Genomic DNA, 54,066 nt, shown 5'->3' on the forward strand with positions numbered 1-54,066 from the left:
AGGAAGTTCAGTCATTATGCCACAGTCTGACATGGGAAGAGCACAACATGCTGGGAGAACCTTCGAGATGCATGTGATTATGATCACCTATAAGAAAGAAGATAAACCTGTCTGCCACTGCTCCTACCAAGCAGCTGAAAAGTTGCTCTCCAAGTCACAATATGGATTCTGCCCATCAAGCAATACAACAGACACGATCTTGACCAGGAAAACACAGAGAGCGGATTCAAGCACTGCACTTTGCTTCTTTGTTTGTCCTGTCTAAAAGCCCTCAACACTCAATTCAGTATGATTGTGCAAAAACCTTCTCAAATTCAACATCATCAGATAACCAGCCTTTCTAGCTTGCATCAGAACCCATTTGTTCCGATAAATATCAACTTGCAATACAAACTACATTTTTTTTTACTTTCCATGAATGCCAACTCTTCCCCTTGACAAGAAAAATTGCTGCCATCAGAAATTCATCTACATGATGACATACACTCAGCAGCCACTTTATTAAGTACTGTGCCTATAACAATTATTCACCATTCCCTTGAAAGTTTTCATTTTCTATTGTTTTATAACATTGAATCACAGAGGAAATAATTTGGCTTTTTTGGACACTGATCAACAGAAAAAGATTAGACACTAGACACTGGAACACTACAGCACAGTACAGGCCCTTCGGCCCTCGATGTTGTGCCGACCCATATATTCCTTAAAAAAAGAGTACTAAACCCACACTATCCTGTAACGCTCTGTTTTTCTTTCATCCATGTGCCTGTCCAAGAGGGTCTTAAATACCCCTAATGTTTTAGCCTCCACCACCATCTCTGGCAAGTCATTCTAGTCACCCACAACCCTCTGTGTAAAAAAACTTACCCTTGATGTCTCCCCTAAACTTCCCTCCCTTAACTTTGTACATATGCCCTCTGGTGTTTGCTATTCGTACCCTGGGAAACAGGTGCTGGCTATCCACCCTATCTATGCCTCTCATAATCTTGTAAACCTCTATCAAGTCCCCTCTCATCTTTCTACATTCCAAAGAGAAAAGTCCCAGCTCTGCTAACCTTGCCTCATAAGACTTGTTTTCCAATCCAGGCAACATCCTGGTAAATCTCCTCTGCACCCTCTCCATAGCTTCCACATCCTTCCTATAATGAAGTGACCAGAATTGAACACAATACTCTTAAGTGTGGTCTCACCAGAGATTTGTAGAGTTGCAACATGACCTCTCTAGTCTTGAACTCAATCCCCCTATTAATGAAGCCTACCATCCCATAAGCCTTCTTAACTATCTTATCAACCTGTGCAGTGATCTTGAAGGATGAATGGATTTGAACCCCAAGCTCCCTCTGTTCATCCACCCTCTTAAGTAACTGACTATTAATCCTGTACTCAGTCTTCTGGTTTGTCCTTCCAAAATGCATCACCTCACACTTACCCGGACTGAACTCCATCTGCCATTTTTCTGCCTGTCTAAATCCTCTTGTAACCTTCGACAACCTACAGCTCCATCCACAACTCCTCCAATCTTTGTGTCATCTGCAAACTTACTCGCCCATCCTTCCGCCTCTTCACCCAGGTCATTTATAAAAATCACTAAGAGCAGGGGTCCCAGGACAGATCCTTCTGGCACTCCACTAGTCACCAACCTCCAGGTATTGGAGTATAAAGGTTGCATCGTTTGCTGTGTAACCAAAACTTGAGTTTGCTATTTGCTATGCATGTATCCTATTCAGTAGGAGAATGAAATCTTAAGAATGTAGAAGACAATGGTGTGTTACTGAGAAGTAGCTAAGAGATGTGGATTATGTAGTCTGAGTTTGCTATTTGCTATGCATGTATCCAATTGAATGTAGAAGACAATGGTGTGTTAATGAGAGGTAGCTAAGAGATGTAGATTAGAACATGATTAAGTCAATAGGTAGAAACAATAGTGGCGGATGTACTTGTGATACGCAGCTATAGACCGATTGGATATGCTTATGCAACTAAACCAGGAGATTGCTATAAAAAATGCTATGTACAAGGATCGGTGGGCAATCAGCGACTAGCTCAATGACTGTCTCAGCTTTGATTTGCAAATTAAAGTTTAATACTTCTTGAAGAATCTTCTCCGTCTCCTGGTCATTTGTGGGGCACGAGAAACCACGACACAGGCAGAATACTTTCCTTCCACTACTACCCTCTGCTTTTTTCCTTTAAGCCAATTTTTTATCCAAACAGGCAAGGTTCCACTGATACCATGCCTCATGACTTCCTGGATGAGTCTCTCGTGGGGGACCTTGTCAAATGCCTTGCTAAAATCCATGTAGACCATATCTACCGCCCTACCCTCATCAATTTCTTTTGTTGCCTCTTCAAAAAACCCAATTTGGCTCGTGAGGCACAACCTTCTCTTCACAAAGCCATGTTGACTATCCTTGAGTAGACTGTACTTCTCTAAATGCTTGTAGATCCAATTCTTAAGAGTCCTTTCCAATAGTTTGCAGACCACCAACGTAAGACTCACTGGTGTATAGTTCCCAAGGTTCTCCCTATTACCTTTTTCAAACAAGGGAACTACATTTGCCATTCTCCAATCCTCCGGCACCTCCCCTGCAGCCAATGAGGATTTAAAGATCATAGCTACTGCTCCAGCGATCTCTTTTCTCACTTCCCATAGCAACCTGGGGTATATCACATCCAGCCCTGGGGACTTATCAATCTTAATGTTTTTGAGAAGATCCAACACTTCTTCCTTAATCTCCACATTGTCCAGCACACAGGCCTGTTCTATTTCGACCTCACCCTGATCAAGGTCCTTTTCACTTGTGAATACTGAAGCAAAGTATTCATTTAGGACCTCCTCAACCTCCTCCGCCTCCAGGCATGTTGCCTTCTTTATCCTTTAGTGGCCCCACCTTCATTCTTGTCATCCTTCTGTTCTTCACATACACATACACCTTGGGGTTCTCCTTAACCCTACATGCCAAGGCCTTCTCATGCCCCCTTCGAGCTCTCCCAAGTCCTTTCTTAAGCTGCTTCCTGGCTACCCTATATTTCTCATGAGCCCCTCCTGCCTGCTGCTTCTTATATCTAACGTATTCTTTCATGTCAAAGTGAAAACAGATCTCTACAAAGTGATCCAAATTAATTACAAATATAAAATGCAAAAATATTGTTTGCATAAGTATTCACCCCTTTCAAGACAATATTTAGTAGATGCAGCTTTGGCAGCAATTACAGCCTTGAGTCTGTGTGGGTAGGTGTCTATCAGCTTTGCACATCTGAGCACCACAAATTTTCCCCGTTCTTCTATACAAAACTGCTCAAGCTGTGTCAGATTGCATGGGGATCAGGAGTGAACAGCCCTTTTCAAGTCCATTTGAGGTTTTTTCCTGTCAGCAGTGGCTTTCTTTTTACCACTCTCCCATAAAGTTGCAACTGGTTGAACACCCAGCCAACAGTTGTTCTATGTGCAGTCTCTCCCATGTCAGCCACCGAAGATTGTAACTCCTTTAGAGCTGTCGTCAGTCTTTTGGTGACCTCCCTCACTAGTCCCCTTTTTGCATAGTCACTCAGTTTTTGAGGATGGCCTGCTCTAGGCAGATTTAACAGTTGTGCCATATTATTTCCATTTCTTGATGATTGACTTAACTGTACTCCAAGGGATAGATACTTTATTGATCCCACAGGAAATTACAGTGTCACAGTACCATAACAAGTACACAGATATAAATACTAGAACAGAAGTAGAAAGAATAAAAAATAAGTTACCACAAACAGTCTAACAGAAGGGGATCATCACTTCCCCAGGTATAGATTGACCCATTATAGAACCTAATGGCCAAGGGTAAGAATGCCTTCAAATAGTGTCCTCTGGAGCAGCACAGTTGTCTTAGTCTATTACCAAAAGTGCTTCTCTGTTCAGCCAAGGTGACATGCAGAAGGCGAGAAACATTGTCCAGAATTGCCAGGATTTTCTGTAGGGTCCTTTGTTCTACCACAGACTCCAGTGTGTCCAGTTTGACTCCTATAACAGAGCCAGCCTTTCTAATCAGTTTATTCAACCTGTTGGCATCACGTGTCGATGCCATTGCCACAGCATATCACTGCAGAGAAGATTGTACTGGTGACAACAAACTGATTGTACATGTGAAGGAGAGCCCTGCATACTCCAAAGGACCTCAGTCTCCTCAGGAATAGAGATGACTCTGGCCCTTGTACACAGCCTCTGTGTTGGTGCTCCACTAAAGTCTGTTATCCAGGTGCACCCCCAGGTACTGGTAGGTCCTCGCCACATCCACATCCTCATCACCAATAGTAACAGGGAGCAATGCAGGCCTAGTCTTCCTAAAGTCCTTTGTCTTACTGATGTTGAGTTGTAGATGATTCAGCTTGCACCATTTGACAAAGTCCTCCACCAGGGCCCTGTATTCATCTTTTCGTCCTCCCTTTATACACCCAACTATTGCTGAGTCATCAGAGAATTTCTGCAGAGGACATGACTCAGTGCTGTATCTAAAGTCTGACATTTACAGGGTAAACAGGATGGGAGCCATACAGTCCCCTGTGGGGCTCCAGTGATGTTTATAGTCATGTCTGACACACAGATCTGAAGCCTCACAAACTGTGGTCTGCCAGTCAGGTAGTTCATTATCCAGGGTACAATTGAAGTGCCAACCTGCATTGAACAGAGATTTTCCCCCAGCAATGAGGGCTGTATGGTATTGAACACACTTGAGAAATCAAAAAACATGATTCTCACAGTTCTTCCCTGCTTATCCAAATGGGAGTAGGTTCTGTTCAGCAGGTAAATGACAACATCAACTCTAATGTGCTCCTGGTAGGCAAACTATTATGCATTGAGGGATGATATGATCAGGGGTCGGAGGTGAGCGAGGACCAGCCTCTCTAGGGTCTTCATGATGTGTGAGGTCAGGGCCACTGGACGGTAGCCTTATGCAATTTGTCTGTGAGACAATGGAAGTCTACCAACGACACACCTCAGTCACACAACAGCCTGACAATAAAGACCTGCACCAATATTCCAACCAAGCCCCAGAAGTTCGAGAGAGAGCACTTTATCTTCTGAACAGCCACACTGCAGACCTCAGGACTCAACTCAGAATTTTACAATTTAAGATAGCCTGCCTGTTATCAAGTGAACAAAGTCGTTGGAGAGAAGTACTGGTGAATATGAAGTAGACTCTTTATTGAGCAAACTGTGGCGCAAGCACCATACTGAGACCCTTTCAGAGAAAGGGGTCTGTTTGACTCAATGCTAAAGATCAAAGGACAATCCCATATTTACAATGCACCCACAATGCCTCCTTTGAACTACACACAAACTTCAAGCCTCCCACTTGGTACCCACACAACAGACACCAAATACATTTTAGTTAACATTGTCTGGCCTTCCCATTAACTTTGATTCACAACTTTTAGGAACCCATTGTTCATAGCTTCATTCTATATTCTTATTTGAAAAGTGCTTATTTGATATATGTGCTAACCCCCAAAACACCCTAACACTGCCTCTCTAGTTTGTATCAAAACTCATTTGTTCTGAAGAAGATCATCAATGTGCAATGCTAATTCCATTTTTCACTCTCCATGATTGCTATCCCCACTGTACATTAATTCCCCTGACAATATAGGTCCACAAGACCCTGAAAATTATCATTCTCCACATCTCTGGAAGACACCACTGAAATGGCAGAATTCACTGATGATACTTGCAATTGCCTCTTGTGAGCCAGCACTTCCTTTAGCAACCTGAAGAAAGGAGATCAAGACTTCAAACCTACCACTAAGCACGATATCTACCAGGCAACTCTTTTAAGTTTTGGAAATGTGGAATCGCACACTGGGCACCTCAAGGAATGGGTATCAACCTGCAATGTTAACTCCCCCTCTTTTCTCCTGCAGTTATGGCCTGACCTGCTGGGCATTTACAACAATTGCAGTTGAATTCCTCACAGACCCAGTTTTATTTTTCCTCCAAGCAACACACACAAAATGCTGGAGGAACTCAGCAAGCCGGGCAGCATCTGTGTTAAAGAGTAAACAGCTGAAGTTTTGGGCAAAGACCCTTCATCGGGATCTCGGTTGAAGGGTCTTGGCCCGAAATGTTGACTGTTTATTCATTTCCATAGATGCTGTCTGGCCTGCTGAGCTCCTCCAGCAGTTTGTGTTTGCTGTTTAGATTTCCAGCATCTGCAGATTTTATTTCCCCTCTATTCTCTTTCATCTGCTACTTACACTACTCACAGACACATTAGCTGTAACTGAGGCACTCTCACCACCCTCTCAACCATAACACCAACACTTGTGCAACTGTCTTCCCCTAATCATAGAACATATGCCCTTCAGCCCACAATTCTGTGGCAAACTAATTAGCCTAATAACATCTATTTAAACTCATCCCTTCCGCCTGTACATGGTTCATATCCCTCTATCCTCTGCATATTCACGTGCCTACCTCAGAGCCTTTTATCATGAGACTTGTTATTGTCACCCCTTCTCCACAACCACCTGCTTATTTTCTAATTTTAAACAGTTGTAATGCAGATCATCTTCCTGATCCGTTAATTCCGTTTACTTCTCCACGAAATCTGTCCGATTTGCTATTCGGCGCCTGATTTAACTTCAGGTTTGCGTATTTTTTCCCGTCTGAAACAGGGACGTTTCTATATTTGCATTGCATTCAGCAATTTCAAATATTTGCATGAGGAACGAAACATTTCCAATAACAAGGGTGCGACTTGCAGTTTTGCAAATGGGATCACTTCTTTCATAACGTCTCCTGAAAAGTCAGGGAAAGCTTGGCATTTAACGCACAGCGTGTCATGCTTTTCATGTTCCAGAATATACAGTACGGAGGAAAACCCGTCAGGAAGAAAACCAAAAACACATTTCCTTTCCACACTAATTGCCCCTTTGTCACCCGCAGCCAAGCGCATGCGCCCTGACGCCTGACAGTTCAGACCAAGGACACGTCACCGGCAGACGGACCCATCCAACCCGTCGCTGGGGGAGGGATGGTTCTCCTCCCTGCTAATTCCATTCTAACCTCGATCTATTCGAAGCCTCTTTTTGTTCCAGATTAGAGTATTTCTACATGTGTTTAAGTACAGCTTTTCAGATGTGTGTCAGTTTGTCGCTCAGTCGGGTGTTCGCGGTTGTGTGTACCCGGGCTCCCCTCCCCAGCGGGTGTCGCGGCGCGGAGATCAGGGCGGAGTTCCGAGTCGCTACTCAGTCATGGCGAAGCAGCGCGGCGGAGGGAAGCTCGGGGACGGCTTTTGCTCCGCTGCTCAGGGCTCGGCGGGGAGCAGCAACGCAGTCCCCGGGAGCGCCAGCGCCAGCGCCGGGGAGTATTGCAAGCGAGTACAGGAGTGGCTGTGGCAGTACTACAGCTACGTGCAATGGCAGAGTTGGATGATGATGACGGCCCCGCTGCCTCCCTACTACCCTCTCCCCGCCGTTGCCGGCGGCGCGACTGCAGCCAGGCAGGGCGAAGGAGCTGCTGCGGCCGTGCCCGGGACCAACAGCGCCTACGGTCCCTTTTCGCTGTTTGCACCCTACCTCGGGGCTCCGGCGGCAGTGCAGGCTCCGGGTGAGCAGCCTCCAGTACAGCAGGAGGTGGCAACGTCGTCGGTCAACGCTGTCAGACCACCAGCCGCCAATGCTCAGCAGCAGGCGGGGAACGTACAACCGGGAGGTAAGGCACGGTTGCAGAAATACCGAACTCTGCTTCAGGTGGGAATATCTAGTTCAAGCTTATTGTCATAGGTGTATACAGGGTATAAACGTCCTAAAACTTGCCAGGCGGGCCACAAGCTTAAGCTATTATACATCATGCATAGGCTTAATACCAGTAACAGTCTCAGTAAAACTCAGAGAGCTATAGTAATTTCTAAGGAAGGGACGTGTTCGGCAGAACTTTGTGGGCCGAAGGGTCTGTATTGTGCTGTAGGTTTTCTGTGTTCAGTGACAGTAATCTCTACTGTGGTCGTGATGTCTAACTCCAGGTATTTCTGATCAAAAAGAAACAATGGGTGATAATGTGTTATCTTGAATGTTGTCTTGATAGATCTTGAAATGTCTGCATCGCATTTTCTAAACTGGGAGAAAAATACCGTAATTTGAGGTGCAAAGGGACTTGGGAGTCTTTTTTTCTCTGTAATTCCCTGAAGGTTAACTTGCAGGTTGAGTTGGTGTGAAACGCTGAGCTGTAGTCAATAAAGTTTCTGAATGGACATTGAACCCCTGAACACTACCTCACTACCTTTTTATTGCCTTTTTTGAACTATATAAACTATTTGTGTGTATGTATATATATTTTATTTTTCTTTATGATGTATTGCATTGTACTACCACTGCAAAGTTAACAAATTTCAGAATGTATGCCGTTGATATTCAACCTGATTTTGAGCTGGTAGTAAGGAAGGCAAGTACAATGTTATAAAAGCAAGGATGTAAAGCTGAGGCTTAAGAAGGCAGAAGACTGCACTTGGAGTATTGTCTAGCAGTTTTGGGCCCCTCTTCTAAGAAAAGATGAGCTGGCTTTGGAGGGGGTCCAGAGGAAGTTCACGCAAATAATTCTGGGAACAAAAGGTCAAACCGAAGTGTGTTTGATGACACTGGGCCTGTACTCACTGGAGTTTTAAAGATTGAGGGGGGATCTCATTAAAACCTATCAAATATTGCAAGGCCTAGATAGGGTGATTTATTGAGGATGTTTTCTTTAGTGGGACAGTCTAGGACCAGAGGGCACAATCTCAGGATACAAGGATGTCCCTTTAGAACAGAGATGCAGAGGAATTTATTTAGCCAGAGGGTGGTGTATCTGTGGAATTCATTGCCACAGATGGCTATGGAGGCAAAAAGTGAATATTGATGAGTTCTTGATTAGTAAGGGTATCAAAGTTTACAGGGAGAAGGCAGGAGAATAAGATTGAGAGGGAGATTATATCAGCATGATGGAATGGTGGAGCAGACTCAGTGGGCTGAATAGCCTAATTCTTCTCTATGACACAATTTCAGAATGAAAAGCTTGACTTGGAGAATTCTTTACCCTCATTTGCTATGTTAATTGAAAACAAATTGATATGTGCAAATGGCACTGTTTCTATAGCACTCAGCTAAATAATGCTGTTGTATAAGGGATAAATAGTGTGGTTTTGGTTAAGTAGTCTGATTAGTGATCCTGAGATCAGTTGAGTCCAAATCCCACCAGAAAATCCAATGATTTTAACGTGTGAAATATCTAGATTTATGAAATGATAAAAAGCTGATCTTAGTGACCAGTGGCTGTGCAACTGGCTTAAAAATCCCACTGCTCAACCGAGAATAAAGTCAAGATTATACCAAGTCTGAACAGTTTTTGACTTCAGGTGTAATTAACCTTTGTACCAATTCTGCAACATCCAGACTTGCTTTCAAGGACTCCTTACATTGTTGTTTCTCCTTGTGCGTTGGGTGGCAACTTTGCCATTTTTTTTAGCATTTCTATGTTTTTTCATGAGGCAGAGTTGCTAGCTTGATGCACAACCCTGCACGGATGGAAAGCGTGCAAGGAACCCGGGACCACTCGCCTCGAAGTCTGGTGCAGATGCCACTGCACCGCCAGCCGGCTTTACAATTCATGTTCTTCTCAGTGTTATTTTGCCCAATTTGTCTTCATTTTGCACATTTCCCACTGGTGTTTAACTCTTTGTCTATTTATTATATAGTTTTCTTTTGTAAAATTCTATTTTTCCTGCAAATGGCCTCCAAGAAATTGCATCTCAAGGTAGTATATGGTAACTGATAATAAAATTTGCTTTGAGCTACACATTGTCAGACCTCATTACGTCTGTGGTTTAAAGATGGGCAGTAAAGCTGCAATCTGTGGGTGAGGTGAGTGATTCTCCTTGTCCTCAATTTGGCATTTTGTCAAATACATCTTCAAGGATCCCTTGGTAACACTGATGTCAGCAGGCGTCATGGAGAAACCTCCACTGACTGGAATTCTACCTTGCACATGATAACTGCAGCTGCTGGAGGCAAGCCATTTCACTGAATGATTAATTTCTCTCTAACACAATGGGGCAGTTTGGCTATTTTTTATTTACTTTTGAGATGAGACTCGGTATGGTGGAACGATAGTGGAGTGGTTAGCATGGTGATCACCAGTTGGCGTTCAGCTTGAGTCTGCTGTCTGTAAGGAGTTTGTGCGACCTCCCGTGACCACGTGGGTTTTCTCCCACTTTCCAAAGACTTGGGTTAGTGAGTTGTAGGCATACGATGTTGGCGCTGGAACTGTGCCGACACTTGCAAACTGCCCCCAGCACAATCCTCACTGGGCGTTGACAACGTATCTCACTTTCCACATTTACAGTCTTGTGATGGATAAAGCTAGTCTTTCTGAATGTAACCAGCTGTGCTTATTGTCTCTGATTAGTTAAAAGTCACCACAGTGGTGAATCTGAGGTCAAATATAGACAAGGTTGGGGCAGTCCATTGATTTAGTTTAAATTGGTTTACCAAGTGAATATTTACAAGGATTTGGTAGTTCATTGATGAGATTGGCTATGCTTAATTCCAGATATATTACGGCTTCAATTTTTCAGCCACTAATGCCATACAAGCATGTGTCCAGTAACAATCACTGTGCTATGATAGTCTGAAGTTTTCCCTGTATTATAACAGTGACTTGAGTCCACAAAATATCTCAGTGGCTCAGAAGTTTTTTGGGACATCCTAGGTTTGAGGAAATTAATCTTTCTTTTAAAGTCTCTGACGAGGGGTTCTATTTGCATTTGACAGCCATCCAATACCTACTGCAGCCATCTGGCTACTCAGCAGGGTGAAAGTAACTTTACATGTACAAAGGCACTGTGTCATTAATCGGGTGAATGTGTAGTAATTTTGACTTCACCATTAGAAATTGGATGGTAATACCTTTCAGAGCATTTACTGGTAATTTAATGTACAATCTTTACTGTTAAATGGAGAACAGTAAAGATACACACATGTTGTGAATTCAACTTACTCAGTTTGATTGAAAACTGGTAAACTAAATCTTGAATTGGTCAAAAATGTACAGCCCAAAATGGCAATGAATGGAATTCCTTTGGCTTAGAAAGGGTCTTGTTTTTAATCGCTGAGATAATGCAGCAAAGAACTTTGAAAACCAAGGTCAGAGTACAGTTTTCCAGATTCCAAATGTCGCACTTTCCCACTGCCTTGCATAAATACCTACTGTTCAAAAGTTTGTCTTTTTCAAACTCAAAGTTGCTGTTAAATATGCTTCCATCTTTTCTTTTCATGTAATAAATTCCAAATCATACCAACCTGCTGTGTTTTTAAGAAAATACTATCCATTCTGTAAATCATCCTCAGACCTGTGTACTTTCATTACTCTTATAAAAAGCTTATCATAACTGGATTCTCTGAAATCTAAAACAAGGCACCGGCATCTTCAATCTTTGTACTGAAACTGGAAGTCTCCTCTTCCTTGTATTGCAGGACATCTCAGCAACTTTCCTTTCCTTCTGTCCCAAAATGTGGTTGATAGAATTGGAGACAATGCAGGGGTTCCTATCCTGGGGTCCACAGATGCCTTAATGGTATTGGTCCATGGCATTAGAAGGTTGGGAACCCCAGAGCTGAAAAACTAAATCAACCGGATTTGCACACAAAAAAATTCTGCAATGGTGGAAATCCAAAGCAACACACAAAATGCTGGAGGAACTCTGCAGGTCAGACTGCATCTATGGAAATGAATAAACAGTCGATGTTTTGGGCTAAGAGCCCTCAGGATTGATGGGTGAAGCCAGGTGGGTGGGAAAGATTAAAGGCTGGTGAAGGAAGGAATCTGATAGGAGAGTAGAGTGGACCATAGGATAAAGGGTAGGAGGGGCACCAGGGTGTAGTGATAGCCATGTGAGATAAGAGGCCAGAGTGGGGAATAGAAGATGGGGGGGGGGGGGAATACCAGAAGGAGAGATTAATGTTCATGCCATCAGGCTGGGGGCTTCCCAGATGGGATACAAGGTGTTGGTCCTTCACCCTGAGGGTGACCTCATCGTGGCCTCCTTTTTTACCTTCCTCTCTTCCCCCCCCATCTTTTTATCCTGGCATGTTCCCCCTTCTTTTCCAGTCCTGAAGAAGGATCTCAGCCCAACATGTCACTGTTTCTACATTTCCATAGATGCTGCCTGACCTGCTGAGTTCATCCAGCAATTTGTGTCTGTTAACCTAACCTACTTTTGAAGATTTTTCGATGACAAAACTTAGTTCCTGTTCTTGTACCCTTTAAAATTATTGACAGTTCCCATTCCTATACAAATGTGATGTTAGAGGTCCTGTAAAGGAGTCTTGTTAGAAGTAATGTTAAATTTCTTTGCAAAGTAGTAAGTGGCGAATCATTCCTGGAGTTGCTACTCGATTTACTTTAGGGCTAGTTCTGCTGCTGTCTATTTGTATAAATACACAGAATATAAGTTCAGCAGAGAAGCAATGGCACTCACTGCTGATCTTAAAGGTTCCTCTGGCAAGAACTATCCCTTTTCTAACCCATACTGTCATCAGCGTCAGTTGTGTATAACCCTCAGTGAACATTCACCATGATGTTGCTCAACCTATCACATTAAATCAGTGGTTCAGAAGCCAAAACAGTTTTAGTTTAATCTTTAAATTAATGCAGTTTTAATACTATTTAATTTAAAAAATCTTTGCAACTTATTTATAATAAGTTTAAACATCTTTTTGTAAAATTAAATGTCAGAATTGTGTGCAGCATAACACAAGATCTTCAGAATGCTTCGTAACAGCACGAGTTTGCATATACCTTAAATTTGCAGGGATGCAAGGAACTTTGTGCTGAAGTACTGACAACTTCAGCAGCGTATGCAGAAATACTAATGCTGCAGTCAGTTTCAGAGATGAGCACAGATGTTTGCTGTTGTGATAAATCCAGGGATATCAGTGTGCTTTGAAATACCAAAGGCAAAAATCTTGTATTACTGTTGCAGCTGACCATTCAGTCATCAAAGTCACAATGAATCAAAAACAGGTTAGTAAGCCTACCAAAACAAAAGTAACTTTAAAAAAATATTTGGAACAACTGAAGGTTATGTCACACCTGGGCCTGCTAACCTTTTTAGTGTCTTAGAGAAGTACAGCACAGTAACAGCCCCTTTGCCCTGTCTAGTTCATGTTGAGCCATTTAAGCTGCCTACTCCCATCGACCTGCACGGAGACCATAGCCCTCCATGCCCTTACCATTTATGTTCCTATCCAAATTTACCTCGAACGTTGAAATCGAGTTTTCATGCATCTCTTGTGCTGGCAGTTCGGTCCACACACCTCACAGCCCACTGAGTGAACTTGCACAACAGCAGAAATTAAATTTCACCTACTGCTTATACTCGCGGCAGTTGGTGATCATTCCTCCTTTAGCGTTCCATTTTAAAGTTTCAAATGAATGCGGAAGCGGGAGACCACATGGAGTCAATATCTCAAGCTTCATTGATCAGGCTTTAAACCCGACCTCTGCCATATGTCGAGCTTGCATGCTTTCCCTGAGACTATGGGTGCTCCAGCTTCTTGGAAGGTTGATAGGGATATGTGATGGGATTAGTTCAAGGTAGGATAGTTGGTGTGGATTTAAAAGGCCAAAGAAACTGTTTTTGTGCTGTATGACTGATTTGGTCTATTGTAGAAAACATGAAAGATGAAGCCTATTATATATAGTGTGTCGAAAGGAAGAGCTACCTAGCTTCCTCTCAACTTTCAGCACTTTGTCTACCCCTTCAATTCCCTTGTTACCGTCCCAGTTTTAGAGCTCATTTTGAAATGATTACAGACACCGTCAGTATTTAAGTGAGAGATTCCTTTTAACAACTTTCACAAGAGCATAAAACTTCATTAGTATTTCTTGATGCATAGCCCACTTACATCAAATCAGCTTTGCATGTCTCCTGCACCTCAGTTGCAGTGTTCCTTCGAAGAAATAACTGTTTCAAAATAAGTGGGAGAATGTGTTGATTTTGTGGAATCTTCATTTGACTGGGTTCCAGAAGTCTACAATCAGCTGTAATTAATCTTGAGCAGTTCTATTAAATTGGAGATGCCCATATGAACATATTCCCCACAGGGAGTAAATTGTGGTGGGTCTCATCAGCAAGAACGACGAGTCAGCTCACAGAGAGGAGGTACAGCGGCTAACAGACTGGTGCAGAGCCAACAACCTGTCTCTGAATATGAACAAAACAAAAGAGATGGTTGTTGACTTCAGGGGGGCACGGAGCAACCACTCCCCGCTGAACATCGACGGCTCCTCGGTAGAGATCGTTAAGAGCAGCAGATTTCCTTGTGTTCAGCTGGCGGAGAATCTCACCTGGTCCCTCAACACCAGCTCCATAGCAAAGAAAGCCCAGCAGCGTCTCTACTTTCTGCGAAGGCTGAGGAAAGTCCATTTCCCACCCCCCATCCTCATCACATTCTACAGGGGTTGTATTGAGAGCATCCTGAGCAGCTTCATCACTGCCTGGTTCATAAATTGCACCATCTCGGATCGCAAGACCCTGCAGTGGATAGTGAGGTCAGCTGAGAAGATCACTGGGGTCTCTCTTCCCGCCATCATGGACATTTACACTACACGCTGCATCCGCAAAGCAAATGGCATTATGAAGGACCCCACGCACCCCTCATACAAACTCTTCTCCCTCCTGCCATCTGGGAAAAGACTCCGAAGCATTCGGGCTCTCACAACCAGATTATGTAACAGTTTCTTCCCCCAAGCTGTCAGACTCCTCAATACCCAGAGGCTGGGCTGACACCTTACTGCCCTATTGTCCTGTTTATTATTTATTGTAATGCCTGCACTGTTTTGTGCACTTTATGCAGTCCTGTGTAGGTCTGTAGTCTAGTGTAGCTTTCTCTGTTGTTTTTTTTTACGTAGTTCAGTCTAGTTTTTGTACTGTCATGTAACACCATGGTCCTGAAAAACGTTCTCATTTTTACTATGTACTGTACCATCAGTTTTGGTCGAAATGACAATAAAAAGTGACTTGACTAAAAGGGAGAAGTCTGTATGTTGAGCACAACTGCATACTGGTAACCAAATATTGATGACAGTCTAGATTATTTGATCGTCACCTCTTTCTACCAACTGTCACAGCCATCTTTATATAAAGTTAGTAGTATATCCCTCCCTGTTTGTAAGGGTGGTGAAGTGTCACTAGATAAGAGAGTTGAAGTGATCAGGAGAGCCGTATTCTTGGTGCAGCCTAGGGAGTTCCCATTCACACTTACATATTTTAACTAACCACTTAGATGTGCTTTCTTCCAATTAAAATGGTTACAAGAGCGAACCTTCTCTTCCCCCACAGGACGCGAGTATACTATCCCATCGCTGATGCATCGATTCCTTGCAGAGATGGTAGATTTTCTAATCCTTTTCCTGTTGAAAGCTGTTGTGGTGCTGACGGTGATGCACATCTGTGGGATCAAGTAAGTTATTCATTAATTTAAATAAAAGCTTTGTACTTCTGTGCAGTTTTTGTATATAAGCAACGGGTTAAAATCCAATGGGAATGGTCTCTGAGAGGTGCTGCCTGTAAATGCTAACTGAATTAAGCCAAGAGACATGAAATTGGAGTCTAATATGTTCCGGAGTTGCCTCAAGCCTTGTTATGCTTTGTCATTGGAGATCTGGCATTATACAGAAAGGAAAGTTGTAAGTGAATGTGTTCATTACTAATCCTGTGCGTTGCTTATAATTGTTGCATGCTTTGCTAGCCTAATTAGGTGGAACATCAGATGTAAGAGACAGAAAGCACAGGGAGTAATTGGTGATGTGTCATTTGTAAATAATTGCTGATTTGGAGAGTCTTGCTAAACTGCATCCTGATTTGAGTCAAGCTAATGAGCTACACCACCACTGAAGTCGTGTAATTTTGTAACACTTTTTTTGCACTCTATCTCATTCTTCTGTTTAATTTACTGAAGTCACCAGATGAAAACAAACATTCTGTGTAACTTCGTGTAACTCTGCAGGCACTGCTAAAATCTGTTTTCTTTTGGGGGGGGGGGGGGTATGAGGGGAAACAAATAAATCTTTAAAAAACCCGAGAATAGGTTCTTCAGAACTCTGTGCAGGCTCTGCAGTTTATATTAATTTTGTAGGGCTCTACAATGTTGTTGCCAATGTCATCTGTTGTTACTCTAAGGAACGTTGTTGGTGTAATAACGCCAATGACTCTTGTTACACTAAGCAATAATGCTACGTCATACCATTATGGATTGGTCCTGGGCTGATCAGTAGGAATTCAGTTTAGTGCATGATAACCTTACAGTGTGGTTGTGTGTATCAGTCTGTAAAACTCCATTGGATATGTAGAGAGAGTGGTCTGCTGAAACATGTGGCAATCTATTGTGCATAGTGTCATCCAATGTTGTAGAATGTGATAACTAACCTGGGACTTGCAAGTCTGTGCTTTTCTAATAGTTGAAACTATTCTCTGCTCAGTAATATTTAATTATTCAGTCATCTAAATTTAGCAAGATAGGGCCTGGAGAATGGGGACGGGAGAGGTTCTGGAGGATTGGAGAGCTGCAGTTGTTGTTCCTTTATTCAAGAAAGGGAGTAGAGAGTTGTTGGAGAAGATCCTGAGAGGCAGGATTTATGAACATTTGGAGATGTACAATATGATTAGGAGTAGTCAGCATGGCTTTGTGAAAGGCAGATCGCGCCTTACAAGCCTGATTGAACTTTTTGAGGATGTGACTGAATGAACACATTGATGAAGGAAGAGCAGTAGATGTGGTGTATATGGATTTCAGCAAGGCAATTTGATAAGGATTATTGAGAAAGTAAGGAGACATGGGATCCAAGGGGACATTGCTTTGTGGATCCAGAATTGGTTTGCCCACAGAAGGCAAAGAGTGGTTCTAGATGGGTCGTATTCTGCATGGAGGTTGGTGACCAGTGGTGTGCTTCAGGAATCTGTTCTGGGACCCCTACTCTTTGTGATTTTTGTAAATGACCTGAATGAGGAAGTGGAGGGATGGTTTAATAAGTTTACTGATGACATAAGGTTGGAGGTGTTGTGCATGGTGTCAGAGGTTACAGCAGGACATTGATAGGATGCAAAACTGGGCTGAGAAGTGGCAGATGGAGTTCAACTCAGTTAAGCGTGAAGTGGTTCATTTTGGTAGGTCAAATATGATGGCAGAATATAGTATTAATGGTAAGACTCTTGGCAGAGGGATCTCAGGGTCCGAGTCCATAGGACGCTCAAAGCAGCTGCGCAGGTTGACTCTATGGTTAAGAAGGTATACGGTGTATTGGCCTTCATTAATCGTGGAATTGAATTTAGGAGCCAAGAGGTAATATTGCAGCTATATAGAACCCTGGTCAGACCCCACTTGGAGTACTGTGCTCAGTTCTGGTCGGTTCACTACAGGAAGGATGTGGAAGCCACAGAAAGGGTGCAGAGGAGATTTACAAGGATGTTGCCTGGATTGGGGAGCATGCCTTATGAGAATAGGTTGAGTGAACTCGGCTGTTTCTCATTGGAGCGACGGAGGATGAGAGGTGACCTGATAGAGGTGTATAAGATGATGGATAGTCAGAAGCTTTTTTCCAGGGCTGAAATGGTTGCCACAAGAGGACACAGGTTTAAGGTGCTGGGGAGTAGGTACAGAGGAGATGTCAGGGGTAAGTTTTTTACCAGAGAGTGGTGAGTGCGTGGAATGGGCTGCCGGCAACGGTGGTGGAGGCGGATACGATAGGGTCTTTTAAGAGACTTTTGGATAGGTACGTGGAGCTTAGAAAAATAGAGGGCTATGGGGAAGTCTAGTAATTTCTAAGGTAGGGACATGTTCGGCACAACTTTGTGGGCCGAAGGGTTGTGCTGTAGGTTTTCTATGTTTTTAACATGTTACCTGTGGAAGCAGGTAAGCCAACACACTTAATCACTGTTACAGTGTCATCAAAAACACTTGCTGTGTCATCCCACGCCTGCACTTTGGCAAACCAATCACCTGGCAGAGCTACTCCTGATAATCAACACTGGCATGCCACAGTGCTTAGCCCACTGATCTGCTCTCTCTATAACCATGACTGTGGCTAGGTACAGCTCAAATACCATCTAAAAGTTTGCAGATGATACAACCATTGTTGGTAGAATCTCATATGGGGATGAGAGTGCTTACAGGAGCGAGACATACCAGCTAGTTGAGTGGTGCCGCAGCAACAGCATTGCATTCAACATCAGTGAGATGAAAGAGCTGATTGTGGACCAGGAAGGGTAAGATGAAGGAACACAAACCAATCCTCATAGAGGGATCAGAAGTGGAGAGAGTGAGCAGCTTCAAGTTCCTGGGCGTCAAGATCTCGGAGGATCTAACCTAGTCCTAACATATCGATGCGTCTATGGCGATGGCAAGACAGTAGCTATATTTCATTACGAGTTTGAGATTTGTTTTATCACCTTAAAAACTCAAACTTCTATAGATGTACCGTGGAGAGCATTCTGACAGGCTTCAGTACTGTCTGTTATGGGGGAGGGGAGGTTATTGCAAAAGACTGAAAGAAGCTACAGAAAGTTGTAAAATTAGCTTCATCTTGGGTACGAGCCTCCATAGTACCCAAGACATCTTCAAAGAGCAGTGCCTCAGAAAGTTAGTGTCCATTATTCAGGACCCACATCACCCGGGGCATGTCCTCGTCTCATTGTTACCATCAGGAAGGACGTAAAGAAGCCTGAAGGTTCTCACTCAGCAATTCAGGAACAACTTTTTTCCCTCTGCTATCTGATTCCTAAATGGACGTTGAGCTCAAGAACACTACCTACCTTTTTTATTACTTGTTTTGCACTATTTTTATTTAATACGTATTTTTTCTTTCTATATTTTCATGTATTGCATTGTACTGCTGCTGCTTTAACAAATTTCTCACCACATGCCGGCGACAGTAAACCTGATTCTGATCCTGCCATACAGCACCAGTGCTGAGAACCATGAAGGTATGGTCAAGGGAAGCAGACGAGTGTTTACACGACTGCTTTGACATGGTGGACTGGGCCATTTTCATTCAGATACGACGACTAATCCCTGGATATGCCGCAGACATTACCAACGTCAGGACCTGTGTGGATGAGCATGTGCCATCGAGAGCATGCTGAGCATACTCAAACCAGGGTCCCTGGATGAATCGGGACATTCACAGTCGCCTGAGGGCTAGATCTGTGGAATTTGAAACTAGCGATCCTGAATCCTACAACAACCTATGAAAGGCAATTGTGTGAAGTTGGAAACACAACTGGATGCATGATAGCTGTGGGAGACTTAGCATTCCATTATTTCCTTCAAGGCAAAACCGAGCAGCATAAATGGCAATGATGCTTCACTCAATAAGCTTAACACCTTTTACGCATACTTTGAAAGGGAGAATAAAGTTCAAAGTGTGTATACATTATACAACCTTGAGATTTGTCTCCGAACAGGTAGCCACAAAAGAAACCCATTTTAAAAAGAAAATGTCAAACACCCAATGTGCAGAGATCTGGGGGAGGAAGATCATGCAAACAATGAACACAAGCAAATAGCCTTCGGAACTGAAGTCCACAAAGAGAGCCCTGTTCCCAGACCCTTTGTTCAGAGTAGAGCAGTGAGCTGAACCGGCTGATCCTCACCTCAGGTGCCGACGCCCTGACCTTTTGAATTAGGCCCGGCACCTTAATCGTTGTCCAAACATTGGGTTCAGTTGTTTCAATATGCTCTGGGGCCTGGACCCTGTCACCTCAATTCGGCTTTACCTGAACTTTCCAATTTGGCCTGGCAGTTAAATCTATTAAACTTCAGGTTTTCGCTCTCGGTGATGGACCCTCTGCCTCGTCTCACCTCAGTTGTGCTACTTCGAATTGCCTCCAAGTCCAAAGTTGTGTGCCATTGCTTGTGATGATTGTTTACCAGAAAAAGTGATTAACAGCGTTTTCCTTGTTTCATTAACCTCTGGCTAGAAGTCACTGAGATTCAGCAGTGCCATCTTAAACGCCTCTTAATAAAGCTACACCTGTGGGAATCCTCCCAGGTTCTGGCAACTCTCTGATCTCTCCTTGACCAGTGTCAAAGTCCTTCAGGAGGGTGAACCCACGCAAGGAGGTGGGCCTCTGGTGGGAATGTTCCAGGGTAGCTTCAGCCTCTCTCATGTCAAGTTACCACCTCCTTCAAAAGGGCATAAATCATACTAATACCCAAGAAGATCTGGGTGAGCTGCTTCAACAACTATCACCTGGTAGCACTCACATTAATTATGATGAAGTGCTTTGAGAAGTTGGTCGTGGCTATAATTAACTCCTGTCTGACCTCGACCTGCTGCAATTTGCTTACCACCACAACAGGTGTACAGCGGACACAATCTCACTGGCTCTCCTCTCAGCTTTGGAACACCTGAATAACAGCAGTACGTATGTCAGGCTGCTGATTATTTATTACAACTCGGCATTCAACAGCATCATCCGCTCAGTGCTAATCAATCAATTTCAAAACCCTGGCCTCTGTGCCTCTCTCTGCACCTAGATCCTTGTACCCCTCATTGGCAGACCAATGAGCAATAGTTGGATCAATAATAACATCTCACTAACAGTCAACACAGCTTCACCTTCGTGTATAGCCTGCTGCTGTGCTCTCTCTACACTCATGACTGTACGATTAGGCACAGCTCAAACCCCAGCTATGTATTCACTGATATTGGTAGAATCTCAGATGGCAATGAGACACATACAGGTGTGAGATAGATTAGCTGGTTGAGTGGTGTCACTTGTATTCAACTTCAGCAAGACCAAGGAATTGATTGGGGACTTCAGGCAGTAGTTGTCAAGGGAACACAACATCCTCATTGAAGGGGTCGGTAGTGTAAAGGGTGAGGAGCTTCAAGTTTCTGAGCATCAACATCTTAGAGGTTCTGTCCTGGGTCCAATACATTGAAGGCGTGCCAGTAGCTATACTTCTATGGAAGTTTGGGGAGAGTTGGTATGTCACCAGAGACTTCAGACTCTGATATATAATGATATATATGATGTATAATGGAGAGCACATTGACTGGTAGGAGGCTCTAATGTGCAGGATCGTCAAGGGCTGCAGAGGTTTGTGAGCTTAGCCAGCTCTATCACAGTCACAAACCTCTTCACCACTGAAGACATCTTCAAGAGGTGGTGCCTTCAAGAAGGCTGCATCGATCATTAAGGACCCTTAACATTCAAGGCATGTCCTCTCCCTGTTACTGCTATTGGGGAGGAGGTACAGGAGTTTGAGACTCGCATTCAATATTTTAGGAACAGCTTGTTCCCTCCACCATCAGATCTCTGGTCCGTGAACACTACCTCACTGTTCATCTTTCACATTGTTTATTGTAACTTACAATATCTTTTGTCTTGTGCTGTACTGCTGCTGCAGAACAACAAGTCTGATGACATATGCCAGATAATTACCCACTTTTTGATTCTTTCATTTTCCTGATCAAAATTATTTGTTAACTGGTGGTTTGTGTTACAACTTGACATTAAAAGATGCCATTGATACTGGGCATCACTGAAACTTTGTTCAAACTAATTTGGAAAGTAAATGTGGATATGGCTTGTGGATAATGATTATTAATGACACTGAAATAATAATCTTGTTACTGTAATTCAAAGCAATCAAAATTTGTGTTGTCATTCCCATAGCTTATGCCAAAACTATAAACTAACAGCTATTAAAGCACCTTCCCATATTATGATAATTGTAGAGGAATTAACAGCTATATTGATTTACATTGGTTTGAATTTCTAATTGTTTAAGTTGTATCATGTGGTTGTTGACACACCATTTTATGTTTTGATGCGCAGAGATCTTTCTAAGTTTGCACTCAATTACATAATTGAAGAAATTGATGAAGACACCTCTCTGGAAGACCTTCAGAAAATGATGGCTGTAGCACTGATGTACAGGCTGTTGGTCTGTTTCTATGAGGTAAGTGCTACTTTGGAGTAAGGAGTTGATATTAACATGGATTGTAGGTGTCAGGGAGTTTACTTGAGCTATTGTATATGCAGCTTCCTAATCTAACCCTAGTACTTAACCCTGCATTTAAATACTCATGTTCAATTATACGGCAGCACTGAGGAAGCCTTGGAGTGCTCACAACATTTCTTTAATATCAAAAATGCTTCTCATGACCATCAGAAGTCAAAAGTGACATTGTGCTGAGAGATTTTAGAATGGGTGACTATAAAGTTGGCTGTAAAATAATCCTTTGCATTTGGAGAGGGAGCAGCAGAGCTTGAAGTTGAATGCATGACTATTAACAACTGGGATTCGCAAAGTAATGCATGTATGTTTGCACACTTCAACAGGAAAGGGCTTAGCTCACGAGTAGACTTGATAATGTGGAGACGAAAGGCAATTATAACTCCAGAGAGGTTAATGAATTTGGGTCATTTTGGGGCCAGATGACATTCTAAGGTTGTGACCCACTGAGCTTGTCCTCAGACAGTGATTAGGGAGTAAAATCATTGGTTAGTGAAGTGCTCTTGGTAGGAATTGACAGGTCAAGGATGTCTTGATCAAGTCCACGGCATTCTGGGAGGGTGAACAGCCGGAGGTCGTGGTACACATTGGTACCACTGACAAAGGTAGAAAAAGGGTCATAGACTTGAAGAGGGGAATGTAAGAAGTTAGGCAGAAAGATGAAAAAGAGCATCTCCAGGGTAGAATCTCTGAATTGCTGCCTGTCATGCACCATTGAGGGTAAGATGGAGAAGATTTGGCAGATGAATGTGTGGCTGAAGAATTGGTGCAGGGAGCAGAGTTTCAGATTTCTGGATCATCGGGATCTATTCTGGGGAAGATACGACCTGTACAAAAAGTATGGGTTACACCTAAACCTGAGGGAGATCAATAGCTTTGTGGGCAGGTTTGCTAGAGCTGCTGGGGAGATTTTAAACTAATGTAGCTCGGATGGGAACCGGAGTGATAGGGCTGAGGATGGGCAGTTGGTATATGACTAGGTGCAGTGTGTAGTGAGACTGTGAGGAAGGACAGGCAGATGGTTGGGCAAAATTGCAGTCAGTGGGATGAGTTAAAGTGTAATAAGCGGCCAAATCAAAAACGGTGATGGATACAAGACTAAGTTTGAATGCATGCAGTACACAGATCATTTTAGCGCAGTTAGATATTGTCAGGTATGATGCTGTGGACATCTCTAAGTTGTGGCTGAAATGAGCTTAATGTTCAAGGATACACATTTGTTTCGAAAGAATAGACAGAGGGGATGGGGGGCTCTTGGTAAAAAATGAAGTCAAATCCTCAGAAAGAGATGATATAGGATTGGAAGATGGATAATTCTTGTGGGTAGAATTAAGAAACTGCAAAGATACAAAGACTCCGGAAGTTGTGTATAGGCCTTTGAACAGTATCCTGGATGTGGGCTAGAAGTTACAATGGGGGATGTAAAAAGGGCAATGTTATGATAGTCAGTGGGGGATTTCAGTGTGCAGGTAGATTGGGAAACCAATCAGATTGGTGCTGGACCCAAAAGAAGGAATTTGTCAAATGCCTACAAGATGGCTTTTTAGTGCAGCTTGTGGTTGAGTCCACTAAAGGATCAGCAATTCTGGATTGAGTGTTATGTAATAAACAATGATCATAATATGAGAGAATTCAGACTGCAGTTTGAGAAGCTAAAATCAAATGTGTCAGTATTACAATGAGAAATACAAAGAGAACTGGTTCCTTGGGTTATATCCAGTGGGTTGGTAGTGGGGATGAGGTCTCACTATCTACTAAATGCTCTCATTGGAGTGCATCTCTTGACTACTAAATTCAGCTCCTGGCCATCACACGTAGCTTGGCTACGAGCCTGACAGAACAGTTTCTAGTGGGCAAAGGCTGGTTACTAGTGCCTAAAACCAGTCTCTTTGGGCAGCTGAGGTTGGCAGCTCATCCAGCAGAAGAAAAACTCTGATCTCAAACCTCCGCTGTTTTGTGGCTGTACCCACTCATGGGGACGGTTCCGGGAGTAAACCCTGAGGGGAAAAATCCGGAGCTGGTGTCCCTAAAGCAGTTGTGCATTGAGTTTAATGTAGATTGGTAACTCCTGCAGCACTGGTGCCAAACAAGTTGTATCGATCTGTGTTTCCTTTGGATTTCTCAGCAGTGTGGAGAGAGGAGCCTGCTACATGGGCAACAGCTTGCCCTTTGTACCCTATTGCCCTGGCTTGCATATTGTGTAGATAGCGAGGACACAATGTCCATAGTTGACCCTGACTAGCGAAGGATCTCTAAAGGGAATTACAGAAGCATGAGAGAGCAACTGGCCAAAGTTAATTGGAAAGGGACACTAGTAGGAATGACTGCCACACAGTAATGGCTGGTGTTTCTAGGGGAAATTCAGAAGGTGCCCGATAGATAAATCTCAAAAATGAAGATGTATTCTAAAGGGAGGATGCAGCAACTGTGACTGACAGGGGAAGTCATAGCTAGCATAAAAGTAAGGGCATATAATATGGAAATAATTAGTGAGAAGATAGAGGATTAGGAAGCATTTAAAAGCCAACAGGCGGCAACTGAAAAAGCCCAACTACAACTACGTTGACTCAGGCCTAGGGGGCCAGCATCAGGCACAATGACAGACTCTCCACTCCTCCCTCTCCCTCATCAGTGTGTTCGGTTCATCTACTTTAGCTGTGCCGCTATCTTCTAGGAGCGTGTTGACTATAGTCTTGGGAGGGTGCCCGGGCATTATGATGAAAAAGCCAACAAGAAAAGATGAAATGTGAAGGGAAGGTAGCCGATAATATCAAAGAGGATACCAAAATGTTTTTCAGATATATAAAGTATAAGAGACAAGAGCGTATATCGGATGGCTGGAAAATAATGTTGGAAAGGTAGTAATGGGGGGGGGGGGGGAGAGACATAGAAATGGTAGATAAACTTAAATGTTTTTTGTCATTCTTCATTGGAAGATGTTAGCAGAATGCCAGAAATACTAGTGTGTCAGTGGGCAGAAGTGAATATTGTTGCTATTACTAAGGAGAAGTGCTTCAATGTCCATTTAGAAATCATATGGCAGAGGGGAAGAGACTGTTCCTGAATCACTGAGTGTGTGCCTTCAAGCTTCTGTACCTCCTACCTTAATAATGGACACTGCCTTTCTGAGACACTGCTCTCTGAAATGTCCTGGGTACTTTGTAGGCTAGTACCCAAGATGGAGCTGACTACAGTTACAACCTCCTGCAGCTGCTTTCGGTCCTGTGCAGTAGACCCACCCCCCATACCAGACAGTAATACAGCCTCTCAGAATGCTCTCTATGGTACATCTATAGAAGTTTTTGAGTGTATTTGTTGATATGCCAAATCTCTTCAAACTCCTAATAAAATAAAGGCTGTCTCACCTTCTTTATGACTACATTGATATGTTGGGACCAGGTTAGATCCTCGGAGATCTTGACAGCCAGGAAACTTGAAGTTGCTCACTCTCTCCACTTCTGATCCCTCTTTGAGGCTTGTTATGTGCTCCTTCGTCTTACCCTTCCTGAAATCCACAGTCAGCTCTTTTGTCTTACTGACATAGAGTGCCAGGTTGTTGCTGTGGCACCATTCCACTAGTTGGCATATCTCACTCCTGTACTCCCTCTCGTCACCACCTGAGATTCTACCAACAATGGTTGTATCGTCAGCAAATTTATAGATGGTATTTGAGCTATGCCTATATACACAGTCATGTGTATATAGAGAGTAGAGCAGTAGGCTAAGCACACACTCCTGAGGTGCACCAGTGTTGATTTCAGCGAAGAGGAGATGTTATCACCAATCTGCACAGACTGTGGTCTTCCGGTTAGGAAGTTGAGGATCCAGTTGCAGAGGGAGGTACAGAGGCCCAGGTTCTGCAATTTGTCGATTGGGATTGTCAAAATTATGGTATTAAGTGCTGAGCTGTAGTCGATGAACAGCATCCTGATATAGGTGCTTGTGTTGTCTAGGTGGTCTAATGCTGTGTGGAGAGCCATTGAGATTGTGTCTGCCATTGACCTATTGTGGTGATGGGCAAATTGCAATGGGTCCAGGTCCTTGCTGAGGCAGGAGTTCAGTCTAGTCATGACCAACCTCTCAAAGCATTTCATCACTGTTGATGTGAGTGCTACTGGGCGATAGTCCTTAAGGCAGCCCACATTATTCTTCTTAGGCACTGGTATAATTGTTGCCTTTTTGAAGCAAGTGGGAACTTCTTCCCTTAGCAGTGAGAGGTTGAAAATGTCCTTGAATACTCCCGCTAGTTAACACAGGATTTTAAGAGCCTTATCAGATACTCTCATTAGGACCTTCTACCGTGCGAGGGTTCACCCTCTTTAAAGACAGTATAACATCGGCCTCTGAGACAGATCACAGGGGGTCATCAGGTGCAGCAGGGATCTTCACAGCAGTAGTTCTGTTCTCCCTTTCAAAGCATTGTTATGAGTGATGAACAGACCTGATAGACAATGGGGTGCAGAGTTAACCATTCCCAACCCCCCTCCTGAGAACTACGAACTATTGCTGTTGCTATGCTGCTCATGAGAGAGAAGAGATAAAGCCCAGGCAAGAACATCTGCTACAGATAAGAGGGGGAGAGAGACTGTTGACTAACTGTATTATGACTCTTCCTGGATTATTTACTTTCTACTACAAGGACTGTACTTGGCTTGTTAACATTCCTCAGGAGATAGCAGGAGTGGCCTGATTTGATGGACACTGTCATTCAGAGTTGATGGATAACTGAGACCCCGTGAGTGGGGATAAAAAGACAGGTCTGGAGAGACACCCTTCAGACACACCAGTGGACACTGACTGAGTGTTGGGAACCCACAGAAAGGTGGGGGCTTCGGAGACCGAACCAGGAGATCGGTCAGTAAAGCTCACAGTGTTACAGCAGGGCTGGTGGGGACTTGTGTGTGTCCACTCATGCCAGAGTGATGAGTCCACCACAGAAGAATGGTCTAGCTGAAGACCAGAGGGGTCATAACCACAACGATACGACGGATTAAGAAAGCAAAGGAAGGTTTGGCTGCTGTAGCTGTTACCTCTCACTCGCTCGCTCTCTCTCTCTCCAACAATTTCAACACAACAACCGTAACTACTTCAGCATTTATGAACTGAACTTTATACTTTCCTATGACAATTCATTTACCCTTAGACATCGATAGAGCTTGTTTATTATTGATTATTATTCCTACACTTTTAGATTTATTACTGCTAACTTGTTTTATATGTATATTTGCATTTTTGATACTGTATTGTGTAGTTTACTAATAAACACCTTTAGTTTGGTACCACCAGATTCCAACGGATACTTCTGCCTTTGCTGGTCTGACACCCAGTTACGGGGTATGTAACAAATTGGGGCCTCGCCTCGAGATTTGATTACCAAATTGGGGGGCCAGTGAATCGGGATAAAAGTCCCTTATCTGATCTGGTTGTGTGAATAACCAGACGGGAAACCAGCAGAGATAAAGACCCGACTTCGGGGGCATTAGAGGATGCCAAGAAGGCGGAATTGGTGAGCATTGCAAAACGAATAAATCTCTCAGCGGTGAAATCGTCGATGAGCAAGGTGGATATACAGAGAGCAATAGCTGTGCATTACGTATCCGAGGGTGTGTTCACGTCGGATGTATTGGACCTGTTCCCTGAGAAAAAACCAGTCAAGGGTGAGCTTCAGATACAGATAGAAAGATTAAGGTTGGTTGTGGAGAAGGAGAAAAAAGCATGAGCTCCAGATACTCCGGATAAAAGAGATAGAAGCTGCTAGGCAGAGGGAGGACAGAGAGAAAGAGAGGCAGTTTGCGCTGGAAATAGAGAAGTTAAAGGCATCGCAGGGAAGAGACCGGGCAGCAAACCCAAATGAGGGGTTCAAGATTGTTCAGGAGATCCAGTTGGTACCTCCATTCGAAGAGATGGATGTCGATAGGTTCTTCCTTCATTTTGAGAAAGTGGCTGTGAATCAGAACTGGCCTAAGGGGAAATGGGCTGTTCTGGTACAGAGCGTACTTAGGGGGAAGGCTCAGCAAGCATATTCGGCATTGTCCATGGATGAGTCGAAGGATTACGAGGAAGTAAAATGGGCTGTATTGAGGAGTTACGAGTTGGTGCCGGAGGCATACCGGCAGAAGTTCTGGAACTTGAGAAAGCCGTGGAACCACACGTATTTAGAGTTTGCCCGTGAGATGCAAATGTATTGTGAGCGTTGGTGCGCCTCAAAAGGGGTGGTTGGAGATTATGATAAACTGTTACAGTTAATACTGATGGAGCAATTTAAAAGTTGTATCCCTGAGAGTATGAAGACGTACTTGGATGAGAAGGAGACAGTGACTCTGTCTGCAACTGCCAAATTAGCAGACGAGTATGCCTTAACCCACAAAACAAAGTTTTCTTCAAATAAGAGCTACCAGAGAGGCAGTAGGGACGGTAGAGAAAGTCCACCAGCTAAGGCAGAGAATAAGCCGGGAGCTAGTGGAAAAGGTAAGGAGGAGGAAAAACAGGCTGGCAGGAAGGTTCCTAGCTTTACGTGTTATAATTGTGGGAAAGCTGGTCATATAGCATCTAAGTGCTTTGCTCCGAAGGAGGAGACAGGAAAAGGGAAAATAGCAGTTCCGACTGGTTGCATTGAGTCGGTCAACAGATCGATGGGGAAGGCAAAGTTAGATGGAGCACAAGAGGGGCGTGAGAGGTTTATCTTGGAAGGGACAGTGGCTGGGAAGGAAGGAGAAACCCCAGTTCCAGTGCGGATCTGGAGAGATACTGGGGCTGATCAGTCATTGATTCTAAGGAAGATGTTAGACTTCGGTCCTGAGACTGAGACTGGGGAGGTTGTGTTAAGAGGTATCGGAAAAGGGACCGAGGCCGTACCTATGCACAGGATGTGTCTGAAATGTGACCTGGTATCTGGACCAGTCAAAATAGGGGTGAGGTCGAAACTACTGATGGACGGCGTGGGCTTCCTACTTGGTAACGATTTGGCAGGTGGTGATGTGTATTCAGCAGTGAAGTTAACAAGCCAGCCTGTAAGTGCTGAGGACCCGCCCATAGATTCCAAGATTTATCCCGCATGCGCAATCACTCGCAGCATGTCTAGAGAGGCGGCTGAGAAAGGAGACAGTTTAAATGAGTCCAGGGTTGATTTAGCGGAGATGTTTTTGCCGACCTTGTATGAAAAGGGGTTATCGGAGGAGAAGGAAAAGAATAGTGGAGCTAAGGAAAGTAAGGGAGATGAAGCAGATTTAGTGTTGTCAAGGAACGAAATTTCAAACTTGGCTCACAAGATACCCATAGGTGGACACTTAGGAATGAAGAAGAAGGTTATGGAGGCACAGAGTAAAGATGAGAAACAGATGAGGCAGTTAGAAGGTCCAGGGTTGGACACGGATGATCTGTCTGGCTTGACAGAACTGTTTTCAGTTGAAGAAGTTAAGTGTGTTCCCGATGATATAAGGGCAGTCCTAGATGAAAAGGATGCCGCTATCTTGAGGGAGTCTGCTGGGTTAGCAGACGAGGTTGTTTTAACCCGCAAGGTTGAGTTTACTCCGAAGGGGAGTTGCCCAGAGAGTACCTGGGAGGATCAGGGGAACTTGGAATTTGAAAAGGAGACTGGTATTGAAAGCCTAGAAGAGGCAGATGTCCCGTTTGCTTGTGTGAAGGATGTGGAGTCACAGGGTACTGAACCTAGTGTTGAAGCTCAGAAAAAGTCTGAGGTATCTGATTTAGTTGAAAAGGAATGCAGTTCTTTTGGGTCAGATAGACTTGGTTCAGTGAAGAAAGGGTTAACCGTGGCACCGGGAGAAAGTGAGAATTCTTAGTCACTTGTGTTAAAAGTTAGTGAGGAGATGAAAGCTGGTGATGTGAATATTATTGAAGGGAAAGGGGAAAGTATTGTTCCTAGACTTTTGAATAAAGAAAATTTAAAGTCGAGTTTGGTTTCAGAACTGTTAATTAAAGTGAAGGGACCGTTAACTAAACAGTGGTTTGTTAACAAGGTGCCTGTGAGTCAATTACAGTTTGTTTTGCAATTTAAAGATAAACAACTTGGTGATGTTGTTCAAGGATGTGATTTGGAGAGACAGAACTTGAGGTGTTGTTTTGACCAAGAGGGATCACCTGCAGATGTGAAACTGGAAACTAACAGAATTAAAGATCCTGAAGATAAAATTAATGACCTGCTTAAAATTAATGAGTGGTTTGGAAATTCAGCAAATGGGCTTAGTTTGGAAAACATTGGTGATAAGATAGCTCCTGTGAAGAGAGTCTGTGAAGGCCTTATCCAAGCTGGTGAGCAAGCTAACCACGTGAAAGTTAAGTGGAAAAGAGGCAAAGGTTGACCAAATGCCACTTTGAATAACAGGATCTGGTTTTGCGGGAATTTGATTTTTATTTTGAACAAAGCATGTGAATAAGAAAGACAACGTCATGGAAGATTGAATGTTAAGTTTAAAAGTAAAATAGAAATTAGTATTTGCACAAATTTCTGTAATGTACTACAGTATAATCACACATGTATTGGTTCACACTTTGTAATATACACCTAAGCTAAGAACACAACTCATTGATTTTTTTTGGCTAACGTGAAAAATAAAAATAGGTTATTAAGTTGGAGTCTGTTGTTGCAGGAATTCGATATTAAAATACAAAATGTAAAGGGGAGTGACAATGTAATTGCTGATTGTTTATCTAGATGTTAATTTGAAAATGTATCTGTATTACTCTTGTAGTTAAGACCACTCCTGTATTTTTGTAAACTCTGTAATTTAGTAATATGCTTTATTAGTTAATTTTCACCCTGGTGAAAATTTCCAGAAGGATGGGGGTACACTTTTAGATTTATTACTGCTAACTTGTTTTATATGTATATTTGCATTTTTGATATTGTATTGTGTAGTTTACTAATAAACACCTTTAGTTTGGTACCACCAGACTCCAACAGGTACTTCTGTCTTTGCTGGTCTGACACCCAGTTACGGGGTATGTAACAGCGTGCATTGAAGGCGCTGAGTTCATCTGGTAGTGAAGAATTGCTGCCATTCATACTATTGGGTTTGCCTTTGTAGGAAGTAATGTCTTGCAGACCCTGCCAGAGTTGCCATGCGTCTGATATCGCCTCCAACCTCGTTTGAAATTTTCTCTTTGTCCTTGAAATAACCCTCCGCAAATCATACCTGGTTTTCTGGTACAGGCCTGGGTTGCCAACTTGAATGCCACAGATCTAGCCTTCAGCAGACGATGTACCTCCTGGTTCAGCCACGGCTTTTGGTTTGGGAATGTACAGTAAATCTTTGTGGGCACACACTCATCCACACAGGTTTTAATGAAGTCTGTAACAACTGCAGCATACTCAGCCAGATTCAAAGATGAACCCTGACTACTGTCCAGTCCACAGATTCAAAGCAGTCCTGTAGGTGCTCCTGTGCTTCCCTTGTCCAGACCTTCTTGGTCCTCACTGGTGGTGCTGCAGTCTTCAGTCTCTGCCTGTACGCAGGGAGTAGAAGTACAGCCAGGTGATCAGACTTCCCGAAGTGAGGGCGTGGGAATACCACGGTAGGCATTCTTTATGGTGATGTAGCAATGGTCCAGTGTATTGTTTCCTCTGGTATTGCAAGTGATCTAATTGCTTAGTGATTTTTTTTCAGACTGGCCTTGTTAAAATCTCCCAAAACGATGGTGAAGGAGTTAGGGTGCACTGTTTCGTGCACGTTGATCCTATTACTCAGATCTTCTAAAACCTGCTAGATGTTGGCCCAAGGTGGAATGTAAACTGCTTCCAGAATGACCCCAGAGAACTCCCGTGGTAGGTAGAAAGGACAACACTTTACTGCTAGATATTCCAGATCTGGTGAGCAGAATTGGGACAGCACTGATAAATTTGTGCACCAAGAAGAGTTGATCATGAAACATACTCCTCCATCTCTGCTTTTGAGAGACTCTATAGATCTATCCTGACAGTGTACAGTAAACCCGTCAATCTGAATTGCTGCATCCGGTATGGAAGGGGTTAACCAAGCTTCTGTGAAACAAAGGACACACATGGTCCTAATGTCCCTCTGATTCAGCACCCTGGCTCCGAGATCATCAATTTTATTCACCAGAGACTGCACGTTTTCCAGCAAGATAGTCGGTATAGGGAGTTTAAAACCCCGCTTCCTTAAACGCGCTTGTAATCCTGATCTGTGCCTGCGCTTCCTCCGAGGTTTCCTCCGTGGGCCCTTCTGACCACAGACTGTGTTGTTTCCGTCAGTTTTAAGCAGCAATAGTTTGTTTAAATGCATTAAGACATCTTTGACTGTACTGACCTTGGAAGCAGTTGTGCTTTTTAGCTGTAACAAACTGAAACGGGAATACTTAATCGTATCCATTGAGAGTACTGCTGCTGCTTGAGTTGCGCCTAGACGCCCCGGAAGTAAAGCTGCATTGTCAGAAGTACCATATCTCAGATGACCTCCATCTGTCTCATACGACATGTTTTGGTGCATTTTATGTGCTTCCTTTTTAACCAGACTGCCTTGCCTATACTTCAAGATTAATAGAAGTGCTTTGTCTAATACTGAAAGTTTGAAAGGCCTTGTGTGTCCATAGTGATTTATTTACGGTAATACAATTGTCAGTGGTAGCTAGTTAGATAATAATTTGAAAAAAAAAATTCAAGATAACTTCAATTGTGTTGTTTTTTCCCATTAGATTGTTTGCCTGTGGGGAGTTGGCGGGGCTACACCTGGCAAGTTCCTGCTGGGGTTACGAGTCGTATCCTGCGACAGCTCAGTGCTAGTTGCTCCTAATCGGGTGCTGGTGGTCCCGGCACACAACGTGAGCATCTCATCGTAAGTAACCATGGCAGTTAAAAACAATCAACAATTCCCTTCCAGTGTGACAGAGGGTTTTGGTGTGCAAGCACGAGCAATGCAGCTGATTCAACTGTTCCTTCATTTGCAAGATCACATCCTGCAGCATTGTATCGTGAGATTTTCATACATTTGTAATTGGTGGAAAGCTGTGAGTTTGATTAGGTTCTGAGGATCATTTATGTGGAGCATGAAATTGAAAAATGGGACCGCATGTTTTTAGGTGCCATAAAGAAAGATGTCAAGTACCCAGGTTCATTGCTGTTAAGGCCCAAAGTACAACAGAGAATCAAACCAAGGTTTTTCATCTGTTTTGAAGGCTTGTTGTGCAAACGTTTCAGACATCTTTGGAATGTTGTTCACAAATTTTGTTTTTCACAATACCCAATTGACAAAATTGCTCTGGTATTTTAAGCACCAAAAATGGTAATTTCCCTTTACAGTATCGCCCCACATTCTAAAGAGTACATTTATCATTTTTCAGTGTTCTAAATTTTGATTCAATCACATACCAAGGGCAGATTAATTTGTGATATTACAAGTTGTATGGAGTTGATTTTTCTTGTGGATTACAGGGCCTGGAGAAAGGGGTTCTTAGTGTTAATTAGTTATTGGCATAAGCAAATTAATGCAAACAGCAAGGAATCTTGTAGTATGCCTTCACCTAAGTGCTACTAAGGTGTTGCTCAAAAGAAAAAAAAATTGCCCTTTTAAAGCCTTCACGTATGTAAAACTTAGTTGGCTTTATTCAGTATAGTCAACAAAAGAAGTCATGAACTTTACAAAGCCATGTTCCAGACTTGATGTGGTAAAATTTACCATAGATGTAGGCAGAAATTTGCAGAAACTATATTCATCCAAGAAGACAGGCTATGATAAAGCTCAATAATATTGGCCTACAGTGGCATGCAAAAGTTTGGGCACCCCTGGTCCAAATTTCTGTTACTGTGAATAGTTAAGTGAGTAGAAGATGAACTGATCTCCAAAAGTTGTAAAGTTAAAGATGAAACTTTCTTTTCAACATTTTAAGCAAGATTAGTGTATTATTTTTGCTTTGTACAATTTTAGAGTTGGGGGTAAAAAAGAAAGGAGCACCATGCAAAAGTTTGGGCACCCCAAGAGATTTGAACTCTCAGATAACTTTTACCAAGGTCTCAGACCTTAATTAGCTTGTTAGGGCTATGGCTTGTTCACAATCATTGTTAGGAAAGGCCAGGTGATGTATATTTCAAAGCTTTATAAATACCCTGACTCCTCAAACCTTGTCCCAACAATCAGCAGCCCATGGGCTCCTCTAAGCAGCTGCCTAGCACTCTGAAAATTAAAATAAATAACGCCCACAAAGCAGGAGAAGGCTATAAGAAGATAGCAAAGTGTTTTCAGGTAGCCGTTTCCTCAGTTCGTAATTTAATTAAGAAATGGCAGTTCACAGGAATGGTGGAGGTCAAGTTGAGGTCTGGAAGTCCAAGAAAACTTTCCAAGAGAACTGCTCATAAGATTGCTCGAAAGGCATCAAAACCCCGTCTGACTGCAAAAGACCTTCAGGAAAATTTAGCAGACTCTGAAGACCTGCACAAATATGACCTTCATGGAAGAGTTATCAGGAGAAAGCCTTTCCTGCGTCCTCACCACAAAATTCAGTATCAGAAGTTTGCAAAGGAACATCTAAACAAGCCTGGTGCATTTTGGAAACAAGTCCTGTGGACTGATGAAGGTTAAAATAGAACTTTTTGGCTGCAATGAACAAAGGTATGTTTGGACAAAAAAGGGTGCAGAATTTCATGAAAAGAACACCTCTTCAACTGTTGCGCACAGGGGTGGATCAGTCATGCTTTGGGCTTGTGTTGCACCCAGTTTCACGGGGAACATTTCACTGGTAGATGAAAGAATTAATTCAATTAAATACCAGTAAATTCTGGAAGCAAGCATCACACTGTCTGTAAAAACAGCTGAAGGTGAAAGCAGAATGGCTTCTACAACAGAATAATGATCCTAAAAGCACCTCAAGATCCACAATGGACTGCCTCAAGAGGCGCAAGCTGAATGTTTTGCCATGGCCCTCACAGTCCACCGACCTAAACATCATTGAAAATCTGTGGATAGCTCTCAAAAGAGCAGTGCATGGATGACAGCCCAAGAATCTCATAGAACTAGAAGCCTTTTGCAAGGAAGAATGGACAAAAATCCCCCAAACAAGAATTCAAAGACTTAGCTGTCTACAGAAAGCATTTACAAGCTGTGATATTCGCCAAAGAGGGTGTTACTAAGTACTGACCATGCAGGGTGCCCAAACTTTTGCTTTGGGCCCTTTTCCTTTTTTGTTATTTTAAAAATGTAAAAGATGGAAATAAAAAAGTAATCTTGCTTAAAATATTAAAGAAATGTGTCATCTTTAACTTTGTGGCTTTTGGAAATCAGGTCATCTTTTACTCATAACGGAAATTTTGACCAGGGGTGCCCAAACTTTTGCATGCCACTCTAAATAGTCCAGTGGATGTTTCTGCACTTCAAATTCTACATACCTAATGAGCTGAAGCATTAATTTTCAGGAAATACATTTGCAGTAGAAATGAAATATTTAGATTTTTTTTTTAAGTTATATTTGTATTGGAATGAGAAAACCCATTTTTTGAAAGGTGATCCAAACATAAATTGTACCTTTTTTTTGTTCACAACAGGTCTGCAATAAGAGCGTTGATCAAGAATTTTTCAATTGCCTTTTTTTTCCCGGCCTTCGTTACATTACTGTTCTTCCAACATAATCGCACAGCCTATGATATTGTAGCTGGGACTATTGTGGTCAAGAGAAATGGAGTGAGATGAAGATGCCACAGAAGACTTGTATATATTTTCAAACTACTTTGCTGTGGTTCTGCATCACTCAGAAGATGGGGGAGAAAACACCCTTTGCTGACTGCACCCTATGATCTTGTGCAAGGCCGAGTGGACAATGAACACACACACCTGCCAATGTCATAACATTCCAGAAATGGGAGTTAATCTGTTCTCATGGTTGATACTGTGGTCCTTTATGGGTCATGATTGACCTCACATTAGAAATTTGAATAATGTTCAAATTTGTCTCAATCATTGAGAAAAAGTATATTCTATTAATACCGATGTAAAATTGATAAGTTGTACAAAATTCATTTGACATTTGGCCCCTTGTTTCATTTTAGTCCTTTCCTCATTGCATGTCTGCATGTGAGAAAATATCCTTTAGTTCCTTCCTATGGGTCATGAGGAAACCAAAACTAGTACCAGTGTTCTGATAGCTATCAGCCCCCACTGAAATAATTGGGCAGTTTGCTTGTAAAATTGTTTTTATCCTAAAGCTTTACCTAATATACAGGAGAAAATGTGTGGAGAAATGAAAGCAATCTTTGACATTGTATTTGGCTTCCCATATATGGGGAAGTATCCGCTGTCTCTAAAGCCAGTGTCTATTTCACGATGTTAAATCCCTACATGCTCAGTATTAGTTTGACTTCTGCAGATTATGAAATGTTTTGAGCAAAATATTCAAAATAAGATTGAATCAAGAAAATGTTTTAATTGGATATTTTGCATGTATTTCAGTGATTTCTGTTTTCATTATAGCATGCATGCACAATTGCTATTGTGGTTTAAGATGCCACTTGGCTCAGTGTAACACTTCTTGCTTGTTAGACTAAGTCAATACTGCAGTGTAACGTGACCTGCTCCAGACCTTTTCTTCATCATTATGGATATTGTAGCCAGCAAGTTTGTTTTAACCAAAAACATTTACAAAGGTTGAAATATATAGAATATTAAATTTTTTAAGGAGCACTTTCCTTGTATGCAGCCATTTGCTACATCTTGCTAGATGTATCCCTGTGGTTGTGACAGTTCTTGCTCAGGCTTGTGTAAAATGAAGCTGAATGGAGTATGAGGTGAGGTCATTGTACTGTCACTCCAATGAACAGTAATCATCCAAAGGGTTAATTTTTCTTCCATTAAATCTGAACCTGAAAGGGTCACTAAGGTGGTAATTTGCAAGTATTAGTTGTCAAGTATAGAGCCTGTAAGTTAACTGATTTTTTAAAAATAAGGCATATCCATTAATCTTACAAAAAATATTATCTCCAAGAATTTTAAATTTTAAATACTTTTGAATTATTTTCATTTATGTTGAGAAGCTACCCAGCTATTTCCATTGATACAATGTTAATATTGGCCCAGAAGTTCAAAAATATCCAGTTGTATAACTTGTGACCTGGTAACAAGATTTTGTTCAGTGCAGAATCAGAATATTCTGCTTTTCAAGTTAGGTTAATATACTGGCATTCAGCAAGTGCCAACTAACTTGTGTTTGTTTAATTTTGGATGCTATCCAGATTGTTTTCTAAACACATATTTAGATTAAACAGAAAAGAATAACTTGATTCTGCATGAGAGAGCTGCATCATATTTTTTACTTGTAGGAACAATATCTATTTTCTGTCTGCTTTGTATTTTGTTAATTTTATGGAACCTGTAGCATGGGTTGGGGCACGGTAGAAGCAAGCAAGTTATGTGTTCATGCTTGTGGTTACTTAGTTGAGTTCACTCCAGCAGAGAGGGATGGAGCCATGGAGAATGACTTGTTCAGGGGTTTTACTCTCAACTGGCACTAATGAGACAAGCTGTACCTGTTGTATGAAGTTCAAAGTGCTCATGGGGACATTTACCTACAGCATAGAAACACTTGTTTTAGATGATAGAAGTCATGATGGTACTATTGATATCAGGAGGAAGCAAAATGAAATGACATCTTCAATCTTTTTTGATCTATTGCAGCGTCATGCATTCATTAAAGCTTTTGAAAACCGTGTTGAAGGCAAGATTGACAGCTATAGTCACTGCCTCTGTTTCTTTGAACAATGCACAAGGTCATCCTAGAGAACTCGTCAGAGGTTGCCATAATGTTGACTGTTAGAAAAGATGTCTAAAAGCTAAGGCTTTACTGTCAAATCTGAAGATGTGAAGGTTCTTCCTGGAGGCCATTGGAATGCCATGGAAGAAGTGCAGTACATGTGAGAGCTGGACATGCCTGCTACTGTGTCGATTGTCGTAAAGAAATTGTCCTATGACCTTAGGGATTAATGGAGAATGGTGGTCTGTAAGCTACAAGGAAGATTACTTTGCTGATTTTATAGAAAGCTAAGTAAAGATTGTTATGTACCCAGTGTTTCTGGATACGTGATGCTACATCACCGGCAATGAGCAAAGGTGTAAACAAAACTAAGTCATAACTTTGTTCTAAGGCTAAAGGAAGCAGCTTTGCAACTAACTGTGACTACTGAGAAGTAAAGGCAAAACTGAACCTAGAACTAATGGAAAGGAAATGGTCTCCTCAGCTAAAATGCATTGAATTTGTTTACTCAGCTGGAGAAAAGGGCTCTAAGTGAGAAGATTGCCTTCCTAAAAGAAGCATCTCAACATGTTTCATATTGTCGTGGTTTCTTGAAATGACCAGGAGACGCAGACAATTCTTTGAGAAGTTTAAACCTTTATTTGCAAACAAAGGCTGAGGCAATCGATGAACTTGTCACCGAAAGCCCCCCGAGCTCCGGTGTACAGCATTCTTTATAGTAATTTCTTATCTCAGTTACATTTCGGTTTTATCAGCAAACCCAATCAATCTTTAGTTGCATCATATCTATACATTAACTAATCAATCACTCTTGCCTAGCTCTCGGTGCGCCACCAGTATTTCTTTCCAGTTCGCATTGGGGCCCCATTCCTGGCCAAGGTTATTTTTTCAGACAACCTCCCTCACATTACATTTCCTGCTCGTACCATCCTGTCCGCCACTGTTATCTCTTACTAAACAAAGGCTGAGTGTAATACATGGAGTACATTTCAGCTAATTAGTGCTGCTAGCTAAACAGGTGTTCTTTAACTGCCACAGTATGTAGCTAAGAGAATACAAGGTATCTAGTAAAACAATACATAGCAAAATGTGTCTAGTAAAATAATACATAGTAATATTCAGTACATAGGAGTGATTACATAGTGTAGTAAATAGCTAGTACATAGTGGTTATATTTCAGGTATATATAGTGATTATGCCAGGTATATTTCTCAATAATATTCACTCTGACAAAAAAAGAGTGCAGAATCAAAGCAAGCTATGAAAGAATTAGAGTGAACAGTGCCCCGGCTGGTGATCATGATGGTAAACGTTCCATAGTTCTCTTCCAGTACAAGTGAAGTCTGAGAAGGGTAGCATGACAGTGGTTACTTGTTTTTCCTAAATCCAGGAAGTGCAGCAGTGTTCTGAACAGTGAGCCTCATGAACATGCTTAGACTCAGGAAAAAGGACACTAATTTTCCTGCGCACCATGGGTCAAGAGAAGATCGTGGGTAGTTGTTTCAGGATTGGAAGTGGCTAGCTTAGGTAGTGAAAACTATTGTGAACTACCTAACATCTATATGCTGGAAAGTATTCCTGTCCACAAATAGATGATTCAATGACAGAGGGATTTCCAGGGATGGTCTCAACTGAAATATGTCCATTTGCCAGAGATTATTCAGAAATTGAATGTGCTTAAAGCATTGGAGTCATTGCAAGTGAGTTGCAATGTTAATGATGGACCCTATGCAACATTGGGTTGGACTGTGAATGGACCACTGAAAGGAGACCATGGTGATGGAAGAGACCGTGCACAGCCAGAGAGGATAGTTAACAGCATCTCAGTGTTGAACTTGGATGACCTTTGGCAGCAACAGTTTAAGACAGACTTCCCTGAAAATAATCAGGATGAACTACCTGGTCTATTAAGAGTAGATCACAAGTTCATGGATCTGGTTACGAATTATGCAAAACTAGTGGGTGGCCACTACTAGATAAATGTTACCTTTGAGAAAGAAAGAGATTAACATGCCAAATAATGGGAAGGTTGTTGAACAGTGTGCTCTAAATCAAGGAAAGGGGTTTAAGAAAGATTTGTCATTTTATAGTGACTCTACAGCTTTCCAAAGGTTATGCCAGCAGAGGATCTGTAATGAAGTTCTTGGGGAAAGTCTGGTATATTCCACATCATGGTGTTTATCACCCCAGCAAAGGGAAACTAGTGTTTGACTTAGGAGTGATTTTTCAGTGAATATCACTTAATGCTTATCTTTTACAGGACCCAGATCTTCCTAGCTCACTGATTGGGAGTCATTATCAGATTCAAAAAAGAACCATTGGTTATCATGGCAGATATTGAATCAATATTCCTCAGGTTAAAATATCAGCAGAAGATGAAGATCTGCTGAGGGTCTCGGTTGGCCTTATGGTGACCTCAGCCAAGATATGGTGATACCGCTCTTTGGAGCAACTTCACTCAAAGTGTACAGAAGACAATGAAGAACAGTTCAGTCATCAGTCAGTGGATAAGGTTTTGCATTAAGTCTGCTGATGGCTGGCTTGTGTTAGTGTCCTCTGCAGTAGAAGTGGTGTCTCTCTATCATGACCTTGTATCTATTTGTGCTTGAGGTGGCTTTCAACTCAAAATGGATAAACAAGACATACTGTGCTAGCTGTGATACCAGGAGAGCAAAGAGTGAAATACATGAAGGATTTGGATCAACACATCTTCAGTGGAAATAGTCAAACACGAGGAAATCTGCAGATGCTGGAAATTCAAGCAACTCACAAAATGCTGGTGGAACGCAGCAGGCCAGGCAGCGTCAAAAGGAAGAAGTACAGTCGACGTTTCAGGCGGAGACCCTTCGTCAGGACAGAAGGGTCTCGGTTTGAAACGTTGACTACTTCCTATAGATGCTGCCTGGTCTGCTGCGTTCCACCAGCATTTTGTGTGTGTTGTTCAGTTGAAATAGTATTGAGTGTACAAAGGTGAAGTCTGATACTTTTAAAATTTAATATCACAACCCAAAATAGACCACTCACTAGAAGGGGCATCCTCACCACAGTTAGTTCCATCTATGATCCTTTAGAAGCCTTGAGTCTGGTGATGCTGTCTGCTTAAGGAACTACAAGATCTATGTAATAGAGGGTTTGGCTGGGATGACGTTATACCAAACATCAGTTGCTCATGAGTTAACAAGCTGGCTGGAAGAACTCTGCCAACTGGAAGACTTCAAGGTTATTAGATGTTTGAAACCTCTGGAATTTGGAGAAATTACTGTACAGTTTACAGATACAGGCATAGATGGCTGTATTAGTAGGGACCTACTAATTGTTTTACAATGGGAACTCAAAAGTGCACAGTGCTTTTATCATGGGGAGAATCTAAGGTAGCTCCGTTGAAGTCAGTTTCCATCTCATATGGAGCTCACTGTTGCTGCAATGCCAAACTGTGTGGACACATTGTGGAGGAAGGAGTTGCACATGCAGCTTCATGACTCGTTTTGGACTGGTAATACTTATATACTGAAGTATATCAAGAGTGAAACTTCCAGGTTCCGAACCTTCATTGGTTTTGAGTTTCAGATATTCTAAGTCTCAAGCTTCTCAATGGAGATATGTAAACTCTTAAAGCAACCTGGCAGGTGTGACCCTGAGGGCTGAAAGTGAAAGCATTCCTGCAGAAGACATGAGCATCAGGGCCTCAGTACATTCAGCCTGAAAGTAAACAACCTATGAATCCCGATCATTCTGGGGAACTTCAGCTAGATGATCCAGAAGTACAGAGGAGTGTTACAACACATACCAAGCAGACTGAGGAGGAAGTGGATGTGGTAACATACATAAACAACTCATCACTTCTTAGATTTAAGGACCTACTCTTGTTTCTTAAAGGGGAAGCATGTGAACATCGCTCTTCAGTGAAGAACAAGGGTCTGGGGGAAGAAAGAGAGGGACTAAGAAAGCCGAAGGTCTGATTGGCTGTGATTGTCTGTGTGTAGGAGCTCAAAAGCTGAAATGGAAATCACTGAGTTTTTCCAATGAAAGATTCACAAGATCACAAGACAAAGTAGTCCATGATTCCTAGATGAATTCGCAAGTTTGCAAAGGGGAGAAAGTGTAATGAGGAGTAACCATATTTTCAAGCTCAATCCAGTACTTGAAGATGGTGTCTGGAGTTGGTGGACGACTTAGTAGGGCAGCCATGCCTGAAGAGTCTAAACATCCTGGTGTACTAGCAAAGGTTCTTCATATCTCAGATCTTATTGTGAGGTATGTACATTGAATAACCACATTGACCAAATATGCCAAAATACTGAATTCCCAGTGCTAGTACAGCTACAAAAAGGATCCTGTGTGTGTTTGTTGACAGTTACTGCAGCTCCAGGATGCCAGCATATGGCAGATCTACAGTTGAAGTCAGAAGTTTACATACACATTAACCAAATACATTTAAACTCAGTTTTTCACAATTCCTGACATTTAATCCTAGAAAACATTCCCTGTCTAAGAATGTGAAATGTCAGAATAATAGTAGAGAGAATAATTTATTTCAGCTTTTATTTCTTTCATCACTTTCCCAGAGGGTCAGAAGTTTACATACACTTTGTTAGTATTTGGTATTATTGCCTTTAAATTATTTAACTTGGGTCAAACGTTTTGGGAAGCCTTCCATGTGCTTCTCTCAGTACGTCACTGGAATTTTGTTCCATTCCTCCAGACAGAACGGGTGTAACTGAGTCAGGTTTGTAGGCCTCCTTGCTCGCACACGCTTTTTCAGGTCTGCCCACAAATTTTTCTATCGGATTGAGGTCAGATGTCAAGTCTATTTCATCCTTGGGAGCAATTTCCAAACGCCTGAAGGTACCACGTTCATCTGTACAAACAGTAGTACGCAAGTATAAACACCATGGGACCACGCAGCCTTCATACCACTCAGGAAGGAGACGCATTCTGTCTCCTAGAGATGAACGTACTTTGGCGCGAAAAGTGCAAATCAATCCCAGAACAACAGCAAAGGACCTTGTGAAGATGCTGGAGGACACAGGCAGGCAAGTATCTATATCCACAGTAAAATGAGTCCTATATCGACATAACCTGAAAGGCTGCTCAGCAAGGAAGAAGCCAGTGTTCCAAAACCACCATAAAAAAGCCAGACTACAGTTTGCAAGTGCACATGGGGACAAAGATCTTACTTTCTGGAGAAATGTCCTCTGGTCCAGTGAAACAAAAATTAAACTGCTTGGCCATAATGACCATCGTTATGTTTGGAGGAAAAAGGGTGAGACTTGCAAGCCGAAGAACACCATCCCAACCGTGAAGCATGGGGGTGGCAGCACCATGTTGTGGGGGTGCTTTGCTGCAGGAGGGACTGGTGCATTTCACAAAATAGATGGCATCATGAAGGAGGAAAATCGTGGATAGAAGCAACATCTCAAGACATCAGCCAGGAAGTTAAAGCCTGGTCGCAAATGGGTCTTGCAAATGGACAAGGACCCAAAGCATACCTCCAAAGTTGTGGCAAAATTGCTCTAGGACAACAAAGTTAAGGTATTGGAGTGGCCATCACAAAGCCCTGACCTCAATCTGATAGAAAATCTTTGGGCAGACCTGAAAAAGCGTGTGCGAGCAAGGAGGCCTACAAACCTGACTAAGTTACACCCGTTCTGTCTAGAGGAATGGAACAAAATTCCAGCAACTTACTGAGAAGTTTCTGACTTCAACTGATGTCCAGACAGGGTCTCTCCAGATGAACCTCTGTTTACACATGTAGGCGTGAACTATGGACCTTGTGGAAAAGACCAGGTGTACAGTATGATTTCAGCTGTATGAGCTGTTCGCATTGAAGTGGCATCTTCTTTAGACACAGATTCCTTTGTCAATGCACTTCAATGCTTTAATAGCAAGAGGAAGACAAGTTTGTGAGTTCTGCTGTAATGATGCAACAAGTTTTGTTGGAGTTGAGTGTGAGTTTGAATAATTCATGTGATGTCGTTCAAGGCTCTAAAAGACACTTGGACTACTATGTGTGGTTTTGGGCTCCTTATTTTAGAAAGGCTATACTGCTATTGGAGAGGGTTCGGAGAAGATTCATGAGAATGATTCTAGGAATGTAAGGGTTACCATATGAGGAATGTCTGGCAGCTCTTGGGCTGTATTCCCTGGAGTTCAGCAGGATGGGTGATGTCATAGAAACATTCCAAATATTAAAAGTCCTTAACAGTTTGAAATTGCAGTTATTTCTCATGGTAGGGGAGTCTAGAACACCAGGGCACAACGTCGATTTAGAACACAGGTGTAGAGATATTACTTTAGTCAGGGTGATAAATCGGTGGAATTTGTTGCCATGAGTGGCTGTGGAGGCAGTTATTGAGTGCATTTAAGGCTGAGATAGATAGGTTGTTGATTAGCCAGGGCATCAAAGGGTATGGGGAGAAGGCAGGGAAGTGGGATTGACTGGAAGAATTGGATCAGCACATGATTGAACAATGGAGCAGACCCAATGGGGGAATGGCCCACTTCTCCTATAGCTTATGGTCCAAAAAGGAATTTGTACGTTATAGCCTACATTATAATAAGACTTTATGTTTTAGTAACACGTCGTTGCTTTGCTATTAGCCGCGTACTGATCTGTATGTGTGCCAAGTTCGGACTGTACCAGTAAAGAACCATGAAACTTAGTTCCCGTCTCCAGCATTTTTATTAATAACATAGTTATGTAAACAGGCCACATACACAACAAATTGGCGACGGGAATTATGAACCTATATCTTATCGGAACACCGTGTTAACGGAGGGAGATGAAAAGGAGCGACACACGGAGATGGAGTGCGCTCGTGGCACTAGCAAAAAAAAAGGACACGTGAGTCAAGTGGGACATGCAGTAACTGCAAGGAGCTAGCTAAAAAGAAAATAAGGAAAAACAGGACTAAATTAACATAACAGATGGCGATGATTGGAACCATTACAGAATTTGATAGCATTGAAATCTGGGTAATTTACATTGAAAGAGTGGAGTTATATTGTGATGTTAATGGTGTTAAAGATGAAAAGAAAGCCAGCGTTATGGGAGCAAAAACATACGGACTGCTACGGAGCTTGTTAACCCCTGAAAAGCCCGCTGACAAAATGTTCAAGCAAATAGTAGACACTCTCCAACAGCATTTAAACCACAAACCACTGGTCATTGCTGAAAGGTTTAAATTTCACAAACAGAATCAGAGCAAAAATGAAAGCATTTCTGAATACTGTGCTGAATTGTGCAAATTATCAGAACATTGTCAATTTAGAGCTGGTCTATCGGACGCATTAAGGGACAGGTTAGTGTGTGGCATGCACTGTGAAACCACATAGAAATTCCTGTGTGAAAAAGACCTTACATTAGAGAAGGCACTGAACATTGCATTATCATTGGAAATAGCAGCACGGGGTGCTTCAAAGATACAACAAAAATCTCTGGAATGTGCTACAAATAAAACGTCATTGAACAGAACCGAAGGAAAGAAATGCTACCGTTGTGGGAACGTGTCACATGACTGTTGGTTTAAGCAGAAACGGTGGCAAACAGGGCCACACTGGCAGCGTACGCAAAGGTAAACATGGCCGCACTGGCAGCGTACGCAAAGGTAAACAGGGCCGCACTGGCAGCGTACGCAAAGGTAAACAGGGCCGCACTGGCAGCGTACGCAAAGGTAAACAGGGCCGCACTGGCAGCGTACGCAAAGGTAAACAGGGCCACACTGGCAGCGTACGCAAAGGTAAACAGGGCCACACTGGCAGCGTACGCAAAGGCAAACAGCAGGAAAAGGACAAAATACAGAGAAACAAGAAACCCCAGAAAGGAAAACACAACAATGTTCACAAAATGAAAGAAAGCAGTTCTGATGAAAACGACTCAGACAAAAGTGAATTGTCTTGTCTGCAACTTCACAGCGTGAAAGAGACAGATGATCCAAGAGTAATATGGATCACTTCACAAGTGGCAGGCGTGAGACTGAAAATGGAGTTGGACACAGGCTCAGCTTTAACAGTGATCTCGGTATACGACTACAAATGACTGTTTACCCACATACCTCTGAAACGAACTAAACTACTGCTAAAGATTTACACAGGACAGTGAATACATCCCAAAGGTAAAATTAAAGTGACAGTGACCTACAGAGACAAAACACAGCAGCTGAACCTCTATGTACTGAAAAATGGACGACCACTGTTGCAGGGACGTGAATGGCTCAGGAAAATCCAGTTGGATTGGTACACCATCAAGGCACTATTTGTGTTAGCAAAGGCAGGCAGCAAGGCCACATCTGAGAGACTGTCACAAACACTTGCTGACTCTGAGGAAGTGTTCATGAAAGGAATAGGAACACTTCAGGGCATGAAGGTTAAGACTGAGATTGAGGAAAATGCATGTCCAAAATTTCACAAAGCCAGACCAGTGCCATATGCAATCCGTCCTACAGTAGAGGCTGAGCTGAAAAATCTGGAGCAGACTGGGTCCTGTCAAAGGTGGATTGGAGTGAATGGGCCACACCTATTGTTCCAGTGATGAAGGAAACCTCCAGCACAAAACCAGGAAAACCAAGTAAGGTGCGCATATGTGGTGACTTTAAAGTGACTGTTAACCTAGTTCTCCGCACTGCACAGTATCCTCTACTTCATATTGAGGACATCTTTGCTTCCCTGTCAGGAGGGGAACATTTCACAAAAATCAATTTGGCCCAGGCTTATCTCCAAATGGAAATTGACAAAGCATCCAATAAATACCTGACAATAAATACACACAAAGGACTTTACCAGTACAACAGGTTGGTGTTTGGGATAGCATCAGCTCCTGCAATCTGGCAAAGGGCAATGGACTAGGTCCTGAAGGGGATTCCAGGGACTCCGTGTTACCTGGATGACATCATTGTCACCAGCAAAGATGACGATGAACATCTTTCTAACCTTGAACAACTGCACCCCAGATTATGAGAATATGGGCTCAGAGCTAATTGACAGAAATGAGTTTTTCAAAAAGGAAATCTCACACTGTGGGCATGTGATCAACAAGGATGGCTTACAGATGTCTCAAGACAAAATAAAAGCAATGCTTCAGGGAATAATGCACAAGGTGCAAAATCAGTTCATCCCCCAGAGAAGGAAGGATTCAAAGGGAGGAAAGGGGCCAGTGGTTGACAAAGGAAGTCAGAGATTGCATAGCATTAAAAAAAAGGAAGTATGACAGAGCCAAGGTGAGTGGGAGGACAGATGATTGGGACATTTTTAAGGAACAACAGAACTTAACTAAAAAGACAATACGGGGAGAAAAAATGAGGTACGAACACAAGCTAGCCAGGAATATAAAGGAAGACAGCAAAAGCCTGACATCGGTGGTGGGGAAGATGCTAGAGTCCATTATTAAGGATGAAATAGTGGCATATCTAGATAGCAGTGATAGGATTGGGCTGAGCCAGCATGGATTTACCAAGGGTAAATCATGCTTGACTAATCTGTTGGAGTTTTTCAAGGATGTAACCAGGAAGTTAGACGGGGGAGATCCAGTGGATGTAGTGTACCTCGATTTTCAGAAGGCATTGATAAGGTCCCACATAGGAGATTGGTGGGTAAAATCAAAGCTCAGGGCATCGGGGGGAAGACATTTGTATGGATAGAAAACTGGTTGGCAGATAGAAAGCAAAGGGTAGCGGTGAATGGGTGTTTCTCGGAATGACAGGTGGTGACTAGTGGGGTGCCACAGGGCTCGGTATTGGGACCACAGCTGTTTACAGTTTACATCAACGATTTGGATGAAGGCATTGAGAATAACATCAGCAAATTTGCTGATGATACTAAGCTGGGTGGCAGTGTTATCCACTTTGGGAGTAAGAACAGGAAGGCAGATTATTATCTGAACGGTGTAGAGTTAGGTAAGGGAGAAATACAAAGAGATCTAGGAGTCCTTGTTCATCAGTCACTGAAGGTGAATGAGCAAGTGCAGCAGGCAGTGAAGAAGGCTAATGGGATGTTGGCCTTTATTACAAAGGGAATTGAGTACAAGAGCAAGGAAATCCTCTTGCATTTGTACAGAGCCCTGGTGAGACCACACCTGGAGTATTGTGTACAGTTTTGGTCTCCAGGGTTAAGGAAGGACATCCTGGCTGTAGAGGAAGTGCAGCGTAGATTCACGAGGTTAATTCCTGGGATGTCTGGACTGTCTTACGCAGAGAGGTTAGAGAGACTGGGCTTGTACACGCTGGAATTAAGGAGATTGAGAGGGGATCTGATTGAAACATATAAGATTATTAAGGGATTGGACAAGATAGAGGCAGGAAATATGTTCCAGATGCTGGGAGAGTCCAGTACCAGAGGGCATGGTTTGAGAATAAGGGGTAGGTCATTTAGGACAGATTTAAGGAAAAACTTCTTCTCCCAGAGAGTTGTGGGGGTCTGGAATGCACTGCCTCGGAAGGTAGTGGAGGCCAATTCTCTGGATGCTTTCAAGAAGGAGCTAGATAGGTATCTTATGGATAGGGGAATCAAGGGATATGGGGACAAGGCAGGAACCGGGTATTGATAGTAGTTGATCAGCCATGATCTCAAAATGGCGGTGCAGGCTCAAAGGGCCGAATGGTCTACTTCTGCACCTATTGTCTATTGTCTAATATCTATTGTTACACCACTCAGCTGACAGCATATCTTGGACTAGTTCTTGCCTAACCCATCCACAGTCTTACCCTCACTAAATGCACTAGTACAGACAGGGACACAATGGAAGTGGACTGAGCTGTGAGAAAGTGTTTCAAGAAACTAACAGACTCATAACTTCAGAAAGGGTGCTTGCACACTTTGACCCCTCCTTACCAATCCGACTGGCTGTGATGCCTCACCCCATGGGATAGGAGCTGTGTTATCGCACAAGTTTCCAGATGGCTCAGAAAGACCAACAGCCGTTTCTAGCCCTGTCGCACATAATCACCTTTTTTTTTACCTACTACGTACGATTCAGCATTCCATGTTTGGTACAGGAAGGGAATTAGACATTTTGAAGATCTCTTCATTGATAATCGCTTTGCTTCTTTTAAGTTAAGTTCAACCTGCCTAACGCTCACTTTTTCAGATATCTCCAAATCCAACGCTTTACTGCTCCTTTAATTCCTAACTTTCCTGAAATGCCTGCGAAAAATGCTATGGACCTATTTCTTTCCATTAATCCACTAGGTAAAGGTTTAATTTCAATTATCCGAGATAAACTAGCAGCCTTACGACAGGCCCCTGTGGATAAAATTAAAATGGCCTGGGAGCAGGATTTAAATATCTCCTTATCCGAGGAGAGCTGGGACTCAGTTCTCAAATCGGTTAACTCAACCTCCCTTTGTGCTCGCCATTGCCTCTTACATTTTAAGATTGTTCATATAGCCCATATGTCTAAATCTAAACTATCTCGATTCTACCCTGGCATTAGTCCGCTCTGTGATAAATGCAAGAGGGGCGTGGCCTCTCTCATCCATATGTACTGGCTCTGTCCTAGCTTGGAGAAATTCTGGAAAGATGTCTTCACTACATTATCGGGTATTCTGAATCAGCACCTAGAACCTAACCCCTTAATTGCTCTGTTCGGTTTTTGGGGCGAGACAGATTTATGTCTGGGTCCGACCAAATGCCGAATACTATCCTTTGCCTCTCTCCTGGCGAGACGCTTGATCCTCCTTAGATGGAGAGATGTTGCCCCGCCCACTCATGCGCAATGGCTTAACGACATTATGGCCTGCTTGGACCTCGAAAAAATTCATTATTCAGTTCTTAATTCGGATCTAAAGTTCCATAAGGTCTGGGGATCTTTTATCGAGTACTTTCATAACCTTCCTCTTGACTAGGGGTTTTTTTCTTTTTTTTCTTCTTTTCGGTCCCTTGCTTTCAGCTCCCTTTTTTTTCTGGTAGTAGGCATTATTATCCTCTGTTACTAAGTGTATTCACAGTCTGGGAGTTTGACTGTCCGGACTTATACTCTTTATACTGTGTTGTGGTCGGTCTGGAGTTGTTGTTGTTTTTTTCTTGTGTTGTGGGGCTTGGGGAGGACACTAAGCTCACTTGTCTTTAATTTCGGTGCTTTTTTGTTAAATTCTCTTCCTTTGTAGCATATTGTTATTGTATGCTTCATCTTGCACTGTATTAATGCTCCTCATTGGGATTTGGGCTTTTTAATTTTGTAAAATGTTTTGAAAAACTAATAAAAAATTTAAAAAAAAAGACCAACAGCCTTTGCCTCAACAAGGGCAAAAGTTTACTCTGTTGACTGACCATCAGCCTCTCGTGTCAATCTTCAACCCAAGAAAAGGCGTTTCAGTGATGACAGCGCAAAGGCTGCAGCAATTGTCCCTTTCCTTAGGAGGTCACATGTATGACGTTGTATGACCAAGCAACATGGCAACACAGATGGTTTGTCATGTTTACCACTGCCGACTTCAGAGATAACTACACAAATGGATTCATACAATAGTTGAACAATTACCAGTGACAAACAGCCTCATTGAAAGAGAAACACGCAATGACTCTATGTTGTCAAACTGTTGATGACTCTATGACATCACAGTAAAGGGATAGCCAGCATGTGGTAACGCACTGTTTCCTGCCCTCTCAGTGAGGAAGGAGCAGTTGTCAGTGTGTTGGGGGACACTAATGTGTGGTTCAAGAGTTGTGATTCCTCCCAAGCTACACACCAGAGTGCTGGAGGAATTGCACAAGGGGCACCTGGGTACTGTGAAGGTAAAAAATCTTGCCCATGCCTGTGTGTGGTGGCCAGGAATCGATAAACGGATTGAGGACTTGACCAAGAACTCCTATGGCTGTCAAAAGATCCAGAACACACCACCACAAGCCCCTCTCCATCCATGGGAGTGGCCCTCATCACCATGGCAATGAGTGCACATTGACTTAGTCAGACCATTCATGGAATCTTATCTTTTCAATTGCCATCGATGCACATTGGAAATGGCCAGAGGTCATCAAAATGAAGACAACCACGTTGGAAAAGACCATTACAGTTCTGAGGGACATGTTCACCAGGAATGGCATACCAGAACAAATCTGCAGACAATGGACAACAATTTGTCTCTGAAGAATTCCAAAGTTCTGTGAAATACAATGGAATCAAGCATCTGTCCCTTACCATCCATCCACAAATGGCTGGCAGAAAGATTTGTGCAGACATTCAAGAAAGCCATCAAGGCAATGGACAGCGAAAATCAACCACTGCAACACAAGACAGACAACTTCCTCCTTGCCTATCGTAATGCAGTACATGCAACCACTAATCAGACTCCAGCGATGATATTTCTGAACAGGAAACTAAGGTCCCTCATAGATCTTCTCAAACCAGTTGTCTGGTGCGATGAGGAGAACAGACAATTCAAACACTTGAATGCCAAGTCAACACGGAGCTTCAGTGTGGGACAGTCAGTTCTTGCACGTGATTACCGGACTGAAAAGTGGCAGCCGGGTACAATTTCCGCCATAGACAGGCCACCGATGTATACAATGGAGGTGAGAGAGAACGCATGGAGACGTCATGTGGACCAAATCCTGAATGTTTAGGTGAAAAACACAACTCCCCTGACATAGACTCCTGATGTGACCACATCAGCCGCATCTACAGATAAGCCAGTCATCATTGCTGAGGACCCACTTGTGGAGACTCATTCCCCAAAGCAAATGTTTCAGGACAGCTGTTACTCGGAGAGGCAGAGACGAGAGTTCTAAATGGGTCTTAGACCAAAAGTTAAAAAAAAAGTAAAAAGCGGCTTGTTAAATTTGTAAACAAATGGTAGGCATTTGTAATGTTAAGAGTGAATTTGTATTTGTTTAGCATAGTGCCCCAGTTAAAGTTAAAAAAAGTTGATATACTATTTAAATAAAAAGGGAGGAGTGTACCATATAGCCTACCTTATAATAAGGGACTGCTTTATGTTTTGGTAGCACGTCGTTGCTTTGCTATTAGGCGCGTACTGATCTGTATGTGTGCCAAGTTCAGACTCTACCAGTAAAGAACCATGAAACTTAGTTCCCGTCTCCAGCGTTTTTATTAATAACATATTTGTGTGAACAGGCCACATACACAACAGAATTAAATAGATTTTTAATCCCCGGCTAGTTCACATTATGGAGGAACATGGGAGATTGATCAGGTATCTGTGAAAAATCCTCAATTACACCACTAAGATACAGAATCTTAACTGAAAGGGTTTCCACACAGTCCTTTGTGCAGTAGAAACTACTATCGACGGTCGTCCAATTACTAAAGCATCCCAATCATGAACACCCATCTGATACTTCTGAAGACTTCATTTTAGATGAAGTCAGTCCAAAAGGTGTCAGACCTGTTTACCAGTTACAGGAACATAAAAAATGGTCAGGTATAAAACACAATTTCTTTCCAGAAAACGTTGTTTCTAGTTGATGACTCAGCCCCTCAACTCATGGATCGCGGTAAGAGTCATTTGAGTCTTTCCAGACGAGAGGGCGTGTGCAGGAGGTGTGCTTCAAGATCAGCTGTGTGGGCGGACCTATAACAAAGATCTGTTCTCTACAGGAAGCAGAGATTTGAGGAGTTACAGCTCCAAAAGATTCATGACTTTGACTTGACAGTGGTGGTAAAGATTACTCAGTACTCGTAACCTCTGGCCTAGATGGCTGTTGTATGACTTGACTGAAAGAAGGGGCATTTAATGTAAGTGCTAAGATGTTTGTCATTCGATTTTCATGCCCTCTATTTCCTGAGTACAAGGTCGTAACTGTGTAATAAAGGGTCTGGGGTGTAGGAGCCATATCTGCATTGTATTTTGTGGTGCATTTTTGTGGTAATCTTGTCACATGGGTTGGTGTGGAAAAGTAAATGAGTATAGTTATGTATTCACGTTAGTGGTTAGTTGTCTCGGGTAGTACAGAGGGGTTGAGCTGTGGAATAATATTTTTGTTGACTGCTACTTGGGGTGTTATTGGAATGTTAACTAATTTTGCTTAAATATGCATAGCATAGAATGCTAATAGTATCACTAATTAGAATGCCTAGTTACACTGAGTTGAATGCTAAGATTGCTATATGGTAAATTTAATTAGTTTTAATTGCTTTAAAATTGTTCGGCTTTGGTTTTGCAATAAAGGATCCAAAGTAGCTTTTACAACTTTAGAACTGCGATCATATAGTGTTGATCTCCTAGCTTAGTCCCGCAGTAGTTTTGGCTTGTTTTAAAGTAACTGCTACAATACTTTTGGCTGAAATTGTAGGGTGTGGCCACCAGTAAGGTTTGACTATTTTTAAAATCATAGGAATATCCTTTTCCCTGAAGTCTCTAACCTGAGATTTTATTTTGAGCCCATTAGGTAGATTCAACTATCTTGTTACTACAGGCAAATTTAAAAGCACGACTTTCACCTGGGGGAGGGAGGAGGGGCATTTTAAATAACATGTAGATAGTCCATTAAGAGGAGGGGCAATACAGGACCTGGTGTTAAGTAGTGAACCTGGCCAGGTGACTGGTCTCTTATTGGGAGAATAGTTATGGAAAAGTGATCACAACTATAGATAAGTATGGATCTTGTAGGAGAATTATTTTTGAGGTGACAAAGGTATTTGACAAAAATAAATTCAGTTCTCTACAATTTACAACCATGAACAAATTGAAATTTCTTGTACAAGCATGAAAACTCACTATTTCTAATCAAGACTGATCTTTCTTGTATGAGGCCAGTACATCATCCTTAAATTCACATTTCTTAATTTTAATTAACAGCTCCCCCTTTGGGATACCACTGCAAGTGTCAAACCTGAAAAATCACCATCTTAAATAATTTCATGTTGACACTTCCAATGTTCTTTAAGCTCATGTATTCTGCTTTTCAGATCACACAACATTTGCACAGCCTTCATCACCTTACTCAGTAAATTCAAATGAAACAAACTTGCAATCTGCTAATCCATATTCTTTCAAATAATGGTGTATTCAGGATTTCAAATAATGGTGTCTCAGGTTTAGTCAGCACTGACCTTAATTAGTTGTATGGAAACCAGGATGGGGTTTCCCTTTTATAAATTTTAATTCAAAAATATTTGGCTGGAAATGCTTGCTATTACTTACACAACACCTTAGCAATTCCATCTAATTAAGTGATGAATTTGAATAGTTTTAAGTCATTTTTCACACCAATGATGTTGTGGTAGTCAATAGGTTATTCCTATGCCACTCCCACATGGGAGTTCACATTGTACAAGCTGGGTTATCAATAAAGTTCAGTTGACTATCCTGCCAGGCTGGCATCTTGATGTGCTCTGTACTGTCTCTAAATATTGAAAACAAATGACATTGT

General features: G+C 42.4%; 1 protein-coding gene across 1 annotated transcript; it reads left to right on the top strand.

The window, feature by feature from the left end:
• Positions 1-7,209: 7,209 nt before the first annotated feature.
• LOC140713636 (protein FAM8A1-like) lies at positions 7,210-37,717 on the top strand. The gene is made up of 5 exons (XM_073024000.1): positions 7,210-7,693; positions 15,354-15,474; positions 21,855-21,978; positions 32,707-32,846; positions 35,546-37,717. Exons 1-5 carry the CDS (start codon positions 7,234-7,236, stop codon positions 35,688-35,690), a joined length of 990 nt encoding a protein of 329 aa, XP_072880101.1. The 5' UTR covers positions 7,210-7,233; the 3' UTR covers positions 35,691-37,717.
• Positions 37,718-54,066: the final 16,349 nt, after the last annotated feature.

The sequence above is a fragment of the Hemitrygon akajei genome, chromosome 20 (genome assembly GCF_048418815.1).
Source record: "Hemitrygon akajei chromosome 20, sHemAka1.3, whole genome shotgun sequence".
Classification (NCBI taxonomy): Eukaryota; Metazoa; Chordata; class Chondrichthyes; order Myliobatiformes; family Dasyatidae; genus Hemitrygon; species Hemitrygon akajei.

What these genes read in the sequence shown, in the direction of transcription:
- LOC140713636 (XM_073024000.1), top strand. Translation starts at nt 7,234, where the DNA reads ATGGCGAAGCAGCGCGGCGGAGGGAAGCTCGGGGACGGCTTTTGCTCC. An exon ending in TGTTGGTCTGTTTCTATGAG is followed by an intron (nt 21,979 to 32,706) that starts GTAAGTGCTACT and finishes TTTTCCCATTAG; the next exon opens with ATTGTTTGCCTGTGGGGAGT. An exon ending in CACAACGTGAGCATCTCATC is followed by an intron (nt 32,847 to 35,545) that starts GTAAGTAACCAT and finishes TGTTCACAACAG; the next exon opens with GTCTGCAATAAGAGCGTTGA.